General features: G+C 39.3%; 1 protein-coding gene across 2 annotated transcripts; it reads left to right on the forward strand.

Annotated features, from left to right (window-relative positions):
- Positions 1–23,606: 23,606 nt before the first annotated feature.
- KIF5B (kinesin family member 5B) lies at positions 23,607–57,696 on the forward strand. 2 transcript variants are annotated; one of them, XM_038127787.1, is made up of 26 exons: positions 23,607–23,981; positions 31,302–31,389; positions 32,940–33,013; positions 33,457–33,561; positions 33,968–34,016; positions 34,320–34,375; positions 34,487–34,574; positions 35,982–36,106; positions 37,556–37,660; positions 38,056–38,201; positions 39,975–40,123; positions 41,491–41,684; positions 42,613–42,681; positions 43,787–43,993; positions 45,758–45,901; positions 46,567–46,752; positions 47,611–47,728; positions 48,073–48,134; positions 48,254–48,363; positions 48,546–48,647; positions 50,656–50,716; positions 50,819–50,890; positions 51,067–51,171; positions 51,676–51,892; positions 53,584–53,713; positions 55,143–57,696. In XM_038127787.1, exons 1-26 carry the CDS (start codon positions 23,856–23,858, stop codon positions 55,147–55,149), a joined length of 2,895 nt encoding a protein of 964 aa, XP_037983715.1. In that variant the 5' UTR covers positions 23,607–23,855; the 3' UTR covers positions 55,150–57,696. The 2 variants fall into 2 exon arrangements, with proteins under 2 accessions (XP_037983715.1, XP_037983714.1); XM_038127786.1 differs by having other exon boundaries at positions 23,608–23,981; positions 46,564–46,752.
- Positions 57,697–60,948: the final 3,252 nt, after the last annotated feature.

A 60,948-nucleotide genomic window follows, 5' to 3' on the forward strand; every position in this document is an offset into this window, starting at 1 on the left:
TCAGGCTTTTTTTACATCTCATATTTCCAACTGCTTGTCCTTGTTTCTCTCCTGGTGTATGGCTCACAGATCTGCCCTCCCGAGCTGCTCACTAACCACTGACTTTTCTCCTGCTGTTCCTTTAGATTTGGCCACTGGCCCTGGTTGTCTCTTGGCCTTCTGCTTTACCTTATTGTTTCTCCTAATACAGACAACATTGATATAGTTAGATTATCTGGTTTGGAGACTTCAGAAAATTCAAAGGTGTTGCAGGAGGTTAACAGGGCCTTGCCCTGAGGGCATTTGTCTGCTTGCAGCACAGGCCAGAGCTCATCAAAGGACATCTTTGAGCTCTTTGGTAGCAAAGAAATGCAGTTTGTCTCAAGTCAGGTCCTGACAGACATGGATCATCATAATCATTAAACCAATCGCCACAACTGCAAGTAATTTAGACCTCTGTAAGCAGACATGTGAGGTTTAGTGATACAATCTCAGTCCCAAAAAAGTAATGTAAATGTGCTTCAGTGCTCTGCATTGAAGATTCAGCTTTAAACAGAGCAAACACAGACATCCCAGCTCCCTTTCACTGGGAATCTACATTTTCATTTCCCAGCTCAGATTTAGCAGTACTGAAGTAATCCTGCACCTTTGCATCAGGCAGGTGTAGGAAACAAGAATTGTTTTATGTAAGTAAAGGCACCAAAAAGATGGGTTAGGTGACACTCTGAATCCAGATATGTAATTATCTCCTTGCTGATGGTCTCAAAAAAACCTTCCCTCAGAGTAAGTCAAGTGATGACAAACCTTATTTCTCAGGGATTTACTACTTTCTTTCATTCCCTGTAAATCAGGGTGACAAGATAATTTTATGGAATATTCTATAGAGAAGTTGTACATTCAGCAGACATCCACAGAAAGAGGCAAGCAACAAGGCAAAGCAGCAAGGAAGATAACATGCACAAAATCTCTGCATGAGAAAACCGAATAACCTAATTGGAATTAGGACCAACTTTGCATAAAATACAATGCTGAAATCACAGCAAGAACAGGAGAAATCTTGCTGACACTTGACACCTGACACTGTTACCTGTGATGATCCCAGGGTAGACCTGAAAGAACTCTCAGCAGCAAGAACAATTTGGTTGAAGGTATTGGATGTCTTCATACACTGCCTCTTCTAACAGGATTGTACATTTCACCTGGAAGTTTCAGGGAGACATCTCATAATCTATCTTTCTATAATACATCCAGTTTTGCCAGATCAGCTGAACAAACAGCTTTCAGTGATGAGATTATTTGTATAAAAACACCATTAAAATTGTACTCACTAAAGTATGGAAACCTGTCAAGGCTTTTTGCCTTTTTAAATACTGACTGTTTCAATAGAAAAAAAAATTATGTGATATCTGGCCTCCCTTTCAGTAGCTATGGAGTTTTGTGGATACTGAGAAAATTTACCTCTCCCTTATGCTTGGTCTAATAGACATTATGATGAAAATATTTGATTGAATGAGATGCAGAAGATAACCCAGCTGGTGACTTTCTATCTTGTCGGGAACATTAAGCCCATTTCCCTGAAATAAATTGCGAGTTCAGTTCCATGTGTCTGCTGGGGTTAAACAGCCTGTTACTGTAGCATGGAAAAAGACAGATTCAGCAGCAGCCACAGAAACCTGGCCCAAAATAATTTGGCAGAGATTAGGCCTTGGCTTGGCGCAGTGCCTGGGAGCGAATTACATCCATGCCACTGGACTCAGTGGCCTTTCTCGTATGGTCATTACTATATGCTCCTGCAGTGACTTAGCATCTACCTCCATTTAGGTACTTATTTCCTCACATATCTTCAAAACACCCATACCATAACTCTCAGAAGATTTCTAGGGATTACGTGCTTGGCACCCAGAAGTCTCATCTCTCTAACCTAGTTTGGCTTGCATGCCTCTCTTTGATAGTCATTTTGGATACATTTTGCTGTTCTCTGTCCTTCCCACTACATTTCCTGGTGCAAATTTCTATCAACTCACTGTGAACATGGCTTTTTGGCCAGCTCTCAGGCTTGAGGGAGATTCAGTGGAAGTACAGCAAAGGGAATTTTAGTCAGAAAAGCACAGAGATTAGGGGAAAGAGTACCCAGAACAGAAGTCTGACTTTCTGCCAGGAGATTGACTTTGCACTGGCTGGCAGTGGAGCTGCACTGTCTGATAGCAGCTGTCACTCTGTGGGAAGAAAAGGACTGGCCATCATCAAGGATGTGCAGCAAGCCCAGGCCAGGTCCAGGGTCACCATTCCCTGTGTAGGGAATATCACAAGGGACATCAAGACACTGCAAAGACAGGAGCTGTCTCACCAGTCACAGCCAGCCCTAAATTGGCTTGTTTTCAGTACTGGTGAAGCATCACAAGTACCTTTTTTTTTTTTTTAGTTTCGTCTAGAAGGCTTTTATTCAGAATATGGTAAATGGGATCATTGTGACCTCAGCTCAGCTCCATCTGCTGATAGAGACTTTATTTTTAACCATAAGTCACAATGGCTTTAAATAATTGAGACTGAAAGCCTCCAGGATGATTCCTGCAATGACAATCATGATGCTTCCTGTAGCATCCTGCTCTGGGACAACGTGTAGAAGGAAGGTGAGGACCTGAGCTCAGCCTGCAGGTAGGGAAAGGCTGTGCATGGAAACTGCCCTGTCTGCAATGCAGGGCAAGTTCCTGAGCTGGCCCTGGCTTGGCTGGCCAGGACCCCACTGTTTCTCAGAAGGCAGATTTGTCCTGGCACAGCAGCTGCTCTGTGCTGTGGGGTGAGACACAGAGCAATGTCAAGATCCTGAGGACATGTGCTCAGGGGAGAGAAAAGCAGAGAGAGGAGGCAAGGCAGCACAGAGGTGCAAAGCTTACAGGAACCACACCAAGAGTCTCTAAATTTGCCTCCTGCTTTTAGTTAACTTAGAATCAACACCTTACATTTTTGAAGGATAGACCTGACCACGTACTTCTACTTCCTTAGGCTGAACTCAAGTTAGTAAAAAAATTGTGACTGGTTGAAAACAAATAAAACCCACACACATTGTGCCTCTTGGCTCTGAGCCAGCGGGGTGTACATCCAGCAGTTTTTTCAAACACTTGAGACATGCTCCTTAGCAAAGAAAATCCCTGAAAGTGATAATTCCCACACAATGGTCAGACTGCAGGAATGATGGATTGGGTGAAAAAAAACCTGATGTTGCAAATCCTGCTGTGGACTGGAGGCAGCTGAGAACATCCAACTGCAGGAATACAGGACTCTGTCGAGTCTGGATGATTTTGCTCATTTGTGCAATGGATAAGGATCCCTATAGCCAATGTCCATCCTGTCTCCCTCGGCACACCACATAACATGACTACTGTCACAGGTCTGTAATGGTGGTTTTCTGTGCCAGTTTATAGGCAGGTTTCTTGAAAGACAGCTGGTTGTGGCTTTTGAATAACAGCCAGCACTCACTGAAAGCACTGCACAAAGTTTTTTAGTGGCTTAGGAGTTGCCTGTCCTGTTCCCAGTGCACATTGCCACTGCCACCAATGACAAAGCACGAGTGGTATAACTCAGTTTCAACAGGAAAAGACTGAAGGGCAATGGACATTAAATTCACATCCACCCTTGGAAATTATTTCTGCCTAGTGAAGCTGGAAGTGACAGTTGTGAAGTGCATTGACAAAGAGGGCTTCACAGATACTCCCCATATCACACATTTCAGGGGAGGAACCCTCACTCTGCAAAAGCCACTCATGCCCTAAGCAGTTTTTTCAGTGAAGAACTCCCACTGAAATTGCTGAAAAGGAACAAACAGCCTTGGTTAAGGCAAGGGATATATTTAATTGGAAGAAATCCTAGATAGATTGAAATTACTTGCAAATTTTGATTTATTTCAACAGGGTGGGACCTTGGCCACTTTTGATGTAGTGGAGATGAACTCCTTAGGATGGCAAGTCATGGAACTTTTCATATGCTATAGTGCAGGAATTCCAAGCAAGGCATCCCTCCTAACATGCCTGTAATGAAGCACAGTCACTGTTCTGCTGTTCCCAGCCTCTTTACAGCCACAAGTTAGGCAGAAATCAGCTGCTATCTGATCTCACATACTATCTTTGATGCCTAAGTTGTATTACATGACCAAAGAACTCACGAGCAATTATAAATTAATTAACACAGACTCAATTCAGCACTAAGCAAATGGGGTATATGTCAGTCTAAAAATATTTTAATGTTAAATTTCAAAAATCCCAGGTGACTCTCCACAGTAACACATCTGGAAAGTTCTGTTTTTGCTCTCTCCAGTGACAGCTCACAGAGCTGGATCCCAGTCCTTGGTCTGGTCACTTTTCCTAAGCAGATGTCCTCACCTACCCCATGCCTTTCTGAAGCCAGCAAGCCTCTGTACATGAATCAGCAACTCTCTTCTCATCCTCAACAGCAGAACCAAGCCAAAGCAAGAAAGAAGGAAAGAAAGAAGGAAAGAAAACACTTCATTTCTGATAAATCTAACAGGCTAATCAAATATATTGAGGAAAGGCCCTGCAGAAATGTATTTATAACACATGGGATGTCAAACAAATCAGTGAAAGAGGGAAAATGACTTGAGCAAGCTAAGTGTCCAAATAATCCATCAGGCTTTAAGTTGGCAAGAATGCTACGGGACCAGATGTAGGCTGTGAATCAGCAGCTTTGGAATGCCAGCACAGAAAGAATGGCAAGAGTGATCCAAGGGGGGACAGAGGCATGCAGAAACTGCTCCAAGACCATTTTAGCAAAGCACATGTTTCTAACATATATTTATGTCCCTATGATGGCAAAATAATTGCTGAAATGCTTACTAGCTTAGTTCCTCAAAGCATTAATTGAGGTCAAAAAGACTTCCTGATGTCTTGAAGAGATGAAATCTATTGCTGACCAGGCACTAAGACAAAATTTAAAATTTAAAATTTAATATTTAAAATAAAAAAACCCCATGCTTTAGAAAGGTCTATTTGCTGAAGAGTGGAAGTAAAATGCTGAATTACTGCTGCTTAGTTTCCCAAATCTGCATTCCATAGACTGACTTCTGTCTTGGCTGTCACCAGAGCAGGCAGCAGAGCAAGCAGAGGAGAGCTCTCCCCTGCTCCTGGCAATGTGGTGCCAAGGGCAGGATTCCTCTCGGCGGGTGGGGATGGGAGGCATGCTGAGGGCATTTGCTCCCAGCTGCCTTTGCCTGTTTGCTGAACAGCCTCAGGATAGATGTGGGTCCAGCACGAGGGCTTGGTGGGTCTCCCTGCCCTCCCCCTGCACATTGCTCCCTCTCCTTGGCCATGGGTGATGCAGGATTATTGCACTGCCCAGACTTCACAGCTAAAGACCCTTTGGACTCTGTGGAAAGACACTTCACGGGTCAGTGAGAGTCCTTACACCATTTTCTTTTTGGCAATATCACTCCTTTCTTAACCCCTACAAGAGGTGAGCAATACCAAAACACTTGTCCTCTTTATTCCATTTGAACCCATAGTCCCTGTGCCCTTCTAGAGAAAAATCAGACCATGTTCACTAGAGAAAGGAAATGAAGTATCTGTTTCTAGAAACAGGAAAAGCACATGATACTGCCTGAAGAATTATCTTTATTTTCCTGAATTAAGCCATACTTCGTGATATTTTGCAGGGGTTAGAATAGATCTATTTAACTTCAAATGTCTCTTACTGATTTTATGATTCATTTTTCTTTTGTTTTTTATCTCAAATGGGAAAAAAGCAATTAATTTCTAAAATTTTAACAGTAACTTTTTCTCCAACTTTCAACCCAGGAAAAAACTTTAAAATAATTCCTCTATCAGCTGACTGACTGTGAGTATACCGTGGTCTGCTCAACATACAAAGACATCATTGTCAATAGTCAGAAAACACCTCAGCACTTCAAACAGAAATCACATGAAGGAGCTTTCTGATGCCCAGATGGGTCAGTTGGCAGGAGGAGGACTGATAGCAATGAGAACCCTACTTTGCATGTGTTTATAATTACCACACAGGCTGCTGAGGATATTTTTATTTCTTTTTTCTCGTGACTCTGCTGTCAGCAAAGTCAAACACCTTAATGGCTTCCATAATGTACCCAAAAATGCATCTTCCTTGAAATCCATTTCAGCATTACAAGGCAGGAATATTCTTGTCACCAAGGAAGCAGGAACTGTTTTCTTCATTCAATTAGAAATTAATTCTAGCTTTGACTAGTTCCTCAAATTACTTTGATCTACTCCAGAACAGCAGGATAGCAACACTTCTTTTTCTATGCTAGTGAATTCTCTGGATGTGAATTCATATTAATTGGGATGAAGACAGGACAAGGAAAAAGAAAATTAACAAGAAAATATTGAGAACTTCTAGTGTTCTGTTCTGCTTCTCAGGCAAAACTCCCATGCAAGATGCTAATGCACCGGCCCATGGGCTGTGGTCAGGAGGAGAACATTGTTTTGAGAGAACTCTCCATGCCTTAGGCTGGAGCTGTGCTGTGCTCTGGGGCATTGGGATCAATGGCATTCCTTTCAGTGCCACTGTGCCCCACTGAGACCTGGGGAAATTCAGTAACAGTGTCTGAGGGCCCTCTGCCCTCGCTGCATTCCTAGCTGCAGCTGCCTGAACCAAGGGAGAAGCAGCAGAAGCATTTTCACCCACTTCTAATGTATCTCAAACCTAACTTGAAAAGACCATGGGTAGGATGAGAAATTGACATCACTCTTGTGTCCAGGCTTCACTTGCTGCTGCCCAGGCTGCTGCCATGTGTGACAAAAGGGACAGTTTGGGCTCTGGGGACACCTCTCTGCTGGGAACTGGTCCATGGCTCCTTGCAGAACACCGAGCAAATACCTGCAGCAACGTGCTGCTGCCAATGGGAGAATTGACCCAAACTGTTTGTTAGAAGCATAAACTGTGCCTCCCATTGCAAGCACCTGGGCAGGTAGAAATTTGGAAGTAGGTTTTTTGTACTGTTTAACCATAAAAGGAAGCTCCTCAAACAAGTGCAATTTTTTGTTTCAGTTACTGTAGGGTGAAACTAATGCTGGCCTTATAAAAAGAAAAACTGGCTCCTGTTCAACTGGCTCTTCTTTTAATAAAATATTGAAATAATAAAACTAAATAAAATAAATAAATAAAACTTTATTTAGAAATATATAAAAATATATATAATATATAATATATACTATATAATATATAATATATAATATATAATATATAATATATTATAATGTGATGTTTTATATTTATTTAATATATAATATATATTAAAATATAATATAAAAGTTTATTTAGTAAATAAAACTAAATAAATCAGAATTTTAAAACTACCATGAATATTTCACATGAAGTGAACCTACTATGCCTACTACATACTTACAGGCAATATGTGATCGGCTTTTGATTCATCACTTGTTTAAGTAATACAGATATTTTGCTTTCCAAAGTAATAGGCAGAAAAGACAAAGTAAAACACAATGTAAGAAAACCCAACCAGCTCTATGTCTAATGGCTTGTGTTTGCAGGTCAAATAAAGCAGAACTCTTTGCAACCCTTCCTGAAAAGCTCATGGGTTTGGATATTATCTCACCTAGCAGAAAGTCACTGGGAAATGTTAAATTTAAGAAATACTTCATCAGCAAAAGTGTGACACCTCAATAAAGGGATTAAAATAAGCTGATCTGCATCTTGAACTAGAGATCAGCAGTGTGGCTCTGTGTTTGATCCTTTGCCAGTTGTGCCCCTGGGAATTTATCTTCGCGCTTGTAACCCAGGCAGAGAAATGGCATGCAAGGGAGAAAAGTGCTGGAAAGGCTCATTAATGCCTCTGCAAATAGTTCTTGCCTTGTGAAGGCACTGGGAATGCTTTTTTCATGAAGATTGGGTGAATACCCAAGCAGTCTCAACTGATGGGCCTTGTATCACTTTACAAACTTTATACAGACATACAAGGGAAGAGGAAAATGCATCTGCAAAGTATCTCAGTTGACCTGCAGGTAGACTTATTCTATTAATTAACATTTTGATATTGAAAGATTCTTTATCTGCATCCCAAGGTAACCACTAGTTAAAGTAAAAAGCCAGCTCTTGTGTTTGCTAGTAAAAACCAGAGAGGATGCAGGGCACACAGAATGTTCTGAGTTTGGCTGAGTCTACACATTCTTTCTGTTACGTTCCCAGCCTGAATTGCAATATCAGAGATGACAATCATAATTTCACCTTGAGACGCTAAAATACATGCCCTTAGAAAAGAAAACAAAACAGTCTGTACATTCCAAATGGAATGAAATTATTTCCTTCACTGACTCATGGCAGTTTGTGCAGAACTGCCCGTGGTAGATTGTCAGACACCTGGCAATCAGCATATTGCCAAAACAATACAGTCAGCTGCACAGACCTGATGTTTGTGACTTGAAATTATATGGCTTGATAGAGCAAATGTTTCAAGTTTCATTAGTGATACATTTGCTCTTCTGACAAAATAATTAAGCATTCTGTTAAAAAGAGTATTTTATTGTGGCTACCTCAGAAATAACAAAGCATCTCTGACACACATCCATCGCATTCATTTGCGCAGTTGGAAGGCAAATCATCTCTCCTCTGATTGATTATCTCTGTGACACAGAGCTCCATTAACATTATTTGAAAATGCAAGTTAGTGTAATGCAGTCAAGGAGTTTGAATTTTGGCAGTGTCACCATATGCACATAATGTTAAGAGATGATACTTATTGATCAATCATCAGTTTGACTCATTAAAAACACCATATGCCAAAGCAGAAAAAAATCGAAAGGAAATCCATCCAATCAAAATAATTCTTTTATCTCTCCATTTCAATAAATAAAACTTCCACAGTCTTATTCATCAACTTTCTTTGATTCTTCAGGAAATCAAAAGCATTGCTGCAGGGTTAAAATTGGACAAAAAAATCATGGAGATGGTTTGAATGAGGACCATTGCATTTAGATGAATCAGACTGTGAGCACTTGCTTAGGGAGTCTGGAATTAGAATACTAAACAATTTTCTGTCTTCAAATCCTGTATCTTGAATGGAATTCATTATTTTCACTTTTAACTCATCAGAGAAAACATCCTCTTACTGGGAAAAATGAACTTGAAAAGACTGCAGAAATAAAAATATTTATATTGCCCTTCTATTTAAATTTCTTTTTGATTGCATATGCTAAGAATCTTATTATTTGTTTCTAAATTATTGAAATACTTTAAATTATAATAAGGACCATTTTAGAAGCTCAAATTTATGAAAATTAACAGTGTATTTAAAGACAAAGAAAAGAGCAAAAATACCTTTTAACATAATATGTGGTAGCTTATTTTTCATGCAATTATCTTTATTATCCCTTCCAAAAAAAGCTGATCACTTTGATAATAACAGTATATCAGGTAAAAGGGAAAGTGCATGCTGTGCTCTGCCAGTGGAATGTTTGATTTTGATCATTGCAAAGTGTCAGTTAAACTCTTATACTACACTGGCAGATCAATGTTTTTGAATGCTGTGTGGGTAGATAGCTTCACCACACTACTCTGTCCTTAGGGCTTGCTTCCACTCAATCTGACATGCATTCATTGAATTGATATTTCTGTTCCCACCTGGTGGGGAAAGCACCGAGTAGCCCATTACTGGCAGGCTGGTTAGTCAGTCTTTAAAGGATTCCATTTTGAATCTGATTGCTCCCTTACTTTCAAATATATCCCAGGCACCTGGCAAATTTGTCTCTTTGGCATAAATGTAGAAGGTTTCTTAAAAATATTTAAAAATCTAGTTTCAGTTGGGCTTTGTTTTTTTTTTTTTTTCCCAGAGAAAATACACTAATAGGATTCTCAAAGCAATTGAGAACTCAGGCACAGAGAAGAGGGGATGTACATGAATGCCAAAAATGCAGTGATCCCAGAATTATGGAATAGCTGAGGCTGGAAGCGAGCTCTGCAGAGGATCTAGTCCTGCCCGCTGCTAATGCCCCGTGCCTTTCACTATGCACACTAATACCATTTGGTGGCTTCTCTCTGCTCATAACTCATGCCAGAGTCTAATCAGCCATTTCAAAGGGCTAATGGCAGAGCTCTCACAGACAGCACTTCAGCACAAAGTTTGAATCAATAATGTTTTAATGGATTCTATTTGATCTTTGCAAGATACAGAGAACCAATCCAATTCTACGTCATTTGAATGCTTTCCTTCAAGTGAGTGCCAAATACAGCCTCTGCTCTGGAAGAAACTGCTCTGAGGAGTGTACTAAATGTGCGCAGCACATCTGAGACTCTCATGTGATTAGAAATGTTGTTCTGAGCCCGATGTGTTGGTGTTATCAATATATTGCTCATTGCTGCATATCTTACTGCAGTTTTCTGGAAGCCTACTTAAGGTGGGTCCAAATTTACATTTAAGGGTTCCATGGGTAAACTTAAGCACCTGACTAAAATTACCCCTCTTAGGAGTCCAGCTCAGTCTTCATCCCATCTAAGCTTTAGGCATCTAGGACTTGGATATCCAAAGCTAAGTTGGATTACTTGGGCTCTTTTACAGTAAATAGTAGACCCATGGGCCTCTCCAGAAGATAATTAATCTGTCCTACCTTGCAGTGACATAAATCACCCTCTGGGCTATTTCAATTTGTTCATAGACTACAATAGGAGACTAGGAACACTAGACTATGTGCTAGCTTATAGATGCTTAAACAGGTTAGGTGAAATCTGCTCTAGGTTTCAGCTGTTCTGTTAAACACTCTAGAAATCCTCCTGCCCAAGGCAAGGTCAAAAAAAAAGAACATAACACCTCTCTGGCAGACAGAACTTCAGCTTTCCTTGGTCAGAATGCTGAAGAGACTTTCCTGGACACCAACCAGAATACAGAACATGAATACCAAGGTTTCTATATACTGTGGTATATGATGTTTCCTTAGACAATCTGTTTTCCTTTGCTATTTCTTCAAGAAAAAGTTATTGGCAGAAAAACAGTGTCTCCACAGATAAAAGATTACTATTTTGGCTGTTTTTTCTTTGCAGGAGCAAAGTAATCTCAAAAAATTAATAATCAATTATCCAGTTGACAGCAACTTTAAAGTCTTGTTTATATGATTTTGCCTCTTTTAATGTTGAAACTTGAGGAAAGATCAAAGCAATAAATATTGGTAATCTCACAGGAAGCCTGTCTGAAGCAAACCAAACCTTTGCTCCTTTTTCTGTGTTCTCATTAAGTTACATAAATATCCTTGCTAGCAATGCAGTAAATTCTGTTTGCCATGTATAAAAAGGAACAGAATTCAGCTTATTACCTAAGACATAATTACCCTATCTAGCAGGAATAAAAAACAAAACAAAATTACTTTTGTTGCTCGTGTGTGCAGATAAAATCCTTATAGAACAAAGAAATGGATTTGCTAAGTGAAACTCTGTCAGGTTCATATAATTTTTTTCTCAGAGCAGAAATACTCTTTAAAGTAAAAATCTTTACACGTCAGAACACACTGGTGTGAGCGCTGTCATTAATACATACGAGATTTTCTGAAAGGGTTTCCTCTACAGTCTTGCAGATCTCATAAAACCTTCAGTGATCTTAAGGAAGACTTATATCACATCGGACTTTTTAGTTAATTCTAAGGTGGTGTGATCAACATGCCAGTACTTGTCTTTTTTAAAGACAAGTCATGCTGTTGAGCATGAAGAACAATAAAGGAAATGCCTGTGATCTCTGGGAAAGAGCTGTGCCACTACCTACACCTAGATACCAAGAAGAGAAAGGAAAAATGCACTTTGCACTCAAAGCCAAAACCAGCTGTTGTGACATTCAACATCCACCAAATGCTCAATAGGAATTTCTGGAGAAATCTTTAATTTGGCCAAGAAAAAGAGCCCTAAGCAGGTAAGAGGCACAACCAACAGCCTTCCAAGCTTACAAGCACTGCTTGTTCTTCTCTGGGTTCAGATCCCAGCACAGTCTAGAACACAGGAATAGAGGATTGAAAAAGACTACTTGGATCACTGAATGATGTCCCAGGCAATCAAATAACAACTGCAACAAATATTTAGTCTTAAAAGATCCATACACTCCATGAACTGCCCCATACCTCAGCTTGCAGGCTATTCCTGATTCCCTGTGGGCCTGAGACACAAAAAAAAAAAAAGGAGTAAAGCTGTACGTCTGGGGTACCATGAGAAGAAAGCAGGAGTGGTCATTTCCAACCACCCTTCCAACAGTAAGAATTGGAAGTAAATTGACCGAAAAATCCTGAGATGCTCCAAGAGCTCCTAACACCAGAAACAGCAGCAGTGCCTCTCACTGAGCACTCAGCCCAGGACTCACTTGACTGCCAGAGCTAAGAACGGAAATCCTGTAATGGGAGGCTAAAGCATTGCGAACAGTCAGAATCTCCTCTCTATCAAACATTTGGTTACCAGCCCTACGAATAAATTGATACAAAAGAGCAGCAATCTCAACCTTAATTCTAACTCCACAGTCATTCTTATCTTGTTTTGGGATCCCCATCCATAAACTTATCAACCTCCATCTTGAAACACTTTGAGTTTCTTATAACAATGTACCATTGTTGTCTACCTTTTCCCAGGGAAGGCTAGCCTTGGGGAATACAGCAGGAATGTGATGTTGGTTTTTTTTTTTTAATTTAAACAGCACGAACTTCTGTGTTTACCCTTACATCATTCTGCAAAATATTATACATCTAAAATAATAGTGACCGCTGCTGTTTTCTGTAGCCCAGGCTGTACCTTAGTGCAATGGAGTAGGGCTGATGTGTCTGTGATCAGTGTGACCTGTAATCCTCACACAGAAAGGACAGCTGCTCCACATAATCAATTTGTGCATAAAACACTGCTACAATTGAATTCATCAGTCCTAGACTAAATGCAGAACACATACAAGCATAACTTTTTTCAAGACATACTAGGTACCCACATAAGCCACTGTGACCCATGAGATGATGGTAATGTTCAAGAGGGAGGATTTTCAGAAACAGTGACAGGATTACAGAGGAATTCCTTCCTCTTCCATTTTTAACAATTTCATTAGCAGTAAGAAATTTATATATGATTTTAATATCACACATAAAATAATGATAGTATATTTACAACGTAAATAAATACAAATTATTTTCTTTTCAATAATGACAAATATCCATAACAATAGAAATGGAAATTTTCTACACTAAAATTACTTCAGCATATTGTTAATGTGGTTGGTGATATCTCTGAAAACAGGAGGAGTGAAACTGCTGGAAATGGAAAACACCAGTATTATTGACTTGTAAATAGAAAGGGAGATTATGTTGATGAGGCTTAGAATTAACAGGTAAACAAAGATGGAATTCCATAACAGAAACATAGAAAGGCCTATTCCAAGGAAAACACTTGAAAAAGGACTCTGATATCCATAAAGGTAGTTGTTCCAAAGCTGCTAACTCTGACAAGCGTCAGGTACGATATAAACTGGGCCACAGCATACAAGGACAAGTGATGGTTCACACTGCTTTGATATTATTAAATTAGTTTCAAATACATTTTCACTTTAGAAAATATTCTGGAGAATTTTCAAGTCTTTGTATAAAATTATTTTCCAAGTTACTCTAAAAGTGCCTCACTGATTATGAGGTCCATGTGCAGTAACCATTCTGTAGAGCCACGACTGGGTAGAGGGCTGGTGAATGAGGGAAGGGGAACTAAAGGACACACAAGGCTTCAAAGCTACAGTGTCCTTTACAACCTTCTTCAGGCTGATCTGCCAAATTGCAGTGACCAATGAAAGCTAAAGCTGCCTCACTCTAAGCCTCACCTGCTAAAGCTTCAGCTGCCTCACTCTAAGCTCCCAACCCTCTTCTTACATCCTAACGCTCACACACTCTGCAAGGTAAACCTTTAATCCCACATCCCTGAACTGGATTCAGAGGAAGGCAGTGATCAATCACCCTTGTGTGCTGCCTGTTAAATGCTTGGCCAGAGCAAAGGGCACAAAGAAAATTTTAGTTTTAATCATGCTATGCTATGTAAGTTCCAGCTATTGCAAGGGGCACTGTTTTCCATTTTAACAGACATAAACCTTACTGAAAAGTTTATCATATATTATTATATATTCTTCAATTTAGCTAGTGACAAGTCTAATGCTTTTGCAGGGCTCCAAAAATGAAGACTACACCAACTGAGGAATCCATTTCCTTATTTTTCTATTTTTTCTATCCAAGTACAAGCCCTTCAGAGCTGTATCCAAGGAAGGAAGTATTCTTTGCCAGGAATGATGATACTATTGTTTCTGAAAGAGATGCATATGGACAAATCAGAATACAATTATTCAAGAGGCGTGGGAATCACAATGGCAATTTCAGTTTCACTATTCCATTTTTTCTCTATATTTCTGGCAATGCCTTAAAAATTTTTTTAAGGAGCAAACAATTAGGAAAACAAAAAGGTCATTGATATCTATGGAAAAAGAAGTAGTCAGAGCACCACAGTCGAAAGGATTAATGGCTTTTAAGATGAATCAATGTTTTCTTAATATCAGAAATAAAGGGGTTTCATAAATTGTTCTCGCTGTTCTTTAGTCTTTACCCATATTATTCACCATTTTGGTAGGCATCACGACAGAAGTCATTCCTCCAGGTTATTTAAAAGCTAGGGTGATGCAGTAGAAAGCATTGCTGCAACTCTAGGAGACAAACTGTACCCTATGCTCAACATCGAAGAAAAGAGAACAGGAAATCATGAGCAGAGGCAAGGACAGATTAAAAAAGAGCAACAAACTCATACAGATAATAAAACACAAAACAAATGATCTTTAATGATGTGAAGGTACTTGAGAAAGAGAGAATTAAATATGTGGGGGCAAGAAAGGCTTTATTAGTAGCTACACTTTTTTAATTGTTTGAGACGCTTGATGGACATTGGGAAAGCAACAAATGTATCACAGAAAACCCTTACAGGGCTGGGTAGACCAGGGTAGAGCTGTATTAAAGCTGAAAAGTGACCACCTTCATTAATGAAATAGGGATGAGACAGAAGTTTATTTAGGATGACAAAAGCTCTTTAGATGTTGCCAAAAAAAGTGATTAGTACCTGTCTCATCCCTTACCTGATTTTCTTTTCTTTGCTCAGCCACTCCTTAGTGTGCTAAATCAGCACTTTAGCACCAAAGCTCTGGAATAACCTCTAAGACTTGCTGCTTTCCCACATACTAAATCCATGTTGTAAGAGCTGGCAAACATCCACAGAAGAAAGAAAAAAAAAGGGGAGATTTTTACTAAACAGCTTGAAAATCTGGTGTAACCTCTCTACTGTTTCCTGTGGATGTCATGGTAAATGAGCTTGATAAAAATGTGACTGAGATGGAGAAAACAGTACAAATTGCACCCTGGCACACACATGTGCATGCAAGCACACACTCCCCCATACCCCCTCACTCCCTAGGACAGCACACATCCATTTATGGGAGCAGTGGAAGCCAGGACGGTGAGTCTGTGTGAGGTCAGCAGGAACTTCACAGGAGAGGGTGATTTTTGAGTTGCAGTTGCCCCACCCTCTCACCCTTCATGAATGGTGCATTTACCATTGCCAGAGAAGTTTCTTCAGCGTGCAACTTGAAGAAGCACTTTCAGCCTGGCAGTTTTACACTGAATTCTGAAAGTCAGCTCTGTTCCACCTATCACATGTACTGTCATCAATGATAAATGTCAGAATTGAGAAATTTCTGTTGATAAAAGAACTAGAAAAAAGGTTTGATTCTTCTCTTCCAACATTATTTCTGCAAAGCTTTAAAGTAGAGATCCACAAAATATAGTTTTCCCTAGAGATTTTAAGCATGAATTTGAGTATAAGCATATTTCAAACTTGCTGAGTAAAAAGCTGTGTATGGTCATCTTTTTAAACAGAATTAGCCCTACAAAATACATCTGGATTTTACAGTCGCTTTGTGTGTGTGTGTGTATGTGTGTGTGTGTGTGTGTGTGTGTGTGTGTGTGTGTGTGTGTGTGTGTATAATGACTGTGAAAAACACAATTTACTTCAACAGTCACAGCCTCTGATGTTTGATGTTTTCTGATGCATGAATTGGACAAAAAGATCTAGCCAGGTATAATTTTTCAGAACAATATCAGTGGGAGGCGAACCCCATTTATCTTAAACTTATTCTGACCTTAATTTTCAATGGCCAATAGAAGCATGACAAGCTTGGCTGTTTAGCTGCAAGAATTAAGAAACAAGAAGAAAGCAAGATGGGACCTCTGCTAAAGCAGGCTTTTTAGGTCCTTCTCTAAGAAATCAAAAAGGCCTTCTCAAATATTACTGTCTTTTAAGCTTTAGATTTTAAAGAAATATATGAAGAGATGGGGCTTTAACTGCTACATTTAGGGGCTTTTTATTCCTTTGATACTTCTAAATTCAAATTCAAAAAACATATGAATGGACATATGAAAATTCAGATTTTTTTTCTTGCAAGGGCCCAATAAAATATCCTTAATGACAGTGGAGTAAACAGTATCAAAGACTCCTTACACTCCATCAAATGCCTTTTTTCAATCACTGAAAATAAGGTCTTCCTGAATTACCTGCACAACCTCAAGACAAAAGCTTTCAAAAACAAAACAAAACAAAACAAAAACCAAAACAACAAAACCAAAATTTAAAAATCCCCAACAAATCAAAAAACCCCCCAAAAACCAACAAAAAATTGACTTAGGAGCCTTGGGGCATTTTTTCCACACTCAGGATGGGACATTGCATATAATTTCTGACACTCTTACAGCCAGCTATATAAGACCACTGGACAGACCACGATGTGCTTGGAACTACACAGGATATATGACTAATGTATTTTGATAGATAGATAGATATAATTTTGATAGATAATACATGTCATATAGATTTCTGGTCATAAAATACATAGCTTGACATTCCCTATCATTCAACCTACTTTTTGTACTCTTCTTTCTCCAAGTTTGGGGTCTGAAGGACTGTAAATTAGCTATGACCTAACCCAAATTATATTAGAGTTGGCGAGGGGTTTTTGGCACATAAAAGCACTTACATTAATAAAGCAAGGCTATCTATAGACCATACAAATGAGGAGCAGTGACTGGCACTTTACAATCAAGAACAGATACAACAATTGAGCATCCTTTAAAGTTCACAACGTAACTTGTGCACCCAATATTTTTGTGCGCCATTTAAAAGTTGAGAAAAAAAAGCAAGGCTGCATTTTGAAGAAATAAGCAAGGCTTTGGCTTCAAATGTAGACCTTTTTATCCATAATTTCGCTGTTTCCAGGCAAGGTTATCAGGATATGTTCCTTCAGAAGAAAAATGCTGCAGTGAAGAGAAGGAGAAAACAAAATTGAGAACAAATAGAGGGAAAAAGAAGAGCAAATCCAAAATGGAGTTGAAGTGTAGCATTCAGATTACACTAGTGTTACATAGTTAAGGATGACTTTCATTTCACACTTCAGGCAAGGTTGTAGTAGCTGCTTCCTGTGAATGGCAGTTTCCTCACCAGGTAAGTATGTAACAGAATGATCATCTCAGTGGGATTTCTTGCTGTTTCTGTATGTGACCTGAGGCGCAAAGCAATGATGTTCATAGCCACCAGTGGTTTGAAATCAAGTTATTGTGAGACCACCACTCCTGTAAACACCAGATCTTTACAGACGGATCAGCCAAGAACAATTTTATGCTCTTTTGAACCCTTCGGACGCTAAGTTTTGCAAAGCTTGTTCAGTGCATAATTTCTTTGTCTTTAAAAAGCTTGGAAACATTTCTCTATTTCTATATATTGCTATATTACAGTACTGGCATGAATTTTGTTCTGCAGGACTCGAGCCAGCTCTTTTCTGGAGTACCTCAATAAACCACACAGACACTCTCATGATCACACTTTGCCCCTGCCCCTCCCACTAACAAAGCCTATGGCAACTATAGGAGGGTGTCCCTCTGAGTGTGCCGACCTTCACATGCTTGTTCCATGTTTCTTTGCTTTGTTCATGTCTCTTTGCTCATTTTGGTAGAAAATGAGGGGTCATAAATCCCATTCCTGATGCTGACAGAGCTCTTGCAGAAATCACAGGCTTTTTTGCATGATTCTTCTGTGTTCCCAAACTTCTCTTTTCTGCTTTGCCTCTTCTATCCCAAATACTTTTCTCATTTCCTTCTGTAAATTCAAGACAGTCTTGCTCCTTGCCTTCAGCTCTGGCTCTCACATCAAACAGACAGGCTGAAAAGCAAAGGCTGCTAAACCCCCATTGCCGAGACATGGAGCAAGATCATTTGTTCAGTGATTCACACATAAGCACAGACAGCACTGGGCATGGGCTGGGGTTTTCAGTTCCAATACAAGATTCTGCAGGACTCTAAAGAATATGTTCATATGAGGTTTTCCTCCCAGTGTCAGCCTTGGTTTTTGACAATCAGTATCAGAGCTCTACAAAAGTCTCCCCTCCAAATTTCAGTCTTTAGGGTTTTGGTTTTTTTTGTGATTCCCACATGAAATGATTCTAAATTTTCCTTTCCAAACAATGGAAAACAAGGCATTTCTAATTTATTTCTTTTTTAAAATAAATAAATTATCATTTTTTGCAAAACTATAAAAAACTTGCTTCAGGCAGGCACCCAACAAGCTAAGATACAATCCAGTAGTCAGTTTAGTAAGGGTTATAAACAATGAAAAGCAACTGAGAATAGAGATTTATGACAGGATGTTTCAGACAACATATGCTGGATGCTTTTAATGGTTAAGAATATAAACGAGGTCCAAAAGTGTGTTTCTTCTTCAAAGAGAATTGGAGTCAATGCTTTAGGTAGTGAGCAGACAGAATTTTTGCATGAATTTGCACAAATTATCTGAAATAAACATCTAAAATGTGACATTATTCCCAGAGCTTGCTTTTGCTTTTAATTAGTCTATCGCTATCAGAGTATTAAATATGACTTTGCTGATTAGGAACAAATTAGAGGGTTTTCAGGTTTTATGCATTTCCAGCTAAAAAGTGAAATAAAACTGATTTTTTAATTAATTACATTTTTTTTACAAGAAGAAGTTACTATGTTTCAGCAGAAACACTCTCAACACACATTTCATCCTTCTAGTCCACAAAAAATCCAAAACTTGATTTGGACAGGAGATACATTCCATATCATATTCTTTGTTGGAACAAAAAGAAGCTTTAGTGTTTTGCAACCAGATAAGAGCTTAAAATTATCTAGTTGGACTCCAGCAGTTTCTTAGGCCATTGAACTTCATCCACCAACCTTCTAATCTCAATAAACCAGTCACTGAGTTCCTCAAGCTGAGTTGACCAGACACAGTCTCTTGGTAAAGAGACTTAAAATATATTTATATTATTTAAAATATATTTGCACAAGCTGTTTGAACCATAACATTTGGTTAGTTTTAATTACACTGTTCCATTGTCAGGCAATGTTGCTAGACTTTGTAAGTCATCTTAATAGCCTTTATTTACAGAGTACACTGCAAGCAATCAAGAATTTTGTTTGAGGTACACTGTACCTGGCAGATTAATTACTCTTTTGTCCTGCAAATTGACTTGCAAATTTGGAATAAATTTGACCCGGAATGCACCTCAAATTCTCAGAAGTCATGTAATATATTTTCCCAGCACACTGCAAATTAAAATGAGAAGAGTACTTGTGTTTGCATTAGGCATACTGAATGTCAACAAGTGCTGTCAACCGCTGAATCTCAGAATTTACTACTTGAAAGGGCAGGAGGAAGCAGCTTTAATTTGCTTCTCCACAAACACCTGGTTTAAAGATTTATCCAAATATGTAATGCTCTTTTAAAACCAAATCAAGATCACTTTTGCTCTGCTGGAACAATTTTGATGGTTAATTATATCATTATCCCGATATAGCTTCCCTGTAAGGCTTAGGTTTGCCAATTTCCTTCGCTTAACATGTTTTTATTGCTGGGAAAGACTGAAGATCTAAAAGAGCCATAAGTCATAAAAGAATTTGTAGGGGTTTATTGCACAGTTCAGAACTGGAAAGAAACATGGTTAGTGAACTAACAACACAAATTCCTTACATAAATTGGTTTAATAAAACACATTGGTCTTTACTAAGAAACTTTACCAAACTTATTGTCAGCTACATAGGGCATACTAGGCTTAAACACCAAACAGAACAATTCACTTTTTATGACAACAAAGATATAGTTTTTTTCTCACTATATTACTTCTAAACACAGTCTCTTACCCTAAGTGTCAAAAAATGTATGCTACAGACATTACGTAACACCATAGAAGACAGAAAATATATTCTCAATTGGCAAAGAAAGCACATTCTGTTATTGCCACAAAATGGGAAACTTTCCAGGATGCTTGGTCTCTGCCATGTTCTCGTGAGACCACATCTTTAAACACAAGTCCCCAAGGCTGCTCTTCTGACACATCTTGGCGCCAGCAGAGATAACACAGTGCCCTCTTTGAGAACACAGCTTTGTTGTGTCAGCCTTTAAGTAGGTCATGCCAAGGAGCAGTTGCTATTTTGAACAACAGATCAGAGAAGAGAAACTTCATGACTGAGTCCCTGACAGGGATCTGAGAGCACATGTGTGGTTCAGCAGAGCTCTTCTACCAAGGGCTCCCACAGCTGGGACAGGACACCATCCCAGCCACTTCTCCTATGGGCTCACACAGAACCAACAGCTTCAGAGTGGCCAGTTCCTATTACAGAGTTCACACACGCTGACATCTTTTGTTTCAACATAGTTAGAATGAGTAATTATCTACTCATGTATCTGTGTTGTCTTTGTGGAGTGTCTGCTCTGTCAAACATTCAACAGGTAAGCAAGGCCAAGCATGTATTTTCTTGACAATCATGTAATTATGAGGTTTGTTCTTTGACTGAGATGTTCTTACATTGGGCACTACACGTCAGTAAATGCAGCTAAAGATACATCCTCTCTGCTTATGGATATCAAGAACTAGAAGTTTCTTCAGTACATTAGGGTAAAGGATGCTCAGCAGGTAAAACACGTACTTCTGTGAGTAATAATCACAAAGTTGTTCATTATGCAGTTAATATTTCTTTTTCTTTATGTACAAAAGTAAAAGAATTGAAAAAGTAGTAAATAATTCACGCTCCTTTCGTAAAAGTAATAACCTTCTGTCACAGGAAATCTTTGAGGATCCAAATCCTGCAGCTGCATAAGAACATTGCTAGCCATAAACTTGTAAATAATCCCAGAAATAGATGAGATAGAAGTATTAACACAGCTTGCTGCTTGAGATACAATGTAATAATTTCTAAAATAGCAACCAACTAAAACAAGTTTTCTGACATGTAAAACCTAGTAACAATTATGTTTAAACCATTTTATTGAAAACTGTAGACAGATGTCTGTGTATGTCTCATACGCTAGATGTTGTGGACTAGCACTGCACCTTCCTCAGACTGAGCCTATATCTTGGTTTTTCCAGACAACTATTTCCACGTGTGCTCATAGGTGTGGACACATCATTGTTGCTGCCCTGCATAAGACAGCACAGTCCTGCTGCATTTTTAATCACAGAGGGAAAATAAACTTGTTACAACACGAACGTGGTTTAGAAGATTTAGCTTACCTCATAAGATAAACTAGGCACAGAAATACTTTTTGCATTACTCTCTGAAAAGAATTTATAACTGCTACTAGATTATTAGGCCATTTTTCTATCATGTGGAGCACTTTTGAAGTGTTTGCCTTGCACACCTGGGCTAAGTAAAAAACACATCACTGAAATCCCTAAACTGAGAAGTCTTAAAAATGGGGGATGCCTGATTACAGATAGTCCCTGTTAAAATTCATGCTACTTCCTCCCTTTTTATAATGAAAAATGAGTACTTTTAAGGGAAGCAAACTGCTCTTCTGAGTCATTCTGGCCTACTAATATATCCTAACTTAAGAGAAAGGCTCCCTATTATTTTTTCTGTGGTTTTTTTTTTTATTATTATTAACTTCGAGGCTATTTGAAAAATTACCAATACAAATCATGATTTCTGTCAGGAAACTGGCTGAACTCAGCCAAGCTGTGAGTTTGTACTTTGTTCCAATCTGAAAGTTCACGCCTGGATTTAAGAGGCACAGCTGTAAAAGTGTGAGACTCTTGGGGCTCTCTATCAGAATTGTTTACCTGATGTTTTTGTCTAGTCTAAGTTTTGGTCAACTAGATTTAGAGCCCCTGTTTATAATAAATAACATAAACAAAACTTGCAATAAATTAAGCTTTAAAAAATTGTTGTCCAGATTTTCTTTTTATTTTTCATTTGGGATGAAGGGGTGGTGAGAGTCTCCATCCTGGAGGTGACACCACCAGCTGTGGGCTGTGTGTGCTCTGATCCCACTCACTGGGTTCCAGCTCCAGGACACACACAGGCAACGAGGGCACACTGGCATCTCCCTGGCATCTGCAAACACCTCACGGATTTGGATTTCCCCCCCTTTTAGCTAGCAGAGGAAAAGAAATGTAAGCAAACTAAAAATCCCAAATATCACAGGTTCCTATCTCAACTGCCTGCTTTAAGCCTTTACCTCACACTCGGCCCCCCAGCTGGCGACAAGGCCGTGTCACCTGTCCGACAGCAGCTGCCAGCGGAGCTGAGGTGGCAGTGCGGATTGGTGCCTGAGATGGCCATGTCACCTGTCCGACAGCAGCTGCCAGCGGAGCTGAGGTGGCAGTGCGGATTGGTGCCTGAGATGGCCATGTCACCTGTCCGACAGCAGCTGCCAGCGGAGCTGAGGTGGCAGTGTGGATTGGTGCCCAATGCTCCTCACCAGGGTGGCCAGCAAGGCCTCATCCCGGCAGCCCTTGGCTGATAACCTGCCTAAGGGGGCTTGGGGTGTTTAGCCTGGAGACGAAGAGGCTCAGGGGTGATTTTTTCACTCTATAACTGCCTAAAAGGAGCTGCAGCCAGGTGAGATCGGTCTCTTCCCAGGCAACCAGTGACAGGGCAAGGGGTCTTAGCCTTAAGATGGCCCAAGGGAGGTTCAGGTTGGACAGTAGAAAGAGTTTCTTCAAAGAAATGGTTGTTAGACACCAGAATGGGCTGCTCAGGGAGGCTGTGGTGGCTCTCCCTGGATACGTTTAAGGAAACACTGGATGGGGCACTTAGTTGACATGATGATGTTTGTTCATACATTGTACTCGATGACCTCAGGGCTTTTCCAACCTGATTCTGTGATTCTGTGGATCTGGATGATGCCAGGTTGCCCAGGAACGTGGTGGAGACACCATCCCTGGAGGTGTTTAAGAGGCATCTGGATCTGACACTGGATGACATGGTTTATTGCTTTATGGTTTAGTGCTTTAGGGGCCACAGGGGTCGTGCTGGGTTGACGGTGGGACTTGATGATCTTAACGGTCTCTTCCAACCTTGATGATTCCATGATTCTATAATTCCATAATTCTATAATTCCATAATTCTACGATTCTATGAGTTCACGGTCGCACCACCCCAGGCTCCCGCGGGCCGTGCCACAGCAGCTCTGCCCGCCTGAGGCGGCCCCGCCCCTGCCAGCGCCCCCGGCGGCCCCGCCCCGCCCGCCTGAGGGCGGTGCCGCGCCTGCGCACAGGGCGGGGCTGGGCGGGCGCTGCGGTGGGTGACGTCACCGGGCCGCCCCACCGGCGGGGCGGGGCGGGAGCCGCGGCCGCAGCCGCCATGGCCGGTGCCATGTTGGGGAGGAAGTGAGAGCGGGAGGCGGCGGCGGCGGCCAGGAAGGAGCCCTTCCCTTTTCCCTCCTGCCGGGGCGGGCGCGGGTTTCCCGGCCACGGCGGCTTGCGAGACACCCGGCGCGGGCGGTGCGGCGGCGGCAGCTGGCGGCGGCGGAGCTGAGCGCCCCGGAGGCGGCGGTGGCCTAAGATGGCGGACCCGGCGGAGTGTAACATCAAAGTGATGTGTCGCTTCAGGCCCCTCAACGAGTCCGAAGTGGCCCGGGGCGACAAGTACATCGCTAAGTTCCAGGGCGAAGACACCGTCGTCATCGCGGTGAGGGGCCGCCCCGGGCGGGAGAGGCGGGAAGCGCCGCGGGGGAGGGAGGGAGGGAGGGAGGGGGTGCCAGGGGTCGGCGGGGTCAGACGCCGCGGGGATGGGCGCGCTGTGGGGCGGGAGGGCTCGGGAGCGCCCGCGGGCGGGGTCGCCTCGGGAAGGGGAGCGGCCTCCTTGGAGACGGAGGCAAAGGGGAAAGGGGGCAGGGACAGCTGCGGGCGGGGAGGGCTGCTCTGGGTGCGGGAGGCGGAGGGGGCAGAGGGGCGTGGAGCTGTGGGGACGGGGCGGCGGGGGCAGGTCAGGAGACCTGAGGCAAAGGCTCCAGCCGAAGGGCCGAGAGCCCAGGTGCGGAGTGAAGGCGAGTCCCGCAGTGTCCCCGGCCGGGCGCTCCCCGGGCTGTCCGGCCGTGTGTGGGACTGCTGAGTGCACGCGTGGGAGCTGCCGCCCCATAGCCGTCTGCGGAGAGTTTTGGGGAAGAAATGCGGAACGACGGTGCAGGCTCCAGAGAATTAGTGCTCAAGATCTGTCTTCAGCTGACAGCTTCTTTTTTGTTGTTGTTAAATCAGAATAAACAGACCATTTGCCTTACTGCATGTTCGTAAATGTATTTTAACTGGAGTCTCCTTCAAGTTGTGAGGCCTGTTAAAAACAATGTGGATGTTGCAGGGGAAAAGATAGTTCTGTCCTTTTTATTCAGTGGATCATAGCTAGCTACAAAGTGGAGCTGGAATATAAAAATAAAGTACGGTAGTTTGTTGCCTGGTTTGGTTGTTGTTGTACAAACACACTTTAGCCCCAATGTTTGTTTAGTTCTTGTTAACTCTTAATTTGTGTTTTCGTGTAAATATATTTCATGAGAGACTGCTGATTGTTGCTGAAAGTAACTTAGAGGCCAGTTATCTGTGTAAAAATTTTGGGGGTATATTTTGTTTTTTGAGGCTACCAATAATAGCTTTTTTGCACAGTATCTGAAGTTGCAGGAGGCAATTTGATAAAATACTTTTTTGTAAGAGGAGTTACTAAGTGCTAGTGCTTTAGTCCGTTAGTATTTGGCTGAATTTGTCAATAAAATATGGAATTCCATGAGTCTGGAATGACAAGAACAATAGCATGCTTGTGAAATGAGGTAATTTGGGCTCATTTCAGCTGGCGGGTTACTATCTTGGAGTACATCAATTCTTCCTGAGGTTGTACAGGTAAACTCAGAGTAAGGAACCAATCCTGGAAAATAGAAAATTTAACTAGAGTGGATAATCTCCCTTTCATCAGTGAATACCCATTCATTGTGACACTGCATAGTCTGTTTGTAATCCACAGTTTAGTGTAGAAACCTTCATGTGTTCTGACTTCAAAAATAAATTTTCTTTTAGTAGCCCTGGTATAAATGAAAGCTTATCTTTTTAAAATACTCTTTAAGGTGCACTTTAAAATGATCTAAAATGTAGATTGTGCTGAGCTGGTTCTGTATGTGAGTAGAACAGTTTGATGGTGTTCTCCTGTGGGATCAGTGGGGCTTTCTGCTCAGGATTGATGTTTAGTGTTGCCAACTGCACCTTGGTTATTTCACCTTGGTAAAAATCACAACAAATTTTCCAGTTGTCCTGGGTCCAGGACTTGCTGTGTCTGACTTGGGGAAAAATGCCCCCAGAATTACTAAATTGGGCAGCAGTGACAGTACTTGTGTCTTGTTTCATGAAATTTGCATAAAGGTTTGATACTCTCTGAGTTTGTCTTTGTAATGGTGGCTACAAGATTGGTATCCTCCAAATTATGACTTGAATCTCCAAAACTGTGGACAATAACTTGAGTTTGGTAGTACAAACTCAAGTTTTTAATAGCTCGACTGAGTTTTTACAAATTTAGGGACCCTCTCACCTGAGCGTGTGTCAGGCACCCCTTGTTTCTGTGTGTTGCAGAATTGCCCAAGGGAGGATGACAGAAGCAGTGCTCATGAAACAGTGTCTAAAAGGCTTCCTCCATAAGCTGTGTGTTTGGTTACCTCAGCTCTTTGGTTTCTGTCCTTGTTGCTGCCTGTTGAGCAGTAATTGAGCCACTTTTGGTTTTTTATAGCTGCTTCCCTCAGCTGCCTGAAGGACTTGCACCTCCCATGGGTGCCTGGCTCGGGGCTGGAGCAGCGGAGGCTGCTTTAATAATGCTTGGGAGCTGCCTGTAATGGGCGATGGGAGGCGAAGACTGGGAGGCAGCGGAAGCAGAGCTGATCCCAGGCTGCAGATTTGACTCCTCTGGAGGAGAGTGAGGAGGAAAATCAGTGACTATAACCAAACCCTCCTCCTTCCTTGACTCCCCTGTCATCTCTGAGCTAGCTGTCTTCCCTTCTTTTCCTAGCTCCTATGAAGTTAATGTCATCCTTGTCTTTCTGGAGGAGTGAGTCATTTTGATCTGTGTTAGATAAAATAATAGTTTTAACTGTAGCTAGTGTGTAACAGCAGTTTGAAGGGACATATGGTGTTGGTGTGCTTTAAAGAGCAGACTCTGAAACAAAGTATTTTCTCTCCACAGGATGAAACTTTTTAACTAGTAAAAAACGTTTAATTTTTTAATTGCAGGTGGCTTCTTTCCATCTTAATATTCTATTAATTATTTTTTCCTAATGGCTTCTCCTGTTAATTAAGTGTAAGGATTTTGTTAAAACAGATTATAGGATTACTCGTTACATGACTTTTATATTAAACATTAGAAATGTACCCGTATGTGAAAATTGATAGCAATTTGCTAGTGGATTTCAGGCTTTTGAGGAAGATAAAACAGGGAGGAAGAGCAGTTTGATATGGGATTATCTCCTTTGCTTTATTAAGTATAAAACTGCTTGCAGCTGAGTAGCTTTATAGTTCTGCATAATGTGTCTATAGATCATCTTTAAAAACCTTTCTGTATCTAGTCTTGTTCATCTTAAAACTACCCAAAAGATACGTTGCTGAATGCAGTGACACTCTGGGGATTGGAACTGAAGCCTGAACCAAAAGCAGCACTACCCAGCTGCTGCAGTGGTGAGGCCTTACGGGTGTGCACAGAAATGGGCAGTATGCTTCATTGTCCAAATGGCTTTTAGCAGCAGTCGTGGCCTATTCCTTATTTGTGTAGCCTTCAGGAAAGAATCGTGGCTACTTGTCTGTATTTTCATATTTAAGTACTATTTTTATTTAGTTTAAGATGTACCCCTGTGATCCTGGAAAGAGCTTGAGACATTTGACTTTTTTTTCATTATCTTTTAAACTAGTGGGGTTGTAAATGAGACAAGGCTAGGTTAGAAAGCTGTTAGAATCAGGTCATGAAGGTCACTTCTAATAGTGCAGCTTTTAGTAGTAGGTTTTTCAAAAGAAAAATGCTGAAGGCTGTACTGGACTGTATAAATTCAAGAAATGAAATGCATTCTTTAAAGTAACTTTATTATTATTATTTGCTAATGCAGAAAGAAAACAGTGTTTAATTAGAGACCAGAAAAAGGCATCAGGTCTACAGTGGAACTATAAATATGAATCAGGAATTGCAATCTGTAGCTGAAATAATTCTGTTATTCCAGTGTTACCCTCTATTTATTTTTCTTACTTTATCCCATTAAATGCTGAGTAACAAAGGTGCTTTACAGGTGACAGTGGTGTGATGATTAAACAGAAGGGAAATATTCTGGTTTGCAGGAATCTATAAAGGCAAAGCTTTTCTCCCTGGCTCCTGTCCCAGTTGTGTAGAAACACCTTGCTCATATTTGCTGGGATTTTTGTCCTGAAATTCAGTGACTGGGTTTAAAAACAGCAGTACTTGCTTTTCTCTTTAGAAAAACCTTTCTACTAAACTAAAAAGTTTGGCTGAAACATTTATTCAAAAATATTCTGTTTCCATTCTGGAAATTTAGTTTCTAGTCACAGTGTTTTAAATCGAATATTTTAGTAATATTATAGCAAAAAATAACTGCTGTAAAAGTTAATACTTGAGGTGCAGTATTTCCACAGAAATAAGAAAAAGGGGACAAAAAGCTGAGATTCACTGACTGTTCTGCATCAGCTGCACTTTAGTGTGCATGGGGCTAAGACAAGAAGAAAATCCTCTTTCTTTATCCTGAAATTGAAATACTAATTTGTAGCTGTGCCTTTTCACACATTGGCAGTGTTGGATTTGATTAGGTGTGTCAAAGCAGCAATACCTTAGCTTAGTAATAGGAAGAAGTGAGTCAGGTATCTGACATCATACTTTCCAGAAATTATTCCATTTTGGATACATCTTTTAACATATTTTGTGCTGATGGGAAGAACATTCTTTAATACAGATGCAGATCTTAAAGGCAAAGTAAGCCCTTTATGTGCTACTTTAACCTTTCACCAAGAATAGGCTGAGCGTGGGTAGGTATTGTAGCCCTACTGTTTGAACTGTCCATTCTAGCAAAAAACGTTAAAGAGCTTCTGCATGTGGTGTGGTAGAAAAATGTGCTACTGATTTTTCAAGTGAATTTTTTACTGCTGACTTTGCTTCAGATATCAGTGCATAAGAAGTAAGGTAAACTCAGGTGATCTTATGAATAAGCAGTTCTGTACTTTATGGAAAGTTGCAGTAGTAATAAGGGATTTTTAAAATTACATCTACAGAGATAACCTTTAGTATTTCTTAGACTTTTGATGTAAGTTCTCAGTGTAGTTGTGATTGCAGATTTTTTTTGTAGTCCTCATTGGATATATTGACAAAAAACTTCCACAGAAACTCACATGCACTCCAAATTTTGTATAATTTAGTTTGGCTGAGCATCCTTTTAAATAATGGGTAACTGGTCTTTAGCTATGGAGCTGTACTTCAGCATCATCCCTTTATTAAGATTCAGTCTAACTGCTGCTAAATCATGTTGGCAGCTGCACCTTTCTGAAGGCTGTGAGAGCACTTGGAAAGTTTTGCTGTGAGACCACATCCCTTCAAGTGCAAGGCAACTGCGGGAGCTGCAGTTGTCTTGTGGTTGACTACAGACGAAAGAAATGCTAGGCAAGGAACTAAAAGATTCTGAGAGAGGAAGTTAGAAGTTCTGCTTCTTTGTTTGGTATTTTATGTCTTGCTTGTAAGGCCATATGTATTAAATTTTTAACAGAATTTGAGCACCAGTTTCTGTAAATTTCTGGAGTGTGTGAAAGCAGCCTCCTACTGTGTTAGTGACAGTGCTACTACCCCTGTCAGGGACACCACACAGTAACGCTGCTTGGGCCTTTTGTGTCTTCAGTTCATCATTAGATCTGATTGTTTACTGCTTGGGGAAGAAAAGGCATCTGGTGCAGAAAAAATATCTGACACTTTAATCTTTCTTGATTAATCTCTTAAAGGTAATGAGGAGACATTCTAGGGCATGGTAATCCGTGTAATACTGTTTTAGCTTTGTTTACTGCAGAAAGTAGACTGTAAAGAGAAGTGATAAGACATAGCATTGTAGATGTCAAAGATGTGAAACCATACTGAGTGGGAGTAATTTGCATTCTTAAAACATAATTATCCTGGAACCTGCTTGTCTAAACTTAATTAGATACTGACTCAGTGATGATGGAACAGGGACATGCCACTAGTATGGATTTTCAGAGGTGTGATAAAAAATGAGGACATGTGACCAAATATTCCACTTTCCACATGCAAAGGATGGAGAAGTGACAAGTGACAACAGGACCCCTTGTGAGAATTCTCTTGGCCAAAATTATTAAGTTTTGTATATTGGTAGCAATTGTTAACTTGAGGGAAATTGAAATTGGTCATGTGCTTAGCAGCTTTCACTGTATAAATAAACAAGATCAATTAAAGGCAATACTGCCCAGTGAAGGCCTTGTAGCTTGATTTTCTGTTCCACAATGCAATTATTTCAGTGAATATAAATATGCACTGGAGCACGAAACAGCTGATTAATGTTTTGTGGTGTAGCTGACTTGCAGTGTGTGGTGTAGCTGATTGGTATCTGTGAAACTGGAGGCTTATTGAAACTACAGCTGCTAGTGAGAAAGATGGTGTCATCTTTTCTACAGGATCTTCCTTTTTGTGTAATGTGTTCTCAGTCTTCATTTTCTTACCTCTGGGTTACTTGTTAGTTGTCTCCCTCCTGGTGTATCTAACGGCCTCAGTTCTACCTGTAGAACATAGGGATTTGAGGTGTCTTTGAAGCTGAAATGAGTAATGGAGAAGGGTGGTGTTTTCCCTTCTGTGAAACAAGTGTTCTGACAAACTTCAGCCCCTTAGGGACAGTTTCTGCCTACTGAGTCTTGTGGTTTCTTGAACATATTTATACAGTGAACACTGTAATTATTTTTTCCCAGAGAGCATTCATCCACCTGATTTCAAGGCCTCAGATAAATATGTTTAGTCTAAAAAAGCTTTGTTTGATATGGTGCTAGATATTATTAGAAGACAAATGGAAGGCCAGGCCAGGGAAGGCAAATGTGGGTGGGTAAAAGATGGAAGCCATACTTGTTCCTTTGCCAGAGAGGCAATTCCAGAATATCCTTGTGGGAGGATGATAATGAATTATATTTAGGCAGAATGGAGCACTTAACAGTTGCAGGGAGTTTAACAGTTTAGACCTAGGTTTTTTGTAAACTTTGCCCATCTGCTTGGCTACCTACAAAATCGCACTCTGAAAGTGCTACAAAAGTTTGAGCTTTGTTAGATGAGCATAATCATTTATATCCTAATGGATTGTCAGCTGCTTAGAACTGTTATGAGAATCTCTTCTCTAAAACAAAGCAATAACCAGTGTTCCTCTCAAAATTCTGTCAGATGTTCCTCGTGTAGTCTTTTCCAAAATGAGTCTTGTGAAAAGTTCCCTTCCCCAGTGTTGCCTTTTATTCTGCCTGGGGAGCTTTATTTTAAGGATGTCTTATGTGGCACAATAGTTTATGTTGAATGTTCTTTTTGGTTTGGTTTTTTCAAGAAACACTACCAAGACAGGTACTCTATGTCATGGAGTATGTTTTTAATAATTTTAGTTTACCAGGGTAAACCTACTACGAGGGTAGGTGAGAATAAGGGGTTCTCAGATGTGCAGACTGGGCATTGGCTTACCTTGTAAATCGAGTAACTTGAGGTCATGTGGCAGAGCAGTATTGCAGAACTATGTAGATAACATTTTGAAACCAAATATATTTAATTCAAGGCCTTCCTTGTAAGCAAGTGTGTGAAGATTTAGGCAGCACTGTTTAAGCTGATTTCCGCACAACAGTCTTCAAGTGCTTAAAATAGAAGATTGGGTTGAGGCAGTGTAGAGTGCTTCTAAACTATTAACAAACACCTTCCAGTTCCACTTCCAGCATTTTTGATAACTCTTCTGTTTTGTTTTGGTTTTTTTTTCAGTCCAAGCCATACATATTTGACCGTGTATTCCAATCAAACACATCACAAGAACAAGTATACAATGACTGTGCTAAAAAGATTGTCAAAGGTAAGGTGGAAGAGCAAATTTATCATAAGAAAATCCCATATTCTTGTGGATTTCAGTGTTGAAAACTAATACTTCTATTGCTGCCTTTTATCTTTGGAATGTTTAATAAGTGCCAACATGGATTGTAGCACCATACAGTCATCCTGTAGTTGAGCTAATAAATTACGTCAGTGTTGTAATTAAACCTGCTGTTTCAGTTGATTGCACCATTTGGTAACATTTACCTGTTACGTTTTAGGGGTTTTTTTACAGTTTTCTACAATGATAATTTAAAACAATTTGTCAGAAATTAAACATAATAGCTATTAACAATAAGTTTGAGATGTGTCATCTACCCTCACCATGCCCCCCATATTTACTGGTGAGAAGCATCATACAGAAGTTCATTTGGAGAAATGCAAGAGGAAATGAAAATTGTGAAATATGAGTTATTGCTGTGCATGCTGGGGTATACAAAATTGAAATCTCAGATTTAGCCTAGTACTTTCAGAAAATTGAGTCTTCTCACAAAGAAGAATATGCCACAGTAAGTTTTTGTAGTGAGCAGTTAACTAGTTCCCTGAAAATAAAATTGATTCATTTCTTGAGGGCATCAATAAATTCTAATTGACCCAACTTACCAAACAGCTTTGCAAACCTTGTCAGAAATCCCTGAAATACCAACTATTAGTTAATACCAACAGAATAGTGGGTAAACATACTGTGGTTTTCATCATTAGAAAAGTAAATTGCTGGTGGAAATTCATGCTGCTGCAAGTATTTAACCCTTTAATGAGTTAAATAATAATCAGGCTCAGATCAGAAGGTTACTCCCTGAAAACTGAAATTAGCTAAGAATTGTAATGCTGCCCCTTTTCTCCATGTAATACTGTGAGCTCTGTGTGGCATTTCTCAACTGTGCTGCATCAGGTGGCATATGAGCTCTGGTGGTGAGACAAATGGATTTACAGGTATGGTGGAGTGGTAAAGACCTCCCCATTTGGAGTTCTCCTCGTGCTCATTTTTGGAAAATAAAAGTTTGCTTGCAGGATGTGATTCTAGAGTAACTTACACATAAACAAGCCAACCCACCAGCCCCCACCCCTGAGTCTAAGACTCTGCTGGGTTCATTCATAATTTGAAATAGAAGCTTATGGCCTAAGAGTAAGATGCTTCACACTTAGGGCATTGCCCGTTCTCATCACAATTGAACAATTAAACTTCCCTGAAGGCAGAAAATATGATGGTGTTCTCCTGTTTGGTTTCTTCTGAGATATCAAAGACCATCTGTTCAGCCTGGCAATTGTATGATTTCCTTTTTGTTCCTAAATGTGAAGTCCTGATTTTTTTGGTTGAAGAAACAGGAACTTCTAAAATACTGTCAGTGATGGCAAAATGCATTAAAAGATTTAGGGAGGAACATCCTCCCTCCCCCTAACTCTAGCACAAGGTTCCCAGACATTGAGTGATTTAACTTACTGGGCATTTTTGGACCTGCTTGCATTCTATTTAATTCAACTTATCTTTAGAAGAAGGAAATGAACACTAATGAAAATACTCTTTCCCTTTAGATGTACTTGAGGGATACAATGGTACAATATTTGCTTATGGGCAAACATCATCTGGAAAGACACACACTATGGAAGTAAGAAATGTTAAAATAATTTTCTCTTACTGTCACTGTCATGTCTTTTCATCACAATAGTCTTTGCTTTGTAGAAATAAGACGTCTGCTTGTTTTCTTCTTGCAACATTTTGATACCTTTCTTTTTTTTTAGGACTGAGAATGGCAATTAGTGTGGGGGTTTTTTTCACACTCAGGATGAGAAACACAGGAATAGTATCAATAGCATAGTTTCACTTGTTGTAGTTTGGGGGAGTTCTGAGGCTGTTCTTTTCACTCTCGGGGAGCTGTGGAACTTTTCACTTTTGGGGAACTGTGGGGCTCGCTTTACTTCATGGAGAAAGTGCATCATACCTGTCAGCATTTTGTCTGTTAAACACAAAACATCTGGTTCAGTTTGAGTACTGTTTGTAATGCTGGATTGAGTATGAATTTTCTGTTATATTCTGTCTTTTTCTTTTAAGGGGAAGCTTCATGACCCAGATGGAATGGGCATTATTCCAAGAATAGTGCAAGATATTTTTAATTATATTTACTCCATGGATGAGAATCTTGAGTTTCATATTAAGGTAAACTTTTCTTCATTTTTACTTTAATCTGTATTAAAACTTGAAGGTAGTCTGTGTGTAAATAGATATTCTTTATCTGTTTCAAATGCCTGTAACTCAGAAACCTGATAACCTGAGTTATCACTGGAGTAACTGATTTTTCCTGAAGAAGAATGATGTTAAAACTTTAATTTAGTTCCATGGATCATTAATGGAAACTATGCCAATAACCTGTGGCAGTGCTGATAATGATTGAAACTTTGATCAAAACAGTTTTTTCCTAAAGATACATTTTAATTCAGCCCTAAAAACTTGAGCTGGATGTAGTGTTATGTTGGAGGTCATAGTAATCATGCTGAATCCTTGTGATCAGGAAGCAAAACATTTTTGCCTTCTGATGTATCTCTTTTCCTCTTCTTACTTCTAGGTGTCATATTTTGAAATATACTTGGATAAAATAAGGGACCTTTTGGATGGTAAGACTTTTATTTGTATTGAACTATAAAATTAAGTTTTTCTGGAGGGTCATGTTAAAAAACCCTTTATGTTACTTAGGTATTCATTATGCTAATAACTTTGCATGATAAAGGTGCATCATAACAGGAAAGCATGGGGCACATCTTTATGATATTACTAAAGCTGCAGTGGTGGTGCTTTGTTATATGATAAGTTTTTGTCAGGTGTTGCTGGGAGGTAACTTTCATGACTTGGGCATGCATTATATGCAGTGCTCTCATTCAAAAGTTTTTGCCTTAGCTTTGGAATGTTTTCTCTTCCAGTTTCAAAGACCAATCTTTCTGTTCATGAGGACAAAAATAGAGTTCCCTATGTAAAGGTGAGCATCAGTCTGATGTATTTTCATCTTGCACTCCTCTAGCATGTGCCACTTACTTGTGCCTTGTTTATGTGGTGTTATTTTCACAATCCCCCCTTTTTTTTTCCAAAGGGTTGCACAGAGCGTTTTGTATGTAGTCCAGAAGAAGTTATGGATACTATAGATGAAGGAAAATCAAATCGACACGTAGCAGTTACAAGTAAGTATCATCTTCTCTTTCCTTTTAGTGATTTATCTATTTGCTTCTAGTATGCCTTAAAAAGTAGGGGAGGCACAGATAGAGAGCTAAATAATTCAGGTGTTTGAAAGGGTCTGGCATAAGCAGTTTCAGTATGTCTTTCAGAAACAAGTATTTCAGTTCATTTGTGGTTAGATCGTGTTGCTTAGAGTGGGATTAAAAAGAGAAAGTAAGTCATCAGTGAGGAACTATGCATCACTGGAGAAAAAGTTGTAGTTCTGCTTTAGGAATAGTGCAAAATCCCAGTTTGTGGAATTGGTTTCCATTAACCTAAAAATCAGTAAGTGTGTCTCATTCACAGTTTGATCATTCTGTTGCATATTCTGAGAGCAGCTGATCAGAATTCAGGCCTGCTGCAGATTTAAGCAGCATCCCAAGATTTTTGGCTGTAGCATGCAACTGAGTTGCAAGGAGCCATGCCATAGGTCTCCAAATTCCCACAAAATGCGGGATTTGGAAATGTCAGAGGGGTTAGAGAAGACGAGGGAAGATGTAGGTGCATGCGAATTAAGACTACAGCTCTTAGCAACTGAGGTGATTGTCAGAAGTCTCAGAGCCAATTTCAGGATGTTTCACAATCTTCCCGTGTTTAGTTCTTTATTCAGAAAGAGAGATTTTACAGTCATTAAGAAAATATAAGTGTTTTCTTCTCATTTCTTAGGTTAAGGATCAAAAATAAAAATGATATGTTCCTTTTAAGGAATGTTTCGGTCTTGAAACATTTACTTCATTGCTCCTAAGTAAAGAGGTTCAAGTGGGGACTGCATTAATAAAACTTGGATAGAATATTATTTTGTGTTCTGTGCTTCTTTAACATCAGTAAGCTGGTACTTTTAGAACTGTGAGAGATTTATGCTTAAAAGGAAGAAGAAATGGCCAGATGTTCTCATTCAGATTAAATTTTGTTACTGGATTAAAATAATACTTTAAATTCAATAAGTCTTGTTTTCTCTTAATGCTTCACAGCAGAGAGGCAGTAGTACAAGACAGGGAAGAAAGGCTGTGGCCAGTTAAAATTTTCAGAAAAGGATAAAACGGGGTGCACTGGAAGTCTACAAAAGACTCTCCTATCAAGAACTTTACTTTCTGTTCTAATGAAGTAAATTAATGTGTGAAATCCATGGTTGACAAGCTAGCAAACCTGATGAGTGAACTTATGTGATATTAATAGGAGCCTGAGGGAAAACTGGGTCTTTCTTACCCAATTAGATGATACCATTGGTTTTTCTGCCTCTACGTCTGCAGTCATTGAGAGATTCCACTATACAGCTTCATTAGCTTTGGATCTCTTGCTGCACTGTGGGAAGGTGCTGTTTTGAGTGAGACTGGTTGTACAAATCTTTTTTATGTGTTTATTTTCAATTATAGATATGAATGAACACAGCTCCCGAAGTCATAGTATTTTTCTTATTAATGTAAAACAAGAGAATACTCAAACAGAACAGAAACTAAGTGGAAAACTTTACCTTGTGGACTTGGCAGGTAGTGAGAAGGTAATTATAAGTTTCTCTTTCTGCTCTGAAACTGTGTTTTTTCTTTAAAGTCAAGTATTTCACATGGTTCAGTTGTCATGTCTGAAGTGTGTTCATTTTGATGTTGAAACATGGTTTCTGAATCCTAGGCTAGCTTGGCTGTTAGATGCTTTAAGCTGATCCGCATTTCTGCAAGTGAGGGTTTGTAATTCTAGACTAGGGTGGGGGAAGAGGGTAAAGCTCAGGTTCAGTATCTGAGAGTGAAAAAAAAAAAAAGTGTTACAGGTGTGTGCATTAGCCCAGTACAGGAATCAAGTTTTATGGTTGTGGAATATCTGGATTTTCTTATGTAGTGATACCATGTTTTGTAATTTGAAAATCTGATTAACGTTGGTTGACAGCTTGCTTGCCTATATCAGTAGCAGAGAAGGAAATACATACTGTAATTAATCCTCTAAAAGCTGGATTTCTGACATTCTTTTCATCTTTGCTTCTGGGTTTATCCCTGTCTTTACCTTCAGTTTTTTTCAGACGTTTCTGCTTGCTGTTGTTTTTCCTTACATCATTGTTCTGTGACCTTATTGTTGTCTCTGATCCTGTATTTATTCTGAAATGTTTCTTTAGTCAGAGTCTTTTTTTCTCTTAAAGAAGAGAGCTGGGTTGCAGGTCTCCTCTTTCCCTGTAGTTCCTTTCAGTGTTTGTTTCAAACTTACTTTAGTGCATTTCCCCAGTCCCTTTGAAATACGTGGAGTTTTATAATGCCTTGCATCGGTTTATACACAGGAAAGTAGAATTGTTTCATTGTAGTCATGGTCACAGCTTGATGGAAATAGTAAAGGGAGGGTTATAGAACTGTAAGTCACATTCAGCCCTAGAGGCAAAAGATGCAAGGCAGATAGAATGGCATCAGGTCAGATTTTTTCATGTTTCTGCTACCTACTTAAGTTCATAGAACACTCACATAGGTCAGATTCTGTCTTTGAAATCTGTTCTCACAGATTTATGCTTGGGAAGATTTTCTGCTCTATTTTCTAGGGGTAGTAGTGGTATGTGATTTGGATTTTATGGTTTGTTAGGGTTTTTAAAGGGGAGAGGTAGTTTGGTTTTAAGGATGATCTCCGGACAAACTATTCATAATGCTTATTTACTTTTAAGGAATTAATCTTTTTAATAGACTTCAAAAACTTTTGAAGTTAATTTGACAGAAGTTATTAACTATAAATTTATCTGCTACAAAAAGATGTACTTTGCAGGGGGAATATTCAGTTAAAAACATAAGAAATGTCTTCAGACACTGAGTTTTGAATGAGAAATTGATAATGAATTGGGGAAAGTCTAAGAGTTGGCTTATGTGTACCTCATAAAGTCAGGGAGACTGACTTATAAGTGGGGAAATTACATAAGTTTTCTCTTAAATTTTGAAGGTGTGTTTTGAAGATGCATTTAGTAATGTCCTGAAATATTGTATAGGTTAGTAAAACTGGAGCAGAAGGTGCTGTGCTAGATGAGGCCAAGAACATCAACAAGTCTTTGTCTGCTCTTGGAAATGTCATCTCAGCCCTGGCTGAAAGCAGTGTAAGTGTTCTCTTTTGTCTTTTTTTACTTAAAGGTTAAAAGTTTGCATCTCTGAACATACTGTGCAGAAATTCTTACCAATCTCAGTGATAGGAGCCCAGTGCATTGCAGCTGGCCATTACTCTTGTACTGTATTGACAGTAAAGATTAATAAGTTACATTTAATGCTGAGGGACCTGAGCATCATACTGAAAGTTTCCTTGTGCTCTAAAGGTTACCAAACATAGAAATACAATTTTGTCATACCATGCATCTTCTGTCTTATGATTAATGAATTAAAGTAGAATTTAATGTATTTCTAATGAGGTCATACCTAGCAAAAGTGTAGTTCATATTTCAGCAAATTAAATGTGTGTGAAAACCCATGATTGATCATTTAACCTCTTCCTTGGTAGACATATGTTCCATATCGTGACAGCAAAATGACCAGAATCCTTCAAGATTCACTAGGGGGTAATTGCAGAACCACTATTGTTATTTGCTGTTCTCCATCTTCTTACAATGAATCTGAAACTAAATCTACTCTTCTGTTCGGCCAAAGGTGGGTACATGACTTTATAGGAATAAATGCAGAATGAGAAATAAGTAAGTTGCTCTATTAAGATTGCTGAACCAAATTAATTACAATGTTTACTTTCTTTCTTTAGTTCTGCAGTGTGTACGTGGCTAAGTGTTGTGATCTGTCTGATCTCATAATATATATAAATCCTTAAACCAGCCAGGATCCTGAAGACTATTTCCAGGATCCTATTTTCAGGAGAAGCATATAATTTGGTTCAAATTGTGGTTTAATGTATAATCTTGAAGGGCTATAAGAACTTCCCTGTCCCCTGCCCTCCCTAAAGTAGGTAGGAAGAGGGTAGGAAGGAGCTCTCCCCTGGTAAGCTGAATCCTTTATTTGCCAGGAGAGCCTGTTCTCTGGTCTGTATCTAACACTCCAGCAAACTTTGAAATGATACTTTTGAATTCCTGTGTCATTTGTAACTGAATTTATACATACTCTTCTCCAATTAAGTACTTTGTTAGGTAGTTTTTCTTTACCGTTGTATTATTGTTGCTGCTTTGTTATACTCCTTTTCCTGACCGCTAGATTGAATCACACCCTTTAGTGGAGCACATAACAAAACCAGTCAGTGTTTTGCTAGTCTGTCTAGTCTTTGATGTTAGTGTACCTCTGCCACTTCAGTCCAACAAGATCGTTTCCTACTGGTCTTCTCTGAGAAGTTTTGTATTATGGAAAATAGACCAGATTAGAAACCTGGCAGAATATGAATAGTTAGTGAGCATGGAGTAATGACTGCATTCTGCAGCAGTGGAGGTTTTTGGTTTCCTTTTAGAAGGTAGGAGGTCTTTTCCTTTTATAATTTAGTGAATGAGATACTGGAAAGTGTCTACCAGCTGCAGCTATGCCGTTTCACTGCCTTGTGCTCTTGATGTTTTCAGGAGTTAATAGTGCATTTCTGTCTCAGGCACTACAGTTAGTCCAGTATAATAATTCAACTTCCTAGGGATATCAAATTTATGCTGAAGCGCTCAGCTATAGTGACTGAAGGCTAAGTAGTATTAATATAATATAGTAGAGAATCATATCTATTTTAGTAGTAGTGTCTCCCTAAGATTTTGCAGAAGGGTCCTTATTGGAGTCAGTGCAGGGCAAGGGAGATGTTTAACTCCCATTAAGTTTTTTTTCCTGTTCTGAATTTTGGCGTGGGATATTCAGTAGTAGAAGACCAAACAGGAAAAGTACCGAGGTAAGTGAGGTGTGGCACTATGGTGAAAACCATACATTACTTTATGAATATGTTGTCAGTGCCTGCGTCCAAACCTAATTTAATGGAATTCACCTGAATGTAGAGACTCACATCTGCCGTTTTCTTAAGCAGCTTGTAACACCTTTTTGGTTAGTGGAGATCTAGTAGCTAGACTTTTTTGTTGAAATGATAAGCCAGATGGTTTACACGCTAGAAGTGTCCTCTCCATTGGACAGTGTTTGCTAGATGGGGAATACTATCCTTTGTTCAAAACTGTGTACAGCTGTCCTTACCTCAGTTCTTTCAGATGAAGGTATACAGCTCAATTTTTTCAACTCAAATCAGCTTGAGATTTCTCAGCTTTCCAAAAGTTGTGTTGCTCTGTCTTTCAACAATTGTTTCAATCTAGTTGAAAGAATGAAACTTGACAGGGAATAGAAATAAGATTTTGGAAGAGATGGGAATGTTTGTTTTCACTAGTGATACGTGAACATGTTATTTAGTAACCTTTAATTCCTTTCTTTAAAAATGAAGTTTCAGAGCTTTTTGCTTTCTCTGTGTAGAGCAAAGACCATTAAGAACACAGTCTGTGTCAATGTGGAGCTCACCGCAGAACAGTGGAAGAAAAAGTATGAGAAAGAAAAAGAGAAAAACAAGACTCTGCGTAACACCATACAGTGGCTGGAAAATGAGCTCAACAGATGGAGGAACGGTGAGAAGCAGTTTTATTATTGCTCTGCAAACTTCAGGCATGACAATACACACTGAGTTAGTGTTTAGACTACCAGAAATAGCTAAGAGCACTATGCAAGGCAGTAATAAGGATGTTAAAGCTATAGTAGTAAGTCAGCTTTGGAACATGATATTTTCCTCTTTATTGCAACTGAAATAACTTCTAATAATCATGTTATGACAAAAATGTCTGAAAGTGTATGCCTGTTAGATTGTTCAATACTTAGTTTTCTAGCAGGACTAGAGTGACTTACATTGTAAAAAAATGACAAAAAAACTGATATTATTTGTAAGTGCAGAAACTAAGTAAAATGTTTCCTCTGTTTTGGTTTTCTGATTCAAAGCAATATCACAAGATCTTGTCCTCATTTAAAACTCAAAACATGTGAATAGGCAAAAAACCCACCAAAACCCCGAAGTTGCTGACAGTATCAAATATGTGCCTGTTAATTCTTCTTGAATGATCAACTTTTTATCAGTTCAAGTTGCTGGCAAAATTGAAGTTAACAGTGAAGCCATAAATTCAGGAAAAGAGAACATAGGTCATGCAGATATACTCTGGAGTTCAGCAGCTGTAGAAGATGATTTTGCAGTCTGACAACTGCATCACATCCTGATACAAATCTGAAAAAAAAAGGGTTTGCTGAAATAGGTTTGGTAGGATGTAGGGTTTTGGGGTTTTTTTGCTTTTTTTTGAGGGGGGGCGGGGCAGGAATTTATTGTTTCATAGAGCTGGTATGAAGCCACACCTGAAATGTCAATGTTCTGAAAGAGCTATACTTAACATGAGGTACTGGAGTGTTGGAAGGAGCTTATACCTTCCAAGGACTGCATAAAATTTTTTTAATAAAGCACTAAGGAATTTAGTTTAATTTACTAGAGAAATGTCTTGGCATGTTCTGTCTTCTTCTCTGTGAAGGTAAAGTGTTCTCATCAGAAAAATCTTGATTAATATAAAAGGATAAAAATGTAACTGAGAAGATTTTAAATTAGAAGCAGAGCAATGTAAAAGTAAATGTGGCTACCTGGTAAAACAGTGCCAAGGGGGAGAGAGTTTTATGTCTTCTTGGAAAGTTAGGTGACTTTCTAGAAGATAAGGTTTGGTGTGTAATTTGGAGCTCATAGCAGAGTTACTGGGTGAAATACAATGTTTTGTGGTAAGCAGAAAATAGTTTGGATGATCTAGTGGTCTCCTTTTTTTTTTTTTTTTTTTTTTTGCCAAGTAATCAGCTGAACTCAATTGCTTATTAACTGTGTAAAACTGTTAGTAGGAAATCTGCTTCCCAAGGGTAATTTTGTGGGAAATATGTCATGGGTAACTGTACTAAAATTAAGTTTACTTTTAAGGGGAGACTGTACCAGTTGATGAACAGTTTGACAAGGAGAAGGCCAACTTAGAAGCTTTTGCAGTGGACAAGGATATTACTGTTATTAATGATAAACCAGCTACCACAATTGGAGTAACTGGCAATTTCACTGATGCTGAGAGAAGGAAATGTGAGGAAGAAATTGCCAAACTTTACAAACAACTGGATGACAAGGTATGCCATTCTTACTTAATGTAAGATCTCTTAAAAATATGTCTTGAACTATATTATTGTATAATATGTCTTCAGCATTCTCAGGAGGAGAAGCCAAGGGGCAGGTACAGATCTCTTTACTCTTGCAACCTGAGGGAATGGCCTGAATTTGTGTCAGGGGAGGTTTAGGTTGGATATTAGAAAAGGTCCTTCATCCAGAGGGAGGTTGAGCACTGAAACAGGCTCTCCAGGGAAGTGTTCACAGCACCAAACCTGACAGAGTTCTAGAAGCCTTTGGACAATGCTCTTGAGCACAGGGTGTGACTCTCAGGGTGTCCTGCACAGGGCTGAGAGTTGGACTTGGTGATCCTGATGGGTCCCTTCCAAATCAGCTTATTCTGTGTTTAATTTGCCAATATTCATTTGTTAGCTCATCTTGTTTAAGTATTTGCTGAGAATGCTTCCTCTTAATTCTGATTAAGAGAAATCAAAGTTGCCTTGTTTGGTGCTAAGGGAGTATCATTTCTTAGTTGGAAAACAATAGATGTGGGAAAATTAGTAATTTCAAGACAAAATTTTTTGCTTTCCATGTTTTGGATATTTTATTTGAAATAAATAATCTCAAATTTAAGCAGTAGTACTGTCTTTTAATAGAAAAAATATTTTAATTAACAATTAATTGTTCCTTGGAAGTTAGAACAACTTGGAGAAGGCTTGCAAAAGCACAGGTGTAATCTTTTGTCTCTGAAGCATGGTGTATTACACATACATTCCATTTAAGAGCCTAATGAATCAACCAGTGAAAAGAATTGTCTTACTTTTATTGCTTTGTTGTATGATTATCTTGGATTGGAGAAAAGTTAGATACCTAATGTCTGCTGGCTCATAGATTATTTTTTTCTGAGTGGTATTTGTCGGTTTAATGAACACAGTCTTATTACAACTGCAGGATGAAGAAATTAATCAGCAGAGTCAACTAGTAGAAAAACTGAAGACACAAATGTTGGATCAGGAAGAGGTGAGTTTTGCTCTTGCATCTGTGTTTTATTGTCATTGTCTTTCCATTAAGGAAATTGGTGGTATTTGGAATGAGTCACAGTTTATGACCAGGGAGTAGAATGAAAGCTTACTGCTGCACAGTAGTTCTCTTCTCTGCCTTATCTAAATGCTCTGCCTGTTCATTCCTCCCACTTATACTGTGCTGATGGCCAGACTTAAACCAGCTTTACTTGGATCTTAAGTATCCATGAAGATTGAAAGCATTGAAGTATTTTATGCAAAGACAGCCACAGTTGTCTTCCCTATGCAGAGTTAGCAGGTTGTCAAAACTGAAGGTAACTTGATTTAATATAAGAAATCTGTTTCAAGGTTTACCTCTAGTCAGTTGCTGGACAGAGAGAGAAGGGAGAGTAGGGAAATGTACTGGCTCATAATGAAAAAGGAAGTATCTATGTGTTAATTCACACCATACTTGCTAGAATATTCAAATGATTTGTATGCACATGTTGCCAGGGATATAAATTAATGAGGGGAAATTCCTATTAATAATGAAAATTTCATTTAGCCAAAATATTAGAAAAATTATTTCTCTATAGCACAAAGGTTAAAGTAAGCTTTGTGTGCATATTCAGAAGGAAATGGGCCAAGGACTAGGGAAGTTGGAGCTATTGTTAAATCTAATTTAAATAAATAAATGAATCTGCTTTTTTAGCAATTGTACCCTTTGTCTAGTTATTCTTCAGCAGCTAAAAGGGTCTAAATGCTGAAATTTAGTCCCTAGACTGTTGATAATTTCAGACTCATGAGTAGTGTTCAGTGGTTTTTTTTGAGAACTTGCAATATTCCATGTGCATTTCTAGTTGCTACTCCTATATGTCTTCATATGTAATCACTTCCATTTTTAAGATATTTTAAAAACTTCAAGAACTGTTAATATAGGTGGCAAATTTAGTTGTTCATTATGTTCTGTTCTTGGTATCCTTATTGCATGAAGCTAGTCACTAGGAATGTAGATACAAGCTATTGTAGCAGCTAAAAGCATTAATAAAATTCAAGATATGTGTGGGATTTTCTTCATGATTATTTATTATTGTATTTTTATTAAACCTCTATCAATGTTGCAGCTTCTGGCATCAACCAGACGGGACCAAGACAACCTGCAAGCAGAGTTGAATCGCCTTCAGGCTGAAAATGATGCTTCTAAAGAGGAAGTGAAAGAGGTGCTACAAGCCCTTGAAGAATTAGCTGTCAACTATGACCAGAAGTCTCAGGAAGTAGAAGATAAGGCAAAGGAATATGAACTGCTTAGTGATGAACTCAATCAAAAATCGGTATGAAATTGGGATAAGAAATTACTGACAATCTTCAGGGTGAATTTCTTGCCTTACCTGTATTTCCTAAAGTCATTTGAAAGTGTTTCACAAGGGAAAATGAGATCCTAAGTCTAAAACGTACTTTGTTTTTGCAGGGAATGATTATCTAAAACTTGTAAACTTAAGAAAAAATGTATGGTGATTATTGACCTTGATAGTGCTTGTCTTTTTAGTGCCTGTGGCATTTTACTACCTGAAGAGTGTTCAGAAATATCCTAGGTGTCTAAACTTAATACTTTCATTACATGCTGGTTTTGTTTTCCTTTCTGGTGCAGTTGGGGAAATCCTGACTTAAAAATCTGCTTTTTCCAATCTTGAAGTTGCAGTGAGCATGCTGCAGTTTTTCTTGAAAGGAATGTGTACTTGCCTGCTGTGTGTTTGGAATGTGAGATAACTTATCTTGATGCCTTCAAAAATAAGCAGTTTGGTTTACTTTCTGAAAGGAGTAGTTGGGGATGTATTCCACAGGATAACCCTTGTTAAAATACAGATGCAGCATTAGTCTCACAGGCTACTGTGCACCTCCTCACATCCCTGCAAAGTTTCTGAACTGACAGTTTTGGTAGCCAGTTATTTGGTAGACCTCAATCAGTTTTAAGCAGTTAATACTCTACCTACTGTCCTGAAATTCTAAGTACTGGAAAGGATCAGCATGTTTGCTGGCATTGCAGACAATGGCACAAGTCTCACTCTTCTCTGTTCTTGAAGATGATAATAAGAGGGTCTGAGTCTTCTAGTGGCTGTGTCTTCCAATATTCAGTGAGTAAGATTTGACTTGGGAGAACACTAGTGATGTAAATGAAGTTCACAAGATCATGAAACTTCTCTTTAAACTTTTGAGTATTCTGAACTAAGTAGTCTTCACTGGTAATTTACATCACTTGAAAATTGGCCAAAAGTCAGAGAATTATGAAAGTCAGAGTCTTATGAGCAGCATTTGAAGTCTGTTGGAGTAGGCTTCTGTGTGTGTGTATGGTTCTGAAGTGTATGGTTTGTTTTTTGATTTTTTTTTGTTTGCTTTATTGATGTAGTTTTTAGTTATAGGTACTGATTCTAGATATTATAACTAACATCCATTGAGTGTCATGAATAACTCAATCTGCAAGAAAGCAACTGTTCAGAGGTGTCATAAAATTAAGACATCCCAATCTGGCACTAGCTAACCCATGCAGTAACCATCGTTTGGCATCTCTGCCTGAAACTTTCCTGCTGTAAAACTTACGGTGTTTTTTTAAAACTGCACAACAAATAGCAGACTCTTGAGCATGCAAGCTGCTGAGCTGCAGCCACTACAACCACAGCAGCTTAAACCAACTGAAAAAAGGGCTCAAGAATAAGTGTTGTGCTTATGAAATGTCAGTACTGGAAGTATTATCATTTTTTGATTTGCAAGTAGGGAAGAGTTAAGAGCTCTGCAGATAGAGGTGAAATTGTTTTAATTTACCAGAATATGATATGGTGGAAAGTGTTGGACTTGCTGTCCATTTACCCTTTTTCTATAAATGTGATTCCCTGCAATATTTAATTGTATATAATTCTAAATGCTGTTTAACAGTGTTAACACTAATTTTGCTGCAGAATTTTAAGATTTTGTGAGTTGAAGGTCTCCCAGTACTTTTTACTTCTTTCAGAAGAAATGCTGGTTCTCTGTAAATAGTATGACGCTAGTTCCAAGAGGAAGAGTGTGTTCTGTTTAATCAAGGGTAACTTCTTTTACTATAGGTCACTTTAGCCAGTATAGATGCAGAGCTTCAGAAACTTAAAGAAATGACCAACCATCAGAAGAAACGAGCAACAGAAATGATGGCCTCCTTACTGAAAGATCTTGCAGAGATTGGAATTGCAGTAGGAAATAATGATGTCAAGGTAAGAGTTAATCACTGCTGCCTTCAGTGCCATGTATTTAACACTTGCATTGTGGATAGGTGGGGGCATTTTCTTAGTACGGTAAAAATTACCACCTTAGGAAGCTTCATCTATAGGAATAATTTGGACATAAGCTTCTCTATTGCTTGTATTGTGACTTAATCAGGTCCCAGACAGAATTTGATTGTGCATAGACAAGGAAGAGCAGGTATGATTTTTTTCTGAAGCAGTGTTCTCATTGCTGTTATCGAACTGCTGTATGGAGTGGTCATAATCAACAGCATTATCTTGGAAATCTAATATTCACCTACAGTGATGATCGGAATGATACTTGTATTAAAAACAGCATGAGGACATGGAATAAAAGATAAGTCTAAAAAATGGCTATAGGGCAAGAATGAATTGCAGTAAGTCATCCTGAACAGTATTAGAAATAAATTGTGAATTGTATTTACTTCTTCAAGCAACTCATTCTCTTTGTACAAACTTCTAAATAATCAGTCAGAAAACTTAAGGAAAAAAAACCCTTACATTTTAGTATTTAAGTTCTGTGGTTATCAGTTGAGGCTGGGGATGTGTCCTGGGCATTAAGATGCTCCAGTGCACTGTTACTTCACTTTTATTATGTGAGCTTTCTAAATGTGCAATTCCACCCTTTTCAGCAGCCTGAGGGAACTGGCATGATAGATGAAGAATTCACAGTCGCAAGACTGTACATTAGCAAAATGAAATCAGAAGTGAAAACAATGGTGAAACGTTGCAAACAGTTAGAAGGCACACAAGCTGAAAGCAATAAGAAAATGGAAGAAAATGAAAAGGAGTTGGCTGCCTGCCAGCTCCGGATCTCTCAGGTAAATATTTCTCTACAGTGCACAGTGTTCTTTATAAATTAAATTCATTAACCTATCAGGGAAAAAAAGAAGTTGCAGGGTTTTTTGGCACCTAACAAATCACACTGTGAGTGAACTCAGCTGTTTCCTTAGTAGTCTCATCAGATTGGATGCTTCTAAGTAATTCTGCATGGCAGGATGTCAGAATACCAGCAATTTATCTGTAGCCTGCTAATGCTTTTGTAGCACTTGTATTAAATACTGGAGCCCATGTGTTCTCCATCACAGACTCTTTACAAATACAAGTCTTACAGAAGCAGTGGCTAGTGGCCACTCTGCCTGCTAATGGCCCCAGGCTGGAAGTGGGAGAGGTAATAGCAAAGTAAAATTCCAGGAGGTTTGTATAGCAGATTGAATTTATTTCTAATGTGAGAAAGGCTGTTTTAATGTGATTGTTAGAAAAGATAAAGTAATGTGACTTCTAACACTTCTGAAAATTGTAATCTAGCTATGCAGTTTAATATTTCTGTATATTGTTTTTCATACAGAAAAACATCTCTTTTCATACATCTCTTTTAAAATCAGGAGATGCACATTTCAGGGCAATCTTCTAAATACAATGGGCCTCTCTTGCCTCTGTTAGTATTTAACATTTCCCGGCCAAAAATCTATTTCATTCCAACCCAGAATAAAGACATTTTCTTAAAGGCTGCATTACAGCTCTACTTGAGTAGTCATATTCTTCTAAGAGTCTAGCTGGCTTCATTTTTGTTTTGAGATGAGGTTGCTTGTTGTGTAAAAAGTAAGTATGAACCATTTATGCAGATGTAATTCCATGGTACCTAGTTCCAAAACAAATGAATCTTTTCATTCCACAAGCATGAAGCCAAGATCAAGTCACTGACTGAATATCTTCAGAATGTGGAACAGAAAAAGAGGCAGCTGGAAGAATCTGTGGATTCCCTTAATGAAGAATTAGTTCAACTCCGAGCACAGGGTAGGACTTGCCTCCCTCCCTCCGCCCACCACCACTATTTTAACAATATAGTGATAAATGTAAAGTGGGAATATCTCTGTTCTATTTAGGTTGAAAGGTAGAGCTATAGAAAGGCTTTTTGCTACTGAACATATAGAATTAATCCATGGTAAAACATGTTTGCTGTTTGAAAGAACTGTTATTGATAGGATTAAGGATGTTACTAATTTAATAAATTTTTGTGGTGGGAGGGGACTTCTTCCAAATTGTAAGGTGTTGGCAAGGGAAGGGAAATCAATGCCATCATCCATGTGATTGCATCAATACCTGGCTGAATTGTGTTTTTTCTGCTCTATCCCTTCTAGAAAAAGTCCATGAGATGGAGAAAGAGCACTTAAATAAGGTTCAAACTGCAAATGAAGTCAAGGTAATTCAGTTTCCTTGCTTAAAAAAAGAAGAAAGCCCTAACAACCCAAATCCCCCCACCCAGAGTGAAGCCTGGTGGTAACTCAGGGCATTTAATATGTGCTGGTTTTCTTCTAATAGCAAGCTGTGGAGCAGCAAATTCAGAGCCATCGTGAGACACATCAGAAACAAATCAGTAGCCTGAGAGATGAAGTTGATGCAAAGGAGAAGCTCATCACTGAGCTTCAAGAGTAAGTACTTGTCTTTATTTTAGTGGTGCCAAATGTCTCTGGACTGGGCAAGTACAGAAGCGCAGTACAGTGGAAGGAAGTGGTAAAGAGTTTCCTCCAGAACTGTCCTTCTGTCTTCTGTTTTGTTACTGAATGGGCTGTCTTGAGAGTTTCAGCTGATACAATATTTACTTTGTGTTCAGCCAAAACCAGAAGATGATGCTTGAACAGGAACGTCTGAGAGTCGAGCATGAGAAGCTGAAAGCGACTGATCAGGAGAAAAGCAGAAAACTTCATGAGCTTACGTGAGTGATAATAAAAGTGGTGCATGTAACAAATGAGTGTGGGGACACTTACTCTATAACTAGTGACCTAATATGATGCAGTGCCTCTCACTTTATAGCCTGCTTGGTAAAGAGGCCTTCTTGAACATTTTTAAAAACCTTTGCACTGCATGAATACTTAAAATAGGATGTAAAATTATGAAAGATACGAAGGCCACAACTGTTTTTTTATTATGCTATGGATTGGAGTAATTAACTTTTCAAAGTACTGCATACTGTAATACTGCAAGAGTCTTTTAACAATTCCCCTTACTCTTTTTGTGGTTCTTGTGTTCCCTTAATCTTTTTATGGTTCTTACGTGATTTAACTTGTTAGGTGGCTCTAATTGGTTTATTCTTAACATTAAACAGTTGCATGCTTCATTGATTAAATACAATGTGTTAGTGAATTAGATACCCGAAAGTTTGTGGGAAAATGGAATTATATTCTGTTTGCAGGTAAGTATCCAAGTCAAACTTGAAAAGAGCTCTCAGCTTCTAGAAATCTGGGCTTAATCTCTTGGAAATCTAAGTGTATCAGTTGCAACCCCTTCCTGCTGCATACAAATTTATCTTTACAGAAGCTAAAAATACATTATACTTAAAAGTACTCTTTGAAAAGTTCTTTTTGGCTATGTTTAAAACACACAGTGGTTTTCAGGGGTTTTTATCATGGTATTTGAAGTCATCAGAGGGACCTGACTGATCTGTGCTAGTAACCAAGGAGCAGTGCTTGCTTTTTTTTTACCTTTTTGTTTGTTTGTCCTGTTTAACTGACTAAAATTGTAACAGTACTCTGGTCTTGTGATTCCATCTTATTTTGATTTATTCATCTGCCACAATGATTATAAAACTTACATTAACTACAGTAGGTTTTCTTGTCTTGTAAGATTTGCTATACATACCACATTATTGCTTTCTATTTCAGTTTGTAGGCTCAGCTACATCTAGCAGTGACCACTTTAAAGCACCTGCTGTATAGGAACATTCCTCTTCAAAAGATTTGTAGAGAAGTTCCAAAAATTATATTCTGTGTCCTCCCCAGACTTTTTGAATCCGGTTGTTTTCCACTGAATATCATAAATGTGCATGGCAAATGACCGATCAGGAACAATGCAGACTATTCACTTTAATTTTGTAGAAGATGCTTGGAACTATTTATCCAGAGACATCTGGAAAATTGATAGGATGGTGACATTATTTAGAATATTTTATTAGATTAAATATTTGCTCATTTAACTGTGAACTAGTAGTGAAACTGACTGAGTGAGGAGAAATTCCAAGAGGAAAAGAAGCTTTTTTAACTACTTAACAGGAACACTTCATTTTTGTGCAGTTCTTGGCCTTTCTATTCCAATCTCAGGTCATAAAAAGAAAAGTCCACATTCTTTTCCTGTATTCTGTCATCTTGCTAACAGCACTGACCTACAGTTCTGAGAAAGAACATTTCCTGTGCAGAAAATGCTTTCACATTAACTGGCAAGACAGCAGCTCTGTACACTGATAATCATCAGGTTCTGTTCCTGTTCACTGACACTGTTGTTTATGATGCTGGTTTTGCCAATGTGTTGAGAGTGAGGTGTTGAAGAAAACAAAGAAAATTTTTAATCTGGCACATGATACTTATCTGAGCTGGTCAGAGCTAAGAACATTTGTAGAATAAGATCTCCCCAAATAGTCACTCCAAAGTGGACTCTGAGAGTTTTGTCTTTTACTATTCTAGAAACTTTTATAATTTATGCATCTGAATGTACTTATTTGTATTCAGTACTAAAAGTATATCCCTCTTTCCCTTTTGCAACTCCCCCAATCTCACCACCCCCAATGCCTTACAGATTTCTGAGTGTCATCTGTTGGTTACATCTTTAACTTAAGACTTCAACCAAAATACTTTTTTCAGTTGTACCATAGAGTGTTAATTACTCTAGTCCTCTAAAAGAAAATTTCTGATTTTTCTAGAATATTTCAGGAACAATTTATTCTCTTTTAGGGTTATGCAGGACAGACGGGAACAAGCAAGGCAAGATTTAAAGGGTTTGGAAGAGACTGTGGTAAGAGTCACAATATATTCCAAAGCAAATGTCAATTTTGTCTTTTTTTTTCTTTCAGAGTTTGTTTGGGTTGTTTTGTTAATTTATTGTCCTTAACTGTAGGCAAAAGAACTTCAGACTCTTCACAATCTTCGGAAGCTGTTTGTTCAAGATCTGGCTACTAGAGTGAAAAAGGTAATGTGATGCTGTAGTTGAACTTGTTGTTTCTGAGAATGCTGTATGAATTTCAGTTTAGAACTAAGTTAGGAACTGATGTTTATTTGGTTTAATTTTCATGGCTTGATCTTAATATGCAAGTTCAGATATGTACTCAGCCTCCTGTGTCCCTCCCCCTGCCTTTGTTACTGCAGAGTGCTGAGATTGACTCAGATGATACAGGAGGCAGTGCTGCACAGAAACAGAAGATTTCCTTCCTTGAGAATAATCTTGAACAGCTTACAAAGGTTCACAAGCAGGTACAGTGAGACTTGATTTCAAATTCTAATGAAACTACTCCAGAGCCATTATTACAGAAGCAGCTGCCTATTGGTCATAAAATAACTTCTGCAAGTAAATACTTCTACATCTTAAGTATGTCTCTTGATACAGGAAAACTTTAGTCTATTATTTTGTAACATAAATTAATTAGCTGTTTTAAGTACTTGTGGGTGTATAACAAAATAGCTGCATTTAAACAGAAAGGGATCCAGGTTTGTGTTTAGACTGCATATAGGAATGAGTCTGAGGGCTGCTTGCCTGTCTCACGTGGACGAGGTGGCTGTTGGGTGGCAGGTTCTCCACAGTAACTGATTTTTCAAATGACAATCTCAATGTCACTGGCCTCCATAGATTTACTAAAAGCTTAAGCAAAGGTAATGTAGTAAGCCTACTGCTTTGCCTCATTAGGGGTGAGGAAAGTATTTGGTTAGCTCTCCCTATGAAGAGAGATACCAAGAAAATAATCACTTCTGTTTTTGTAGCTGGTACGTGATAATGCTGATCTGCGCTGCGAACTTCCTAAACTGGAGAAGCGGCTTAGAGCTACAGCTGAAAGAGTTAAAGCTTTGGAGTCTGCACTGAAGGAGGCCAAAGAGAATGCTTCTCGTGATCGCAAGCGCTACCAGCAAGAAGTAGATCGTATAAAGGAAGCTGTAAGATCCAAGAATATGGCCAGAAGAGGACATTCGGCACAAATTGGTGAGTAGAGAATCCCCTACCCCCTAAAGCTTCATCTCTCCTACTTTTTGTTTTGGTTTTTTTTTTTTGTGTATATGTGTATCTTTCAGCCCTCGTTGAAACTCCACATATCAATGTGGTCTATTTTCTACTGTAAGTTACATTTTGGTTAACAGGCTGTGTATGGAGGTGATACTTTATGGTTGTTTGGCTTTCTGTTTATTTTATTTGGCTTTGGAAAAGGCTTACCAACGTAGATTTCTAGTCTGAATATGCTATATTTCCTTGAAGAAACAGTACACTGCATGTGAGTCTTAATCTCTTAGATGATTCCAATTCCATTCCAATTTCTAAGACTAAATAGGTATTTCAAGGAAGCAAGAAGGATTAAGCCATCACCTTCAACAACAAGAACAATCAAATTGACCTGTTCTTACGGGGCAGAGGAGCAGACAAAAACCCACAGTATCCAAAGATCCTTTTCAGTTCTTTGTTCCAAAACATACAGTATCCGCAGTCCTCTCTAGGGGAAAATAACAGAAAAACAGATGTGAAGGTGGAGGCAAATAGTCATATTCCTTTGCTCCTCCACCTGCCATTGCTCTGTCGAGTGCTGAGGATGGAGAATGTGTGTGACCTGTGGAGAACTTCAGCTGTAGCGTAATGTGCGCAGTTTAGAACTGAAGGACTTCAGTCATCAATACACTTCTCTTAATTGTTAATGTAACTAAAATGAGTGTTGCAGTTGAATTTTGCTCATATTCTGCAGGTCTGCAAAGAGCTGTTGCAAAATAGTTAAGATTTTTTGGTCACATGAAGTGGCAGCTTGCAGACAGGTGCTTTTTTGTCTTAATTTTCTCTCAATTGGTCTCCAAGAAGACAGACAATTCTCTAGTGAGCTCACCTGAGGTATACAGCCTCTTGTGATTCAATGTCCAGATGAACTAGTCCTGTCATCTGGAGATCAGTTTCCTATAAGGCAGTAATTGAGAAGTGTTGCTCTGCTGCAGCTGCTGCCTGTAGGTTCTTCTTTGCCTGCTAAATTTTGAAGTGCTTCTCTTTAATATTACAGAACTTTGTGAAGTCCTACACATACGTTACACATGTTCTGTTTAGAGCAAAACTGATTGAAAATACAGTTTATCAAGTGTATGCAGCTTATGAACAACCTGTTGAAACTGCTGGATTTTCACTTTGGCTATAGAGCAAATTTTATTTTTATGTGGTGGTAGGTTGATGAAGCAGTGTTCTCTGTGGAGTGTTGGTACACAGAACCACCTCCAGAGAGAGTAACTAGTGACTTTATCAATAAGTAGATGCGGGAAGGACAGCAACCATGATTCCTTACTGATACATAACTCTCAGGAAGCTGTCTTAGTGTTGTGTCTTATTTGAGTTCTTATTGCCAAAAATAAGGATTCATAGAAGGTAATACATTAGGTGGCACAGATAATTCTTGTGAAGATAATCCTTATCAGAAGCTTTGCGAGATTTAACAGGGAACAGTAGAAGCAAAACCTTGTCTATTTTCCAGGGTTTGTTGTAGTTGACACTAATCTGTTGCGTTCTCAGAATGCCATCCTCTAAACTTGTTTTCTTATTCAAAGTGCATTCAGTTGTGACTATTACATTTGGCTAATGATATCAGTAAATTTGAATAATCCAAGATATTGTTGTGTGTATATTTGTAAGTCACATTTCTTGTCATGCAGCTAAGCCTATCCGCCCTGGCCAGCATCCAGCAGCTTCTCCAACTCATCCAAGTGCAATTCGTGGTGGAGGTGCGTTCACTCAGAACAGCCAGCCAGTTGTGCTGCGCGGAGGTGGACGGCAAGACAAAGTGTAAGTTTGTCTTTTGTAGCATTTTTTAAAATGTGTGATCAAGCTACTTTGTGTTAGGTTTATTACAGTTCATTCTGTGGCATAAAGTCACTTGAATAGGCAGATTAACTCCTCCTTTTTACAGAATTTTATACCCAGTGGAATCGTGTAATGTACATCTGACTAAAGATGCTGCTGCTTTTCTTCTTAAATATGTTTGCTGTAAAATGGTAATTCTGATGGTATTCTGCAGGAGTAGAACAAAAATGTGGAAACAATCAGTTGGAGATGGTTACCAGTCAAAGACAGTAGCCACTGTTTGGGAAAGGATTGGATATTTTAAATTCTTTTGTCTTACTAGCATCTTTTAAAATATGGTTTTCCTCAGGAAAACATTTGGTGGTGACATAAAATGTACCATATTTTTACATGTTATTTATTTACTTTTCTTACTGTGTTTGCACACTGCTTCATGTGCCAGTGATTTGGAATTATTTAACAGAAGAATTATCCAGTAAACGTAAAATGTTAGCCTAGCTAAAATGCACTTACAGTAATTGAAATTAAAGGTACATTTACTTTAAAACATCTCTGATCTCCAAAGTAATTACTTGTTGCATAGTATTTAATATGTTTAAGTTGCTTTACAGAATCATCTTTCTTATTAATTAATGTCTGCTTTATAGTTGGTTGATCTGTTGTTCACCTAGCAGTAATGCTTTACTTTATATTCTCTGTTGTCATCTTCACTTTGGAATGTGTCTATAAATGTCTTCTAGACATTCCCTTAGTTAATTATCTGCATCTTCAGTTTGAAATACATCTAAAATATGGTGGGGTCTATCACCCTCTAATTTTATAGATTCCCACAGGGTGCTTGAAATCTGGGTGTTCCTCTTCTGAAGGGCTCCAGGACAGCTTATGTGAATCTTGTTTCTATTTGTTTCTTTTCATTAGCTGACTGACTTTTCCAAGCTTTCTCTCCAATTTAGAGAAAACTGGGCTGTAGTACTAGTCAAGGTACCTGGTTCTGTTCAGAAATGTCTCTTAGTAAATAAGAGGTTGAACTGATGGGTACTTCAGCCTTGAATAACATTAGCCTTGAATGACCAAGGAGTTGCTACTAGCCAGGAATAGCAGCAACAGTCATGGGAAATGGAGCTGGGCTCTAAGTGGTTTCTGTCTGTAATGTTTACTCCATTATTGCAGTCAAAATTGCATACCTAGTCAGTCTGTGGGGCTGTGAAATCGTTGGTAGCAGACAGCATTGCTTAAATGCTTCGTGTGTTGTGTGATTTCTTATTTTAAAGTGGATTTTTTATCAGTACTTATCTGAGTGGTTTAAGAACTGGGCTCTTAAAGACCATGTAAATAGTGATATGGTCTACTGTAAATGTAAATAACGTTGCTTTTTTGTCTTAACTCTGTGATTTTTTTTTTTCATTTACAGTTGCTGAAAAATAAATGCAGCATGAGGAGGATTGGATATTGTGTAGAGGGAGTCATTCCATGACAATAATCTCTCCTTTTGGGGACTGTAGGATTATTTTTTGAAAATTGTATAAATTATACCTGGCCTGTACAGCTCTTCCCCCTTCTACAAATTCTGCTAACTGATTCCCAAAAAAAAAACCAACTAGAGTGCAATTTTGGCGTCTTGAAAAATGACATGTTACTTAAAGTGTAGCTCTGCTTTTACACAGTTTGTCTTTCATGTCTTAAATTTAGTCTGCACTGTGCCAAGCTGAATGTACGTTGAGAAAAATCTTAGTTTGAATTTTCTAGCTTAATTTGTGTACATCTTCTTGTCTTAGGGAATGTGCAACAGTGTTTAAGTATACTTTCATTTTTATCAATTCACATAACACTACATGTCCCACTGAATTAGGGCGGCACTCTACATTACAGTGTTCTTTTGGAATGCTGCAGAGAGCATTGGAACTAGCTGTGTTTGGACAGCGTGAGCGTCCTGAGTGCTGACACGGCGGCCTCGAGGCCCCGCGGCACCACCGACCTCGAGAGATCGGTGAGAGCAGGGCTCTGTAACCGCTGTCTCAGCCAGTGCCCGGCCACGGGCTGACTTAGAATTAATACTCTACAGTAACGAGAGCAAACCTGAGTTTACAAAAAAGACTTTGGCAATGGATTATCCCATCTGTCCTGTTCCTGGTTCTGCACACAGTACAGTCTGGTGGAGTGAAAACATTCTGCTTCATTCTGATGAGCCTGTCTGTCCATTTGTCTGTGTCTGTGATGGTTCACTTTCACTATTTTGTAATAGTGAAATGAGGGCAATCTAAACTGTAACTTTATATTCCACTACATACAGTACTGGAATTTTTGACTAAAATTTTAATTTTCAATTTAAAAAGCCTTTTTCAGCAACAGGCCAATGAATTCAGATACATAAATAAAGGACACAACTTTTTAAAATTGATGTATCCAGAAATGCCAGAGGCATATGTTTAAAATAACAATAAAATAAAGTGCTACCCTGAATTGTATTTGTAATTCATTTGTAAGTAGGTATATGAAATGTCCAAAGTAGTAGTTGTTGAATATTTTTCTTCTCTTTGCAATAAAGTCCTGTAAAGTGGCTAACAAAACAAAACGTGGGGTTTTGATTTTTTGTTTGTTTTGAGCTCCGGTACTCTCACTGAGCTGAACCCGGGGTTTAAAGTTTTCTAGTATAATTTAATTAACTTATTCATAGGGTTTAGCCACTGTAATTTTTAGGACAGCCTTCTTCTGTATAGAAACTAGTTAGTTACCAGGTCTTTAAGAAAGAAGAAACTTAGTATTGCTGGAAGAATTCAATGAGTTTTTCAGACCTGGTTGATACAACTTTTTGTTCTGGCTTGAGTTTTTTGCTGGGTATTCAGTTATTGTGGAAACAGTAGAAACTCTGTGACTGTTCAGACAGCAAACCACTTTCAATTTTTATATTTTAAAATAGGCAAAATATTTATATTATGATGGAGTATAGTCAAATTTTAGACCTTGAACCACTTTTTTTCTATATCTACAGTAGTCTGAATTTTTAGTAGTTTGATTTTTAAAGGTTGAGTGTCTCAGTTGGAAATCCCACTATTTTGGAGCTCTCAGCTTTTAAGACAGTTTTCTTCACTGAGGCCACCAAACACTCCAAACTTGCGGTTGTTTTAGAGCACAGTTGAAGGCAGCATAATGAGGGAAAATAAAGAAACAACAAAATATTTTGAATTAAATTTCTCATCATGGAATCAGCACTGTCCATTATCTTTCTCAATGTTAACTACAGGTTTTCAGGCCTTCATTTGTCAATGTGCAACCATAAAAACAAAACAACACACTCAAATGAAGCAGGATTTTTTTCTCATGCCTGTGAATGGGGGTTTCATTCCTGTAGGTAATTGTCATGGGTTTTGGTGCTGAAAATTGCTGTGTTAAAAAAATTAGATTAAATAGTAACTAGTGTGTAGCTCAGTGTACATCACCTTTTTATATTTAAACTTTTTTTTTATTATTTTAAACCTTTTATGAAGTTTACCAAGAACTGCCTCTTAAAATGTAAAAAAAGAAAAAACCACACAACTTTCTGTGCTTACTGGTTTGGCTGTCGTAGGTCAGCCAGACAGGACAATTACTGTATTTTGTAAATGAAATATTCAGTCTATACAGGGAATGTTCAACACTGCTATTTCGACTTGCAGTCTTTGAGTGGTTCTTATTTTTATGTTCCTCTAGATCATATTTTTAAAAGATGGTTTAGGATAGGAACTTGGTGAAATAATATTTATTTCTGGTGAACAACTAAATTATTTACATAACTTAAATGCTGACTCACTACTGTGTGTAACTCTAAATTTGACATGAGGACAAGTCTACCTGTGGAATCTGATTTAACTTCAGTACACTTAAGATGCATTAAAACAATTGGTTTGGGGAAGACGCCATATAGTTTTAACTTACCTGCATGCTGTAAATGTATTTGTGTTTAAATAAAGAGGAGAAAAATCTTTGAACTTTTGTGCGTTTTATTCCATTCATTATCTCTACGAGTGGTCACATGTGGTGATGCAGCAATCTTCTCCCGGTGCGTTTTGTTGTGCTTGGGGCTCTCCTGAGTGTGGTGTCACTTGTCTGTATGGTGGTGCTCAAAGCTCTCTCTTTATCCGCATGCTTGGACAGTTGTTTCCAGAATCCATGTAAACTTGGTTGGAAAGGAATCACCATGACTTATCACTTGCTTTGTGAACCTCTCTTTTCTTAAACTTGGTGACTGCTGATTTGGTAGCCCCTCATTCTGGTTGAGACAGATTAATCCATTTCCAGTATTTCTGTGCCATCTAGACTTTTGTAGGTTGCTTTTCTTTTCCAGGGACTCATTTTCCTTTACCAGTATCTGCAATAGCTGATTTTGCATTTTCTTAGTGCTATTGAACTGATGTTTTTTATGGAGTAGTGTGGTTATACAAGGCTGCAATCACCTTCTGGATAATTTCCACAGAAAAAGACTTAGCTAGATGTATAGCTTTGATATATAAATATATACATGTATATAAAAAGCAGAAAGGAGGTAATGATTTCAGTCTGCCAGTACAGTTACTGTAAAAGCAAAGATCTCAGGAGGGAGAAATTGCATCTCTAAAACTGTTGAGCAGTGAGCTGATCTATACTGTGAGATATTTCCTAGTGTGCCCTGTTAACAGAAGATGGCTCCGTCACAGAGCTCCCTTTTGAATAATTCTCCGTATCTGCTGGGGGATGATCAAGTCAGACCTCTTTAATTGCAGACAGCCACTAAGGGATGCTCAGAAAGGAAAGGAAATCTTTCACTCTGAAGTTTCTTATGAGCAATGGAATGGTCGAAAATTATTTTCGAACGTGATCAAAAAATGTTGCTGCATCTCTGCCAGGGAAAAGCTGTTAAAAACAGCTGAAAAGTGCAGGGTTACCTGCACTGTCCAACTGGTAAGGAATTCATTGGCTGGCCTAGGTGCCTTCCCCCTTGAATGCACCGAGGAGTCGTAACACCCGTTTAGGAAGTGTCAAAATGAATCACTATTTAGCATATGCTATGTGCAAAACTGCCGCTTAAGTACGTATTAAAACCTCACTAAATGAGGAAGGAAACACCTCTGGAAGATGATCGCTGAGGTCTGATGGCTACGTCAGAGTTTTTGCCTGGGGTGTTTTGAGCTCCTGAGTGTTCCTGAACTCCGCACGGGGCTGTTGATAGTTGATCTTTACCCATGGCTGGGGCAATGCGGGAAGGGCAGTTCGAGCCGCTGACTCCTGGGAGTGTTTCGCTGCCGAGGCCGAAGGGGCAGAGGGCACCAGTCAGTCCAGGGTAATGGGCAGAAGAGTTGGGTGAAGAAGGAAAATACAGTACGAAAGAAAAGAGCCTGTTAAGCCTATTTGCATTTGAGAAGGAAAGTAAGTCTCTAGTGATTATAAAGGGAAAGCCGAGGCGTTGCATAGCATGGTGTGGCATCTCTGCACGCAGGGTTGTCCTGCAGGCTGTGCTCTGCACGGTGTGGGCACAGCGGTGTGGTGGAACGGAGCTGAATCCATCGACTGTCTCCACCTCCGGTACCGAGGGAAGTGCTGATGTGTACCTGCAGCAAGGAGGGCAGCATAACCCACATTCTCCGCGTTCCTGAATTCACAAAACTGGGCGTGGAAATAACTCGGAGGTGCCCCCGGGTGTGTGCTAAAGAGAGCTACTTCCACAGCTCCTGTTGGGAGGAACAAATGCCTGAAACCCCCTGTCCTGTAAGTCAGCTAAATTGTCTCCTGCAGTTGAACATAAATACACTTCACAGCTTAGAACAGCGTACTGATGATACCTGTGAAGCCACTTGGTGTTTCCTGATTTTGCCTTTGTCAGGAGCAGCATTAAAAAGTAAGGGTGAATGAGCTCAGCAAAGTGTAAATGTCGGGCGTTATCCTGTCCGCTTATGGCCTTCATCAACCGGCCCGGCTCCATCGGCCGGGGCGTGCTGCGCTGCCGGGACTGACGTTTTAAGTGATCACTCATCATCCGATAAACAAGCCAGTATTTGGAGGGTGTTTTGTTATGATCTTCCCTGAGAGGGTGTAAATGATTCTTTGAATGCTTTTACCGCAGGAAATACCCTTCGGCAGAATCCAGGACAGAGCTTAGTCTGCTGCCACAGGAAGGCTCATTTCAGCCGCAGCTCGCTGCGAGCCTTTCTGTGCCTGCAGCAGCCTGGTGACCGCAGGGCCCGGGGCTGGTGTGCAGGGGGCGGCAGCAGGGTGAGCCTCCTTCCTGCTGCTCTTGTGGGAGAGCATATCGTCCCACACTTGGCGTGGGTTTTCTTGCGGAGGCAGCGCAGCCCCTGCTGCTCACACGCGGGAAGAGTCCCGGTCCTGTCACCACCAGGCTCAGCCCCTGCCGCCCTTCCCCTTCAAACTGCCGAGCTCCCCTTTGCCCACCTGGGGTGTGAGTGACTTGTCCCTGTGCTGAGGGAAGGGACGAGCTGCCTGCTTTTCCTGGAAGGTACTGGGATTGCTTCTCCTGAAAGATAACTGGTATTGCTGCTCCTCCAGCTTTGCTTTCCTCTCGGACACGGGGCCGTGTGCTCCGGTGATGCGGTGGCCTTCAGGGCAGCCAGGACTTGGTGAAGGGAAGGAGAAATCTTGACTCCACGTCTCAGAAAGCTGGTTTATTAAATTATGATATATATTATATTAAAAAAAAAACCCACACTATAACTATACTAAAAAGAACAGAGTAAAAGATTCCTCAGAAGGCGAGACAGGAATAGAAAATAATAAAAGGCAAAGTTCTGTGACTCACAGAGAGTCCAGAGCTGCTGCCTCCTTGATTGGTCAGCAAGTAGAAACATCCCACATCGCTCAATCAAGAAAGCACCTGCTGCATTCCACAGTAGCAGATAACAAATTGTTTACAGTTGAAGCCCTTCAGCTTCTCAGGAAAAGAAAATCCTAGCAAAGAGATTTTCATAAAATATCATAACTACACTCTGGGGTGCACAACAGGACAGGAGCTGAGTCACAGGTCATGGAGAGGAAGGAATGCAGGCCAGCTGTGGTGGAGTAATAAAGGTTTTGAGTTTGGTCTGTGACACTTTCTAGGTCTGAGGTTTCAGCTTGACTTCAGGCCGAACGATGAGTTCCTCCTCTGCCAGGGCTGTCATCCTCCCTGCCCGTAAAAGGACCGTTTTGTTGATGAGCCTGCAAGGCGGTGATGAAGCGTAAGCCGCTCTTGTTATCTCACTGCTCGGGGC

The sequence above is a fragment of the Motacilla alba genome, chromosome 2 (assembly GCF_015832195.1).
Source record: "Motacilla alba alba isolate MOTALB_02 chromosome 2, Motacilla_alba_V1.0_pri, whole genome shotgun sequence".
Classification (NCBI taxonomy): Eukaryota; Metazoa; Chordata; class Aves; order Passeriformes; family Motacillidae; genus Motacilla; species Motacilla alba.

Coding starts and splice junctions, on each gene's coding strand:
- KIF5B (XM_038127786.1), top strand. CDS start 23,856: ATGGCGGACCCGGCGGAGTGTAACATCAAAGTGATGTGTCGCTTCAGG. Junction 47,729..48,072: donor AGTTCAACTCCGAGCACAGG/GTAGGACTTGCC, acceptor TATCCCTTCTAG/AAAAAGTCCATGAGATGGAG. Junction 51,893..53,583: donor AGGACATTCGGCACAAATTG/GTGAGTAGAGAA, acceptor CTTGTCATGCAG/CTAAGCCTATCCGCCCTGGC.